At 39.3% G+C, this 72,089-nt stretch overlaps 1 protein-coding gene and 1 long non-coding RNA gene across 2 annotated transcripts; both read right to left on the bottom strand.

Moving 5' to 3' along the window:
• Window positions 1-11,800: 11,800 nt before the first annotated feature.
• Window positions 11,801-50,606, bottom strand: LOC116994322. The gene is made up of 3 exons (XR_004417459.1): window positions 50,368-50,606; window positions 28,391-28,529; window positions 11,801-11,893 (listed from the first exon to the last, which is right to left on the bottom strand). It is a non-coding gene; the product is annotated as an uncharacterized LOC116994322 (long non-coding RNA).
• Window positions 50,607-51,141: 535 nt separating this feature from the next.
• Window positions 51,142-71,291, bottom strand: BICRAL (BICRA like chromatin remodeling complex associated protein). The gene is given in 15 exon segments (XM_033053802.2): window positions 51,142-55,328; window positions 56,128-56,230; window positions 57,418-57,514; window positions 57,664-57,807; window positions 57,914-57,975; window positions 59,762-59,832; window positions 59,835-59,858; window positions 61,050-61,149; window positions 62,882-63,018; window positions 63,021-63,065; window positions 63,068-63,460; window positions 63,463-64,585; window positions 68,604-68,672; window positions 68,754-68,800; window positions 71,258-71,291. Coding segments are annotated over 15 exon segments (3,252 nt in total). The 3' UTR covers window positions 51,142-54,525.
• Window positions 71,292-72,089: the final 798 nt, after the last annotated feature.

Here is a 72,089-nt window from a genome sequence, read left to right as displayed (position 1 = left end):
AGCTGTGACGTGGTTCTGTGCTATGCTGTTCTCTAGTAAGGCATGTCAAAAACACAAACCAAAGGGGAAAATTATTTCATTTCCAAAATAAATAAATGCCTTTGATCAGTACTAATGCATGAAAGGCAGGTATTAAAGTTAAGGGATGTGTGGGAAATTGGTTCCTCACAAAGCTTCAATTAGCTTTCAAATTATCTCTTGCACAGTGTGTACAAATATTCCTAACCAAACTTCACTGAAAAATGGATTCTCAATACGTTTATTTACCTAATAGTTAACACAAGGATAACAACACACATGCAAATTTAAAATAAAAACATATGTGGGGATCTTTCGCCCCAATTAAGAATTTGAAACAGATGTGCTCTTTTAACTGTATTTCTTCACCCAGTGCTTTTCTCTGCACTGTTTGTATCTTTAATGTATTTTTTTTCAAAGGTACATAATAATTTATTCCCCCTTTTATCTGACAAGCATGACTTTCAAATAACATATTCTATCTTTATTTCTTGCTGGCATAACTCATCCATATCAATTGGTGTTTTGCACAAAGGGAGCTGACTGCCGTTCAACTGTAAGCTGGGATACTATTTTCATTAGAACTGCATTTAAAAATCAACATAACAATGTTGTAGGATGAAAACATTATAATATTCAACATTGTTTCCTCAAGTTTTGTGTTCTTAACTCTTCCATTCAACTCATGTTTTTATTGGACACTTCCATTCTACTTCCCTCCACATGTTTTCAATAGCAGTGCCTAATATTTAGAGGGATAAATTAGCTGCAGCAGCTTTTCAATCCCAGAACCAAAATATTGGAAAATAGATCTGATGTCTCTTTTTCTCCTCAAAACTTTAATTGTAGCTTTTGCAGAAAAGCATTAAAAGTTCAGTAAAGCAAAATTCCCTGGAGCAGCAAAACGCAAGAATCAGCCTCCAACCCCACTGACCAAATCTGAATGAGTTCTGCAAGACTCAGATTTCAGGCTATGCTCACCTACACTGAAAGTTAGGAAATGCTCCTAAATTTCTACTGGACCTAAATGGCATGGAGTGGGCAGCCAGGGAAGGCAGGGACTGTGTTGAAAGGAGGTCCAGGTCTGGTCGCTGCAAGGTTCTGCTTATTCCAGCATCACTGTTGAGCACCTCAAGACTGAAGCTTCTTAGTAGAGCTCTGTGATTGAACCAGTAATTAAAATTTTGTGTTAATTTGCAATAAATTAATATAATCAAAATTCCCCATGTGAAGTTGCTTTACCCATGACAAAATTAACATCTGGGAAAATCCTTATCTGTCCTTTTCCAGTGTATTGTTACATGACAGGAGCATTAACTGCATGGCTGCTGGCATCTTTCACCACTGGACCCTGCCACACCCACTACAAGTAATTCAACCATGAGTGAAGAGAAAGTACCTTCATGTGACACTGGGCTTTTTCTTTTTTTTCTTTTCCTTTTTACCATCCTTACTTAAAATCTTTCAGATATCAGATTGGGAGTTGACTTTTTAGTATTTTCAACAGTACTGGTAGCTGCAAGATATGATATCCAAAAGTATTTTTCCACATAGTATCAGAGAGAGCATTACCTTGGCAACAGCTGAGCAAAACACATTTTCAGCACCTAGAAAATGCCAATGCTTCATGTAATTAAGACTTTATAAACTAAAACATTTTTTTAAACATTCAGATTTCTTAAGAAGGTAATAATTTCATCAAATAAGGTAAGATTCTTCAAGGGGGATGTCAAATTACATATTTCTGGCCCAAACACTCAAGCCCCTGTTTTTTTCAGGTATCTGATTTAAAGTGTATGGCTATAAATGCTTTTTTTTATCTTTTTAGTACATAACAATTAAAATATAAATGAAACAGGGTGTGTTTTTCTCCTTTTCATTACTCTGAACAATGCTAGAATATGGTGCTGTACTTTTATGTCCAAGCAAACACATTCTGCTTGATGCAGGCACCTGAGAAAATTTAAAGCTACCATTTAATGCCTGGCAAAGCCAAAGTGACTAAAAAGAGGTTCTTATTTAACAGTGTCTTATAAAAATAGTTTTATGAAAATGGAGAGAAGCAACAGGCAAATTTAATAACTGGGGAACTTATAAGGACTATGATTAATTGGGATACCAAAGTCTAAATTAGGATATTTTGGGAGCTTTGGCGTACTTGAATAAATGCAGTTAAACAACAATCAGACAGAAGGGGAAAAAAGTATTACCATCCTGCAGACCTGGCACATCTCACTGAAGTTCACAAGAGAAAACCAAGCTGCAATGACCCTACACCAACCAAAAAACCTTATAAAGACCGAGACAGGGAGATGGCACTATAAAAGTCATAATCAGGCTCAGGAACCAGACCAAGTGAATTACATGTTGGCCTTTGAGAAGCAAATCAAATCAATCAGCAGAAAAATCCAAGCAGCATTTGGACACTGACCATTGGAAACTAAGAGCAGCAGCAAGTCTCCGAGATTTTTCCTTTTTTTTAAAGTGAACTCAAGCAAAGCTAGTAAAACTTGGCAATTGTTAACATACCACCATAACTACAGGTTTAATAATGTCCCATAAACTTAAAGAATTTCAAATTCATTGCTGCAGAGCAGCTTATACATTCGTTTTGCAACACACCCATTTTCACACTCAAAGACATCAGAAAAACAGATTAAAGTTTATTTTTCTTTTGATAAAGAAGCTAAGCAGATTTTGGCAGCTTGCCATCAATTTGACCCCATCTCCCAACTTCCCCCCTGCCCAAATACTATAAATTAATCTTACACTGGTTGAGGAGGGGGGAAAAAAGACCTGAAAAACTTCCAACATACAAGTCCTTTGGCTGAACCTCTCAGGGGCATATCCCATGGTGACAATCGTTAGTCTCGACTATCTCAGTTTGCCTCTTCCCCAAAAATATGCCTGTAGCACAAATTTCCATTTGGTCTAGATGTTACCATGATCCACCATTTCTCATTCCTATCCTCTAGAAACACCTACTATGACACTGTTCTGAGCTGGCTGCTGGTCTCACACAAGGACATTGGCAGAGGAGCCTCACTCAGCTGAAGTCAGCCCAGGTTTCCATTGTGAAGCCTAAGGGCAGAGTATGGACCTACCAAGTTAGCCCCCCAAGTCAGCAATTAAATAAAAAAATTGTTCAAGGAGGGAAAAGTTCTAGTTGATTTTGACTGCAAGGCAGATTAGATGAAGGCTTTTATACCTTGTCTGCCTAGCAGTGAATATACAGAAGAGTGAACAAACAACACAGGGGGACTCCCACCTTACAGACAGTTCTGTGAAGTGTGCACACATCTTCCTAGGCCAGTTTTGAACATAGTGCTAAGAACACTGATATCCCAACCTCCCTTCAGAAAACTTAACCACGTTTCTTCTGATAATGAGTCTGCTGTAGTCTGCTGTTTCCCCAGCTTCTTCACTTAGATGAGCAACCAACTGAAATAATTTTTCAGGACAAACCAAAAATGGAGGAAAGTTTCAGAGCTCCTAACAAGTCTGAATTTCATGAAACAGAAAGCTGGTTGTTACATCACTCTATGAAAAAATATTTATATTGGCTCTGGCTTTAAGGTTACATTTCTCAGTTCATGCGAGTGGCAGGAAGCACACAGAATCTAATCATGAGACAGTCCACAAGGCTTGTTAAATGAAATGTTAAATAAAGAGTTCTTATGAAAACAAAAAGATGCAGCTCAGGAAATGAGCTTGGTCATCTCACAGCTCTCTGTTGTTCCACAGCCAAGCATTGGCTAAACATTAGATTATCATTGTAAACAATATACAAGGAAAAAATTGCTATCAGGATTTACCCTAAAAGTAAGTCTGAAGAGCACCTAAGTGACTTATGAGGCTCAGCTTTATTTTTGAATCTGACTTAAGAGTCTAATTCAGATCTTAATGAAAATCAGTGAAAGTAGGTTTTCAAATCAAGCACTTATAAAGTATTCACTTAAAATGTAAAATACAGTTTTATGCCCAAGCCAGAAAAAAACAGCAAGAAAATATATTTACAAAATGTGAACTCAAGAAAAATCCTTTCATGTAGAAGAGCCCTTCTTTAAGAAGATCTCTCTTTTTATTTTTCTGTGCAGAAGGTCGGTGTTACTAGAAAATAAATAACATGAAAGAGGCGGAAGAGGACAGGGGAAATTGCTCTGCAGAAGAAAAACAAAGAGCAGCAGTCACAAACTTCTCATGAACTCCTGAACTACCAAGTTAACCAAGGTAATCTATTGCTCTCCTCCATACTTCCAGCCCTCTCTTTGGCTTGATGCTGTAACTTGTGTGCATTTGTAAGGCTGAGCTATGAATCAGCACAATGAATGTGATCTCTGAGTTTCCAGTGGGGTTCTCAAAGTGGTACACATCATGAATGAAGCATTTTTTCAAGATTTTACAAGAGTGACAGCAGTGTCCTAGTATTAATATGGTTGCCTCTGTTTTTATTTGACAGTATGACTGCATTTACATTTCAGGGAAAGCCCGTACAAAGGGATGGCTTTGGAGCTTGGCTCCCGTACGCGCTCCTAGCTCATAACACAGTGAAATTAATAGCTACTTTTATTTCATCTGGCAGGGAGTTTTGCAGTCGATGTAGGATTGCATCTCCTGTGACCACAGGGTTTCTCAGATTTCCCAACAGTTTAATTGCTCCATGCTACGTGAGGCTGCATTTTCTGAGAGAGGAGGAGCTATCTCGTACAGACAGGGCGCTGCGAAGCAGCCAGCACTCCTGAAACACAGTCTTTGTTCAGTGACTGCTAGGAAAAGAAAATTAGTAAAATTTCAGTGGATAAAGAACCACAATCAAATAAAGGGCTTATGCTTAAAATTTACTATCAGATAAACTAATACAGAAAAATAAGTTTAAAGCAAAAACTTGAGCATGGAATGGTTTAAGCAGCCTCATTTCCGATATTAAAATTCCGTAACCCCTTTATTTCTAGAAGGGGAAAAGGGCGAAGGTGAAAAAGAAAGAGACAACCAAGTGAGTTGGATGTCTGGACAGGCAATGAAACACAATCAATGAAGCTACATGTTTTTACTTTCCTCTCTTCCTGAAAGAATTAATGAAACTCTTGAACTTTGGCCTCTTTTTTAGGCTAGAGCAGCAGAGAGACTGGCCTGACAACCCAGCAATGCCAATGGAAGATTTTAGTGTGAGAACACTGTGTGCTCATTTGGCATTGCATTCCCTAGAGGGAGCATGATAGACAGTGTATAGATTAAATTTAGCTAGATTTGGACAGTAAGACACAATACTTGGTGCCTTGATAGAAAAGATCAGAGAGGTCATTCTGTATGTGGTTTTCTTTGTACGTTTATAATGCTTTTGCATTTCTCATTCCTTTTTCCTTTTCTTTTTATGGCATTATTGTTGCATAGTAGACAACCACTCCATCTTTTTTAGTGAAGCTGGTTAGACAATATAGGAAGCTTGTGTCAGGAAAATAATCAGGATTCTCTGAAGAACTCAAAGTCCTTTCAGCATGCCTCATAATTGATTTCAAGTGTCTGATGAAAAGTAGCTGTGACACAGTTTTTCTTTGGCTTCAAAATCAAATGGAGAAAAATCCTGCCACAGGAAAACCAAAACTTCAAGTCTGAAATGAGTGTTTTCTGGGATTTTCTGGTTTTATATGAAATTCAGTAGGAATCCTCAGCACTGCACCAGCTAACAACAACACAGCTATAGTTGTCTGTAGCCACTGCCTTGCAGACAATAAAAAGACTCACTTTTAAAGAATGTTACAAAAACAGTTTCAGGTCATTTCCCTGCTGGCTTTCCTTGTCTGTACTGCCTTTCGGAGTTTTGGCTCTGTTGACACTGCAAGTTAAATGAAATAAAAAATCCAAACAGAAGCCACAAAACTCAGCAACTCGGTCTTTTTGATCTACCTGAGTGTTTTTAAAGCCTGCTCATCACCATGGAATCCAAGTGTCCCTTTTCAAATTTCAGTGTTTCCAAAAGGATCAAGTCATGGTAAGACCATAATACTTGAGTGGTTGTTTCAAGGAAAGATTGCTTTAGAGAAGAAACAAGTCCTCTTGCCTAGAAATAACCCTGAACAACACAAATTAGAGGTGGAATAGGAGAGAAAGTAACAGGGCTGTTTTTCCTTGGCAAAAAGATTAGTAGAGTTGGCAACATATGGAAGGCAGAGCCGTAAAGGGTTGGAAGAAAATGCGTTCCTCTAACCTTCAAGTGCAAAGGGGTCACAGTTCTTTCAAAGAGCGTCCCTTGGGATAATGTGAATATGGATCATCCCATACTTCACAGATTGAATAAACCATCTGAAAGGAGAATAATTTGAGATAAACTGAGATTAGTTTCTTGCATTGACATCTGCTTGGAAAATCTAGTGCAGGGGTCATTTGGCTTGCTGTGTTAATGGTAATACTGCCACAACCAGTATCAAAACACTGAAAATTTTGTAAAGATCTGGCACATTACATCGTGCTTAATAAATTCAAAGATCTGAACATGACAGCATATTGTAATCTAGTAATATAATATAGTAAATTTGCAGAACCAGATTCAACCATAAGGAGACCCAACACTGACTTCAATACAAATGCTTACTTCAATCTGAATTATTTGAGTACCTACTTAGATGAAATACATACTAACAGCACTACATATGGAATAAAAAAAGTTGATCCCCTTTTTTCGCTGTATTATATGCAATTGCAGGGGGGGAATCTATTTTTTTCATACATATCTGTATCTATATTTTTGCAATAAGAAAAGTATACATTTAAATGCAAGGCAAGATTAACTGTTAAGACCTGGCTGGCATGCTTTAGTTAATGTGAGTTAACAAAAGCACAGATATTCCAAAAGAGGATATTCCAAAATGAGGGGAAAGCAGTGAATCAAAGAACTGCTTGAGTCACCCAACACAGACAAAACTCACGGGACAATGAAGAAAGGGACAGGATAACCACCAAGCATCAACTTGGGAGATGTTGCTATTGGTTTTTTGATTCCCTCCCATCCCCCTGCAGATGGTGAGACTGATGACCCACTGGAGTGCATGAAAACTGTCTTACATTGTTACTTGGGGAGTCAAAATGAGCACCCAGGATTCTGGAAGTTCCATTCCAAAGTTTTTTCATACACCTTCCCAGAAAGAGGAAAGTCTTCAATTATCAGAGATTCGTCATGGTATTTCCTCTGGGATGGGCTAACCACCACCATCTTCTTTTCACTCCTACAGAACACCTGATGAGAAGACTCTGGACAGAGCAGGATTGCATCTGGAAGGGTATTCCTTTCTATTCCTTTACAGGCTGGGCATAACACTGGACAATCCCTATGCTTCCACAAGATAGAAATGGAGAGGCATAAAAGAAATGGCTATAGACTAACAATTCCTGATCTTGTTCCAAAAACAGAGCCATGTAAAGAGTGAAAGTTTTTCTCTAAGTTCCTCCATCAGTAGCAAACGTGGGAAAAGTGACCCAGTGCTATTTCATGATCCAAGACACCAGCATACCTCTTTGGCCACATGGAGAGAGCTGGTGGAGGGGGATGCTGGGCAGTGTGGAGAGATGGCTTGCTAATCCTGTCAGGAGAAAAAAGTGTTTCGTGTCACTCAGCAGCATCTCCACAGGGCAGTCACGGGAGAAGCGCTGACAGCCCCTGGAAGGAATCGCCGTCAGTCCTCCTCCAGCAGGGAGAGGTCAGCTTCCACACTGAGCTTATGGGGAGGGGGGGGGATGGAAGTGTGGGGCAGGGACATCTGGGTTCCATGTAGGATGTCACCTTCTTCTGCCCCATGAGCAGTCCTGCCTGCTTCCAGCTAGCCTGTTCTTTCTTACCCCTGCACAAAGCAGCTCTGCCGCTCTCTCATTCCCCAACTCTCAGAATTTAGACTTGCCAGCCCTGCTGCCAAAAGTAAAAACAGAGATAATATTGGATTTGAAAGCAATTTCAATGTAAGGAAGAGCTGCAGGGACAGAGCAGGGATTCACATGTGACACAGAGTACCTACCATACCACAGCACATGCTGATAAGCACATTTCACAACCAACTTTACAGACTAGCCTTTTTCTTTTTCTTAGAAAATGTTTAGTCAGGCATTTTCGACAGTGGTGCACTTGAATGATTCTCAGCAGGAGAAGCAGTAAATAAGTGCAGACAAAGAGGTGAAACATCTACAGGAGGGATGAAGCCACCCAAGACTTCAACGGGTTAAATAGGGTTAAATAAGAAGGTACTTAAATCACATCATAAATGTCTACATTGGCTCAGAGTTACCACCTCCAATGTACAAATCAGAAATCATACAACATAAATCTAATCTACATTCTACCTGAAGGTCACAAATCCTCCCCGAGCTCATCAGATTCATCATCCCCACACCATGAGAGAGCACTCCGAGGGACAGGGTGTTCAGCTGTGGCTGAGGACCTAAATCTTCCTCCCAGAAAACATTCATGTTTTAAAAACACAAATACAGTTGGGCATTTGGGTTTTTACACAAGATATTCCTAACTGTCTAGGAGGCTTGCACAGCATTTTTACTGCAGCACACTGCCTACTTCGTGCCACTCCCTCAGTGGCAGCAGCTACACATCCCTCTCAGAGACCCTTGTCCTTCTGTCCTCAGAACCCCTTGAGAGAGACAATAATTCTTGCCTCAAAAAGCTAGTGAAAAATGCTTTCTTCTGATACATGACATCATATAGGGCAGCCCCTCATCCATCAGTGGGGAATAAAATTCAGAAGTCTGGCTGTTCCTTCACTTCGGTTGCTCTTCAACATCACATTTTCTGCTTTGGTGGATTAAAGCTGAAAGGCTTTACAGGAGATACGTCTGTTACAGGGATGTAAACAATAAATAATTATAGGAAAGAGAAAGAAAGACTGATTTATTGAAGACTATTCACTTCTAGAAAGTAAATAACTGAACTTTCAATTTAAGTAGACATTTTTACTGCCGAATAAATCTGCTTCCACAGATATGAGACTTCATGTAGTACACAGAAAAGGAAAAGTCAGAGAAATTCAGATAGTGCCAGTGAGCAGACAGGGCCAGATTCTTGATAGATGCTGTTGGTTTAGGCCAGCCTAGGATTGTTTATATACTCATCTACTATTGAATGACAGTGTAGTGAGATATAGCAGACATAAACAAATTGATGTTGAGTAAGGGAAAAAGAGGTACATGCCTATAGCCTTCACATCACCAAAACTGCAACAACCTCCATATTTGCTTTTCCCAAGTATGGACCACCAGGACTTTTAAGATAAGCTCCTAAAATTAGGTACTGCATCTATTTTTATGTTTTTAAAGTCATGCTTTGAAAAACATTTCAGTACCCAGCAGCTCCCCTGGATCACAAAGAGAAGTGGCAACTTTTAGCACTACATCTCTGATATAAATACCTTTGTGGATTCTGATGGACATGAGTCTGTGGACTGATATGCATGTCCAGAACCAGAGTTCAGGGATGTTCAGTATTGGTCACTACCTGCCTTGTTGTGAAAGCTCTCCTAAAGCACCAGAGGTCAAATTATGCTTACTAACAGAGAATCCCACTTTAAATGAGAATGGATTGATAGATCTGATGGGCCACCACAAAAACAATAATTGCACCTAGCTTAATACCTGAATCAGGTGCTTCATTTGGACACATCCAGTTTCTAGAGAAGATGAATGTGATTTGAGTTTCTTATCCCTTCTGAGAAATGTTCAAAACCTGAGATCTTAATATCCTTTGCCAATTTCTGCTCTTCAGCTTCTTTACAGTGCAATGCTAGAAATAACACCATTTTCTTGTTCTACATGGATTATTTCAACATCCTTGAGAATTTAAAACCTCCCCTCTTTAATTTTCACCAGCTACTCTCTCTAACTGTCCTTTTCCAATGAACCAAATATTATTTCTTTTTGATCCCATTTCCCACAAAGTCAAAGTACAGTTGACACTCCCTGAAGTAACATAACAGATATGGGTATATCTAAAACATGTGAACTCAGGAGAGATTTGGAAAGTTTTATGTATGGGAAATAATTGAATTCACACACCACTGACTTTTATCTCAAAGGATGGCCACACAAAAAGCTGAGCTGATTCCTAAGTGGTGAGATATTAGATTTCCATCTGATCTGATGGACAGTCTTAACAATTTTATGGAATGTGATCTATCCCTCAGGCTTAGCGTGAACTCTGACAGGTCATAATTTTAAAGCTCCAAAAATGAATTTTTGGGAGAGTCTTGCAAATCTAAAAAGTTTTTGTATGAATAAAACCATAGAATAAGACAACTATGGGAGAAAGGCAGGGAAAATGAAGAAAATATCCTGCATAATTTTTTATATTTGTTCTACTGTTAAACTGCTTTTTTTTTCAATTAGTCTACCTACGCTTTTTCTATTTGTTTCCTTAAAAATTAGCAATGCCTACTTCAGCAGTGAAGAGCTGGGCAAGATTATTCTTCATGCAGGTGCAAATACAATGGATCTTCCAAAACACATAGTAGAACTTTTTCAGTCATGGCTGGTGAATTTCAAGAGCTCCCCCTGTTTTGTGACCTCATACAAGAAATCCACATTTCTATGGCCAAATCAAGCAGATTTCAAACTTTTCTCTAGACTTGGAGCAGGCTTTGAAATCAGAGACTCAGCGTTATGAAATTAAAATGCAATAGGACATTAGTTCACTGAGTTCATGTACCAGCAAAATCTGTTTTAAGATTTGAAACTGAAGTTAAAAGCACAATAAAGATACAAATTCCTGCTAATCTGAAACTTTCTCTTTCTCACCTTGTCATAAAAGCCCTTTGTGCCTGTAGCCACAGTCCCTTATCTATCCTGCAGACTCTGCCAAAAGGAAGCTGACACCTCATCAGAAGATATCTGGGGAGAATGGTACTGCTTGAATCCTGCCTCTATCTCCAGAATGATATTTTAGTCTGTAAGGGATGGCAAAGGATTTCCACAGGCAGATGAATCATCAGAAAATGTAAGCGAACAGCTCATAAAGAACATGTCCTCCTCATAACCAGACAGCTGGTTTTCAGTTTCATGTTCTAACTTTTAAAAATTTAAAAACTGGGACTGCATCTTTGCCTGATGCCTCTGAATTCCATTTCCCTAACTGCTGCCCTGGAATTACAACCAATTTCATAGTCATTATAAATGCAAATAGGTTTTCTGTGTTCTGGTAGTTGCTGTGGTAGTTGCACAACTTTACAGAATTAAATGTTAGCTGTGGCCCTTAGCAGAAGGTGAGCACTACAGTTTTTCTAAGAGATCAGAGTGGGCAAAGGCAGCCAGTGCTGTGTGAGAGCTGAGCCTGCTCAGCTGCCCCATGGTGCCTGCAGTGCCTGTAGGACCTTGCAGAGCAAGACAGCAGGCACCAGTTAATCTGCAGTAAAAATATACACAAAGCCACTTCATTCCTCTTCTTATTCACTTGCAATATTTCCTTTATTTCTTTTTCCCATGTATTTACATAGCATTTCTGCAAAAGAAATCTTGGAAGCCTAAGATTTTTTGCTCAGTCATTGTTTTTGACCACTTGTATATCAAAGTGCAACTTTTCACAGATGCCTCTTTACTGCAATATTTTGTTCCAGATAAACATTCAGCAGAAGCACAGATAATTATAAATATAGAATAATGGAAAATAAATGATACTGATCTTTATTCAAGTACATCTTTTATTGTGCATGGTACAATTATTAAAAAATTGCTCTTCTGAATACTCAGGAAAAACAAAACTTGCAGTTAGCAAACCCTTTAAGTATGTGCTTACCTTTAAGCCTGTAGAAAGCCTTCCAAATGTTTGCTGGAGTAGTCATGTGCCTGGAGTTAAGCATGCTTAGAAATACTTCACTGGACTCAGACCCAAAATCTGTTTGCATTATGTTTGGGAATAGCAAAGGACAGAGAACAAAAGGAACAGTTATTCAGAATTTGGACAAATAGCTGTAAATACATTTTTTTGTATTAAGTCAATATTGGCTCTGCTCAGCATGCACTGACTGAACACACAATCCTAACAATCACAGCTGAAAAACACAGACCACGGACATTTATTGATTTAGACAAGATCACTCCTCGCAGGAGAGTGAGCCTCTAGTTTTACAGACCTTTTAATTCCCTGTACACCATTCCTTTCCCTTTTACAAATCTCCTGCTGTGAAACTCTAATGCACTCTTGAGACACTCGAAATCATGGAACTGGCTCTGCAAATTGTCCGTCAGCCAAGAGGAAGCAACTCCCAAGACCAAGGAGTTCAGTTGTTACTATCCATGCCGGTTTTGTCCAAAAATAAAACAACAGAGTTACCACATACCAAAAACAAAATGTTGTTGCAAAAGATAGAATAGCTGCATATAATTGGGTTTTTTATTAGTGTTACTCTCTAGCCACATCCCAACACCCCAAAAAAGGTACCAAATGTCTGGGGTGTCTATGGCAAAAACCATCATTTCTTACTTTAGGCAAACCCAACATTCCATGCAAATGGAAGTAATTTCTGCAATACAAAAAGTCCTTTCAGAAAATGCTGGACTGATTAGTATTATGGAAAAGTGGAAATAATTACTCTAGTGATATAATAAAAAAAAAATGAAGCTAAAAATTAAAGCCATCCAATTCTTGCAAAAAATAATGGCGCATTTCCCACATATGCAGCCTTTGTGGAACTCAGTTAAAAGTTTGAGCAAGATAATCCTGAATCTCCCTAAACCATAAATGCAGGTGTCTTTGCAAATCCTTAAGGACCAGGAGTGTACCAAAAGCCCATACAAAATGTTCATGCCTAGGCTCAATTACTCTTCAGGAACTCCCCAAAAGGGCCAGCTTGCTCCCTAAAAATGAGGTTCACCAGCACAAACCTTATCTGTTCTTCCAATCCCATGTGAGATCAAGGCAGAGACCTTTCTCTGGCCCTTCACTCCATGCTAAATTTCACCTTTGGAAAACAGAGGCCACAGGCTTGTCTGAACAACATGTGCCCCTTTTTTTTTTTTGAAAGAAGACTGTCAAGGCTACAGAGCCAACTCATTAACCTATCCCCCAGCAGTTCCATCTGGATGGTCTTATCTCTAGGAATCTGGTCTTTCATTTATTTTTTCAACCACCATTTGTGACAGAGTTCCTTAAAAAACAGACTCATGACTTATTATTAGCACATGGGCAGGTCAGCACACAGGTTTATTTGCTGTTAACCAACATCCTAACATGCTGTGCTTAAAACTTCCAAAGGGACTATGAATAGGTTGTAAAAGTAGGAGGTTGAATTCCTGAAGATAAGAGCTTGTGATGGGACCACTGTCGAAGCAACTCATATTTTCCTCTGATAACCCTTGAAAATCACTGTGCAAAGACATATAGTTCAAACATATGTAAGTCCTTGACAATTCCCTTTTTAAAGGCATTTTGATGACTGGCCTGTAACACTTCAGTTGTCACTTAGGGAATAATAGGAAAAAACAAAGTGTTGAACTTTGAAAATGAACAGCCCATCCAGAAAAGGTAAAAGAAGAGGAGAAGTCAGGATCAGGAGAGAAAGGAAGTGAAAGAGGTAAGAGAAAAGAACATATTCCCACTAAAGCATTTGCAGCACAATGCCTGCAGGCTATTATGGAGAATAAATACTCCCATGTCTCCTGTCCAGGGGCAAGCCCTAAGAACGGAGTGTGACCAGATGGACACTGAGGACAATGCTGGAAGGCAAGATCCCATTTTCTACCTGGGATGTCTAGCAGATCTCAGGCCATTCAGAGCTTCACCACTGGAAACCCTCTCCAAAGTAGCTGTGTCCCTTATTTTTGGTAGATCACACATGCACACAGCTGGACACCACATCCCAGGAAATTATTCCTAGTGGAAGAAAAAATACAGCATCACCTCCAGAAAAAATTATCCACTCACTGGCTTTCATCTTGTGCAGAGCACTGAAAAGTCTGGAGAGAGATAAATGTATGTTATACAGGGATTTACACATTTCATCCAGACAATTGACTTAAATTTCAAGCATGAGGCCAGAATTGATCATTTATCAAGTTAATCTTTGTGATATATTTAGTGTCTAACCATAATACCTCCAATTGCTTTCACAGTCAGCAGAGACTGGGCAGGAGGAGAGCACCTGTTAAGAATCAAGAACTGAAAAAGAGCTATGCAGTTGATTGGAGTTATAAATACTGGCCTCGATCCTGCAAGCTCTTGGCATCCACAGAGAACCAGTGTGAATGAAGCTACAACTGGCTGCCTCAGTGGTCTGATAATTGCCTACCATTTTAAGCAGGGACCACCTTCCTAATTCATTGTGGGGCAGGGAAAAGGATTAAACATGCAGCCATCCCACTGTTCCTAGCCTCATGAAATAAAGCAGCAAAAGAAGGTAACTGATTACAGCAGTGACTTAAATCATTAGGATATCCAGTAGCTTCCTTTCACCACTAGTGTCTCGATGCTTAATCATCACTAAGAAACTTTGGGCTTGATTCTCACTTACTGTATTGCTGCTGCCAAAAGCAAGTATTAAAATATATTCATATAACCGTTGATTATTCATTAATCATTGATTAATCCCTCCACTCATTTACAAGAGGGTTTCTAAACATGAGCTCTTTCAGCCTATTAGGGGTCAGAAACTTATTTTCTTTCTTGAAGGAATGAAAGCACAGTTTTGCAAGTAACATCTGAAGACCACAGCACCAGCTAAAACTGAAACCTCTGATGACAACTGAAGATTTAGTAAGTAAATCTTTAAAATTAAATCAGTCATTTCCTAAGTTCTGCATCTTGAAATTCAAAACTAAACATTTTAAATTCTTTTTTGGCTTTGCTAAACTGAAATACAAATACCAGAGAAAATACTCCAAACTCTATACGGGGCTTAGAATTTAAATCCTGCTGACTTTTGATAAAATCTATGCTCCTGAATCTCTTGGATATATTTTCAACAAAGCTTTGTCTTTTTTATAAATGACCACTGCCAATTTTTAACATTTGCTTTGTTTTTCTGGCTTTGTTTTTCCTGTATGTGTCATCTAATTTTATTTTCATTGAATTGTTTCTCTGGATCAGTTTAACTGTAAAAAAAGGGTAAACTGTTCATTCTGGAAATCAAAGGGCCTGTGTCTGCCATCCTAAGTCTAGAAGAGTGTGTGTAGGCCAGTTCCTTGGCTGTCTGTAATCATCACACATCAATAAGTGCTGAGTTACAACAATACTACATGCTGGGGGGAAAAAATGACCCCTTAGATCTCTAATTAAATCACCCTCTTCCCTCTGTCTAACTCTACCCTTTCATTTGATGACCACTTCCAGAGGCAGTGGGAGGGGGAAAGCAGCTACCGAGGGGATTGAGCAGAGGAATGGAGGAGGCTTCGTGGGTTGTTTTCCAACCCACACATCGTAAAAGGTGGTTTTTCATTCTGATTTTGTACAACACCTCAACACCACAGCCCTGGATAAAGACAGGGTTTTCAGCACTCCTTAATTCAATTAATGGACTTGGAGACCACTGAAGTTATTCTTTGGCGTCACTGAGTGAAGAGTTGGGGGGCTGTAGTTCTACAGTCACAGATCCAGAGTAATACAATCACTTCCAGTCCAGACTTAAATATTGGCATTGATATAGTGACCAATTGTGAGGGAGTTGAACTACCCAGATGAATGAGAAGCTCACATTCAAAATAATTGCTGCAGCTGCATGGATTGTCTAAGCTGTACTTTTACGTGATTTTTGCCTTCAGTTCGTAAGCCCAAGCACAGATCACTAACATGTGAAAGTCAGACACTGCAGAGAGACTAAACCTGTGCATTTGCACTTGTACATTTTTAACTCTCTGGGGTTAGTTCTGGATTACCTCTGATATGCAAAAAAAAAAAAAAAAAGAAAAAACTTAGAAAAAGTATAATGATGTCAGGGTGAAAATTCACACATGTGAGTGCCAGTGAAACAATGCTGTTTTGTCCATTTATACTCAAGAATGGATTTCATTTCAAAATGGGGGAAAAATATACAGGATCTGCATTAATTACGAGCAATTTGAAAAACAGCAAGAAGTCCAGGCAAGGCTATCCAAGCAGATGAAAGCTACTTTGGTCTGACTTTTGCTTTCTTTTCTGAACTGCTGCTTCCCTAAGTGGCAAGCAGTGGAGGTCAGAGGCCAAACGAAAAGGATAAGCGTCATGGGAGGCCCTGTGGTGTGACACAAGTGCATAGTGGTATATTGTCCACAGCCCATGAAGAACTTGTCAACAGCTCAGTGAGAATCCCTCAAAGGAGCGTCTACGGTTTCATTGCATCCTGCTCCCTGGAGGCAGTGGCAGATACCCAGGGAAGCAGCAGCCATATAAGCAAGATGGCTCTCTAGGAGCTCTGCTGTCTAGCATTGTTTTTTATATTTGGTAGAAAATATTATCAGTAGAAAAAGCTTCCAAATAGCTGGGAAGTTGTACACAAGCAAGACTGGCTAGATTAAAATTTAATTATGCCTTAGAAAGCTAGGTGTCAAAAATGCAAATAATATTTACTCAGTTGGTTCAATTTTTAGCCTCAGCAAAATCTTCTTGACACCCCAATGGCCAGACCTTCAATCTCCTGTGAATCATGAACTTACTAAGCAGGACAGCAAACTTGGATGAACCCAGATTTCCTACAAGGGAAACAACTAACACATAGTGTCCTTTTAATGAAAAATTAAATATCAAGCTATCCTCTGAAATGCAACCTCTTGCAACAAGCAAGCTCTAATTTCTTCTCCCCATTGCAGTTATCAAGGACAGAATTAAGATCTTCTATCATTAAATGATAGTGGTCAGATTTTTCAATCCTGGTGTACAGGTAATGGAGTTGGGCAGAAGAGAATTTGTCTGATAGTTAAGGAGGAATTCCACCTTTGTAGAAGATCAGTTTAAAAAATATAAAACTACCTTTGTTTCAGTATTATATAGCTCCTGGAACAACCAAGTAAAATCCCAGGTAAGGGCTTTTAGTCCTAACATCATACAAGTAATAAATCATCATCCTGATTCTATTTTGAAAAGAAACCAGAAAATAAGCTTGAACTGAATTCTGTCGGTAATGATACAGAGAGTTCACCAGGAAAATAAACTAAACAGCATCTGTTTGGTGGATGAGGCCCAAAAGTGTTGAGGATGGATATGTAGTCAGGTTGTTATAAAAAACAACAGGACTAACCAGAGAGTGAGTGTGGGGGGTGGTAAACAGTGAAAGAAAGCAATATTTTGTCCTCTGGGCAGTGGATTTTAAAGAAACTGCAGCTTGTGTTTCTGCAGAATGGGTAAGAAATGGGTTTGGGCTGCAAAGCTCATTTTGATGAATCTCCTCTCTCTCTTAGTGATTCAAGCATCCTGTATTTTCTACTTTATTCTCCAACTCTCCCTTAATCATCAGTTTAAACACAATAAAATATGCAAGAAATGAAGACAGATCCCAGTATCCCAGTCACGTAACTTTAATGCAGTGAAGGAATTTTTGCCATCTGACAGGCTGAGTCAGATTTCTGTATTACTTTTAACCATTTGTAGTGGCCTACAGGCATTTTGGTCAACTTTTCTGACTTTCTGCTGCATTACTGCAGATCAGCAGTGTTGAAATAAATGGGGTTATGGCAGCATAACCTGAAAAACAGAGACAAACCAGACCCTGGCACTGTAAACATGATGCCATTTGTGAGATGAAATGTCACATGTTTACATCCACTGCTTCCAAAGCCAGAAGAGCTCAGACTGTCTCACTGAGCAAAGTAAGATTGAGAGCAACGAGTTTTTTGGAAAATTGACTGGCAAGGAACCAAACCATAACTCATAAATATTAGAAGATGACTTGAGCTTCTCTGAATGAAATACTGCCCAAGTCATAATAAAATATATACCTTATGATGGTTAATAACAACAGTAATGTACAGTTGTTTAAACTTCTGAGGGGTCTTGAAAATGCTGGCAAATATCAGCAGCCAAGCCTGACAGCATCCCACACTTTCAAGAGACACTGAGAGACAGTAGAAGCAGCATTTTCAACTGCTCGTTGAAACCAAGAGTATCCAACCTGGATTAACTGTTGCTATTCACAATAGTGGCACCTGCATCTCCTGTTGATCCTAGCAGGAAGAGTGGCTGCTTCAAATCTATAAAATTTGGATTTCATACCAAGGCTAAAACTGCCATTGGAGCACAGCCCCTCTTGCTCCAAGCAAGATGTATGCATGCTTATGTCAGAGCTCAGCAGACAATGCCAACAGGAGTCCCAACCCTTGGGCTGACGGGTCAGAACTTCTGTCTTTGGAGCCAGCTACAACTTAATTTACAACTGAGCATTACAAGCACTCAAAAACACCTTGGCACTTCATTCCACACAGCTATAATGCAACCCCACTCTTCATTCTAAGCTTCCCTGAAAGCAGCCTGCCCAGAGAAAAGCTGAGAGCTGCTTGTTCAGGAAGAGAGCAACGTGGTGAGCCTGGGAAGCACCAGCCTGTGCTCAGCCACGCTGCTGCTGCTGCCAGGGCAGCAACTGGGCACAAGTGAAGTGTATTGTGCTCTCTGCACAAAGCCACACTTGGATCAGCTGCCTTTAGGAACCTGGAGGAAGCCCTTTTAAATATAGTATTTGAACCTTTGGCAATGGGAGCTTTTTATTCTTTTTGTTGAAAGTTTCCCAATAGGATACAAATGCTTAGAAATCACAGCTATACTCACCACATTTAGTGTTTTGTCTCATGAGCTCACTCCCCAGTGACATCACAGGACATGGATTTGGAAGCTGAAGACCTTAAAGAATCACTCTACTTACCTGTTAAGGCGAAAAGCCATAAAACAGAAGGGCATCCAAATTAACTAGACACAGCTTTCAAATCCACTTTCAAAACTGACTGGTCCTGTTCCCTCCACCCCCTTTGAATCAAAATTGGCTTCAGTTTGTGCAAGGACAATCAGACTGTTTTGCATCCCCACAAGCATAGGATCAGCCCTAAATATGAGTTGCCTCCCCTGGCTGCCACAGCACACCAGCAGGTTGTGGTTCTGTTCAGAACTCATTCCCTGGGATATTCAGAGGGGATGGAAGGAAGAAGAAGGAAATTGGAAACTTCTTCTGCAACTCCCACCAAGTACTCCATAGGATTTTCAGAAATGATAGAAAAAGTCACACAAACCTTACTAACTGTTAAGGGTCTCAACACAGGAACAATGAACTCTTCGGAGCTCTTTGTGGAAAATGGATGAGAACAGGTTTTTTAACAAAAGTATAATAATCTGGCTCTGAACAGGGGAGGCTGGCTGACCTGGGAGAAAACCAGCAACTTAAATATGCTGCTAAACTTCTGCTCCTCTGTCCAGCCAAGACTATCCTGCAAAAAGCCAATTCTGCGTTATGACTTCATTGGATGATGGGCACTGTAAGGAGATGTAGAACGAGAGAAACTAAGCAGAAAGAAAACAAAATTTATGTGACTTCTATTCACAAAACCACCAATCCCTGGAAAATCATAGTAGAATATGCACTGACCTCTAAAAATGAAAACTATGTTGAAAGGAATAAATGTCACTGTAGAGTTAAAAGACAAACAGAATCCTTTCCTTCGACAGCACCAGTACTATGTGACTTTTAATAAATTATGTGAAAACAGATTTACAGGCTCATGCCCTAAACTTATGCCTCCTTTGATAAGAAAACATGCAAACATAATGATCTAGAGAAGCAAATTAAATTCCCAGGACTGGATCATATTCAGAATAAAAACAAAGGAGTTCTTCAAAAGCTAATCTCTCAGAAGTCTCAGCACAACATGATACTCTCTCAAGGTGCAGATTTCTCTACCTTGCTGCTTAAGTATACTTTACTATGCAGAGCATAACAATAAGAGCTTTTTAAAATTCAGTTAAAAGGTAACATATTACCTCAAATGACAAAAGAAGAGAAACAAACCCTAAACCCTGAAATTAGAAGTTGTAGGAAAGATTTTCACACAGAGATGTCACTCTGCTTATAGGCTATTAGATTCATTTATTTTACTAAAATCTAGCATAGTGTTTTCTTTATCAGCTATGTCAGGCATTTCTGAATAAATATATTCAGATATCCAAAGCAACACCTGCAATGAAAGGAAGTGAACTTCTTCATTCCACTGACCTGTAAACAAAGCCAAGTGCCAAGGGTGTTCCAGGGCGCATCACCCTAATGAAACTGGAGCTGGCTGTTGCCTTCCTACTAATTTCTCAAAATCCAAAATATGACCCCACAGAATTTACAGACCCACCCCCCTCCCAAAGCCTTCCCATTCACACCCTTTCCCACAGAATTTGCCTGCAGAAAGGGCCAGCCACAAAATGGGAAGCACCCCCATTGCAAGAGGCCGCCTGCAGAGTCTGAGGTCTGGTCCAGTTGAAGTTGCCATCATGGAAATGCTGTGCAGGAACCCCAGTGCCAACAATTTGCTGACTGCTATTCAGTCAGATTGGGACTTAGGCTGGTAGTGAAGACAGAGCTGTAGATGTCTAATGTTCAAATAAACCAAAGGAGCTGCAATTCCATATCCCTCTGTGACATGGGGGTTAACTTCTGGCACAGAGAGTGAGTGTGAGAGTGCTATGAGCAGAGGAGGGCTCTGGATCACACAGTGCTGAGCTCCCTTCCTGAGTGTGTCAGAAATCCAGACCCAGCACTTCAGGACAGCAAGAATCCCTGTTTCTGGCAGGATCAAGGACAGAGCCAAGAGCCCCAACCCAAATCTCCAGCTTCACCAAGATGCCTTTTCTTTCTACGTTACCTTCCTGACAATCAATCTGACAGTGCAACACCACCCCAACCACTGTTCCCTAACCACCACTGGGGAGAAGGTGCAGCACAGCATCTTTCAAATCCCTTCCATGGGGTCTACTTGACAAAAGATGAAGGCACAGACAGACAGTGCCACCTGTGCATGGACCAGTCCCATCTGCTGGTCCGTGCTGATGGGAGGTCCTGCACACAGCTGATCTCAGAGCAGGCAGAGCCCTCAGCCAGAGCCTGGACACACGAGGCAGACACAGCAGTGAGGTGCAGACTTGTTCAATTGACAGCTCCTTCCCTCTGTGGAGAGGAGACCACCTCCTCAAAATCCCAGCAGAACTACAACTCCTGACAACTCTTTGAAGAGGGGCAGGAGGAGTAACATATTGCATATTTACTACCACTTCTGGGATCTTTGGTGTGGAAATTTCACCCACTCCTCTACCTTTTGCCTCTTAGCTACCACTTGACACAGTTAAGGACCAACTGAGGTTATTAAATGCCTTTCACTTGGTTCATCAAGAATTCATTGAGTGAAGGGACTGTCCTGGAAGCCTCTTGAATCTAGATCTAAACACATGGTTTATTGCCTTTCCCACAGTGTTTCTTTGAATCATGCAATATTGTCTCAAAAGGCCACAACAGAAGATTTAAAATAGAAAATATTAAATACCTGGTTCCCAGACTGCTTCTTCCTACAAGCGTCTCTGCAGAGGATCCCAACTTTTGAATCAGCAAGGAATACTTACATTGGCATATCTTGTATTCTAGAGGCATCAGGTCAAGCACATGAGTTGTCTTACTCCAGCTGGTCACTTCAGTCCAGTTACAAAAGCACCAACAAAATTTACTTTAAGAAGTAAGAATTTCTACAGATTAGAAACACATACCTTCAACACATTCCCATTCTCTTCCATTGAATCTGAGGAAAACTTAAGGATATGTAAAATACCCAGGCTGATATCCCAACAGCACACACAGGTCCTGGTTTTTCAATGTTCAAATTGGTCTTCAGGCTGTAATCACTTAATTGAGTATTCATATGACCAAAACCTGGGTAATTGGTTAAAAGCGTGATCTAAAAATTGTTAAATTCTTTTCTGTGTTCTGTTATTTGTATAGATATGGGGCTACAGAGTGGGGCACTTAGGTTTTTTTTTGTTTTTATTTTTTCAATGAAAGATATTTTCTCGCATCAAGTCCCTTTTACGTATATGTTCCAAAACTTTCCCAGCCTGGCAGATACTGAGGACTGTCCTTCAACTCACCTGCAAAAGTTAAAATTGGGATTTGGCATTTTTGTATTTAACTAGAGCATTCATTGGCAATAGTCTTGCATTGTTCTGAGGAATATCTCAAATAATCAAACATGACTGAAAAAACTAATATTGCTTTTATTGCTTTAAAATTAAACGTGCATACACATGATGCAGAAACTATATTAAGTAATCCAGTGTAATCTGGATAATTATTTTAAATGCATACTCTAAACCCCCTAATGTGTCAGCCTACAAGTCCACTTCCTATGTTTTTCTATCTGCAAGATCTGCAAGTAATTTAGTCTTGTTTTCACAGAGCGTAGAGACATTCCATTTGTTTACACTAGAGACAAATTTTACTCAATTGACGCAATTCCATTGATTAAATAATGGCTTTCTTCCTCATTTTAGACAATTTTAGCCTTATATCATGACATAAAAGAGGTAAGTGATTGTCGTCTGTGCTCATATTACGTGACGGGCAGATGATCAGGTATGAGGCTCAGTGCACAGTGACAGGACCCTTTCAAGGAATTATTTCAGTCTGAATGCTCATACCCTGTTCTGAAAACTAGACAGATGATTAAATAAGTCAACAAAGGGTCAACTGTAGGCCAACTGCAGGTGATTTAACTGGAGGGACCTCTAGTAGGTCAAGTGAAATAAAGCAGATATAATTTGTCCAACTTCTGCATTAAAAACAGTGTTGAAGACCAACCTCTCTGTGCCTGCCATCTTTGTGATAACCCTTTCTTTAACAAGATTTTTGGACATTCAGGTCCTCTTTACAGACAAAATCTGCATATTCCATATCAGCATGGAGTTTTGCCTTAGAATCAAATGCAGAATTAGCTGTGCCTTTGAAGACAAGGAAAATAAAATCCTTAGCAGCCCTAGTGAATAGAGCAGAGTTGAAACACTTTCACAAAGAAAGATGCGCTTGTCCAAACGTGCATGCACAGTGCTCATCCCAAAAACAGTCCTGTACCCATCCACAGGCTCTTCAAAACCTCAGTCGTTTCCAAGCCTTAAGTGGGAGGAATTAGCCAGCACCCACAAGCCCAGGATGGTTGTGTTCCTTGGGCCAGCACAGGATGCCCCATGGAGTGAGGGGCATCACAAGCCCTTGCACAGGAGTGGAGCAAGAAGGGTAAAAGCACAGGGATGATGCCCACTTGCACTTCACCCCTTTTTAGCTGGTACCAGAAAGGGCTGTTTAAATCTTATTTCAGTGAAGTACCAGTGACATCTAGCGGGCAGCTCTTCTGCAGTCACACATCTAATAGGGAAAATCCGGTTAATTTTCTTTGAGGGAGGCCAAGAGCAAGGCTCAGATAGATAATGGTAGATTTTAAAGGAAACTTTAAAGTTTTCCTAGTCCATCTCCCTGCTCTAATGCAGAACCAAGTAGAGCATGAGATAGGGATATGTCAGGGAGCTTTACACTGAAAGAGGGTACATTTAGATTAGGTACAGGAGGAAGCTCATCACTGTGAGGGTAGCAAGACACTGGAACAGGCTGCCCATCCCTGGACATGTTCAAGGTCAGGTTGGAGGGGGCTTTGAGTAACCTGGTCTAATGGAAGGTGTCCCTGCCCATGCCAGGGGTTTGGAACTAGATGATCTTTAAGGTCCTTTCAACCCAGGCCATTCTGTGATTCTCAATACTTGCTTTGGTCTTAACAAAAACTCACACAAACAGATATTAAAACCTTTCTGTGATGTAGCCACAGCCGCACTGACCACAATTCCTCCCGAGCACTCCAGCAAGAAGCTGGGCAGTGAATCACTTGCTGCATTGTGACATTCTTTCCCTCCTGCCCTACTCCTGACAGACACAAAGAACAATAATAACTATAATAATACCTATTTACCTGGATGAGTAATTGCAATAGCAGGATATACAAATGGTCCAGGCAGGTTAGTTACTTGCCTAGCCAGTCAACTCTGCAACACACACATTCACTTTCTCAGAAATGCATTGTGGTTTGTCCAAAACTGGGTGAAATTTCACAACAACCAAAAAGAAACAAACAAACCAGGGCATAACCAATGGCCCAATCAAATTGCAATACTTCATTCCAAAAGGAAAAGCACAACCCCTCGTTTCTTATTTTCAGCAATAGTTTCAAAACAGCCTCCTCCAAGTGCTCTGCTCACACTGGAGATTTTAGGTCCACAAGCTAGGGTTTAGCACATGTGCAACTGCAGCAGGGATTTTAGAAGGGACAAAACCAGGCAGCTGTAGCTCTAAGTAGGACTTACCTGCATTTGCCTATATATAATGTATCAGCAGCTAATCCTTTCCTAAATAACACTGCCCGAATGATATTTCATTTCTTAAAACATACAGACTTGTGAGGTTTCAGCAGTAATTCCAAACACTAAAACCAGCTAAAAGCTATGAAAACAACAGTAATTTATTTTCTGAATAAGATTCTACATAAGCACTTTATAGACACTCCTGAAACTTGCTTGAACAACACAAGGATTTTTTCTTCCTAAGCCTGTATCCAGACCTTGGCGGTTTCAGCTGCTGTGTGTGCTTCACACCACACAGCAACATCTGCTAGCAGTTAATTTGGAAAATGGGAGACTGTCACCACAAAATGTAGACCTTTTAAAATAAACACAAGAAAAATATTACCAAGCAAAAATAAAACTGCATAATAAATATAAGTGGGTGGTAGCTACACACTGGTAGAGAGGATTTTGTAATAGATCAAACAAATCACCAGACTGAAACTGCCCTCCAAAGTGCTGGTTTCAGAGACTGATGTTGTCAGGCTGAGATCTGGAACTCTCATCTTTCTTGCCATTTCTTCCCCCATGGAAAATGAAATATTTTTTAAAAGGTCTAATAATCTATTTACTTGCAAGTTATGGTAATATTAAAAATATAAAACTCCAAACTAAATTTCCAAAGTATTCTGTCAGCAAAAAAGCTTGGTCTTTGTTCTTTATGAGCTCTGACTTACAGAGGAGCAAAGGAGTACACTCCCTCCCAATATCAGATTAAATATGGCTTAAAAATAAAGTCAGAACTCAGTTACTAGACTTGGTGAAAGTATTGTTCTCAAATGGACAAAAATATTTGTATTAAATAATGGGTGTTGAGGAAAAAAAAGGCAAAATTTTCCCTTACATCTTTAAATTCTTTAGGACTAACAAAATTAAAATAATTCTGCAATCTTCAAAAAGAAAAAAAAATACTGTGAATATTTAATTTTAAAATGTATGTGCAATGTATGACTGGCAGAGGTCATTTTATGAGCCTTTCCAAGTGGGGCTTAGTAAACTTTACTGTCAGGATCACATTGAAAGAAATATCTTCTCTCCTGTACCACTAGCCCTCAGTCAGGTCACAAGCCTCCTCTGTTTCCATTTAACTGGGAAGCCCATTGGCAAAGGAAATTTTCAACTACAGCTACTGCTGGAATCTCCTGTACTGGCTTTTCTCCCAGTTTGTGCTCTTAGGAGCCTCCCCCAAGTTTTCACAAAGACTGTGAAGCTTTTTTCACAGAGTACATGGTCTCACACAGTCAGGCTTGTGCTTGGCTCCAGCAGCTCATACCTGTTCACTGACCACAGGGGGGTCTTACACTCAAATGTTTAGGGAGAAGGGCTTTGTGCAAAGCTTCTCAGGAATCACACTAAAAAGTATAGTTGTTAAAAATAAAGTCGGTTAAGGCTCTCAACTGGAGCACTTGGAGTGTTCTGGTGCATAAAACAATTTGGATTTGGCCAGCAGGTTTGATAAAGTTGCAGCTGAAGATAGTGGGGGAAAAATTAATTGTACTATCATCAGTGAGGCAGAATAGAATCTCTGAATCAACTCTGCTGGGGGGGTGGGATTTAGACAAATGAGCAAACAAACCCACAGAGATCAACTACCTATTTACCTTTCACAGATATTTATACCTCTGCCACTTTTTTTCCTCATTCTGCCTTTTTTCTGGAAGATCATTAGGTGAAGAGTGAGTACAGGGAGAGCCACTTTCATGGCTCCCACTCAAGAATGCTGCTCTCAGCAATCCAAGGTTAGTCTTGCAGAGGGCAATGCTTTCAGGTGGCAGTGCCAGCTCCCCACACATGGCACCAGATCTGGGAGTCTCACCTGGGGGTGAGAGTCTAAACCTGATTTGTTTACAGTGCTAATCTCTCACAAAACCAGCTGAAACGATTGGAGACTCTCGAGATCCCTGCTGCAGTCTAAAATAATATCTACTACTGGTTTGGGCCATTTTCACAGAGCAGACCCTGCATTTTACTCTGCAGGGGCAGAGCAAAAATTAATTCATTTATATGAAATTCTCAGGTAACTTCAATCAGCGCCATAAAAAGTCCACAAAAAGAATGAGCTTCGTAAGCGAAGATGCTTAGGAAATGTACAGGACCCAAAAGAGTGGCAAAAGACAAAGAATAACGAACTGAGATTCTGAATTTGTTCATTCATGGTGTTGTCCATGCTGTCCCCTGTGCAAGGTGAGCAGTCCCTAAGGAGCAAGCTATGTACAGGTAGAGAGGGTTTCTTCTGCAGTGAAAAAAGGCATTTTGGACAGTGTCAAGGGAGAGTGCTGCACAGTGATCTTTTTCTGGCCCCTCAGGTCTGCCAGGAGCTACAGGAAATGGTATTCCCTACAGCAAAAAGCTGGCTTTTGCAGGCAACTAAATGTGCTGCAACTGATAGTACTCAGGTCAGATGTCAGAGGAGTTGTGGTGCCAGAAGGGTGATATATGGCTGGCATGAAGGGGATGGGGCGTCACCATCACCTTCCATCTGAAGATATCAAAGACACGTTGGACGTGAACAGATAACATCCACTCACACTTGGGGAAACAGGAATTCCAGTGCTTCCAAATATTTCTATCCCCAAGGTAGGTAGTCCCAATGAGTTAACCCCTGTAAAACTTATAAATGTGCAGGGATATATGGTTATCAGGATACAAGAGAAACAGGAAGATTTTGACACACAATTTTGGCTGTGCCAAGTGGCTGATTTTGCTGTTTGACCTGAAGAGGTGTACTAGCCTAGGGTTCCTCCTTCAGGATGGATCTATCCAGTGGATAAAGTGTATTTGCTCTGGGGAGTGAAAGCTGTTATTGCCACCCTGAGGCTGTCCCTGTCCCCCAGTCAGCCCTTGGCTAAGCAAGCCTGGTTAACCATGTCAGGTCCATGCTGTTTCTCCCCCTCTTCTGTTGCCATGAGTGCAGCCACTCATTTTGCTCTCAGTGGGTGAGATCAGCACACGCCCCTCGGATCCCACAGCACTGAAATGATTCCATGCAGGAACCAATCTCTGCTGTCAAACCAAACTGCACTAGAGGTGGCCTGTCAGAGAGTCTTGTGTCTGTTTCACAGTGATCATTGAAAGGAGATCTGTTCACATGGGAAATATGCTGTGTGTTGGCTGCTACTTCACTCTAATCCACAGGAATCGCAGATTGGGAACAGCACATCATCTGACACTTTACTGGAAGTTCTCACTACCCTTTTATTACTGCAATATAAAGATACAGTCTGGCATTTAACTTTAATGACCTAATTATAATTGTCTGAGGGGCTCAGCTCTTTCTCACTGACCATAGATGTCTCACATCCATACTGAGGACTAGGAATCTTCCCAGTATGGTACAAGCAAATCCTGGTGGTTTATCTGCCTTACAAGCTTTTACAGCTCAGATCCCCACATCCCTGTGTGCAATCACTGTTTCTCCAGAAAAGCACTACACACTTCAGAGCTGTAAGTTATGTTCTCCATTTCAGTTCTTCAGAGCAGCCAGTTCTCCCAAGAAGCATTTACAGTTCTCCACTGACACAGCCTGGTTTGAAACTGGCAGGCGACAATGAAGACACACAAAAGTCAAGCAGCCTTTGCTCACACATAGATTTGCTGTTGGGATTCCAGAGCTGGTTTTTACATCTGTCACAGGGTGTCTGTCATCACTTCTCTTCACTTCTCTTCAGAAGCCCAGCAGGGTATCCCAAACAATACCAGCTTTGCGACAGGGAAGAAGGTTCCTTTCTTCCCAAGGTTTTAGTGGTAAAATCTCAAACAGCAGAGTGAAACTGTGTGTGTCAGAGCCCAAACTGAAAAAATTAAAAAAAAAAAAAAAAAAAAAAGCAAACCACAAAAAAAAAAAAGCACTTTTCCCCCACCCATCTTTCTCATCTTCCAAACTCTCCCTGTCTTATGGCAAGCACCCTGGAAAATATAAGATTTTTCCAAGTAAGAAGACCATATGTCCCAACCACGCTCCTTTCCAGGGAAAATCATAGAAAGTCCTCCTGCATTCATAGTCTTCTCCAGTGGGAACAAGAAAGTCTTGCTTACCCTTTCTCCTGGATCCTCTGGGAAGAATGAGCAGGGAGTGGTTTCAAGAGGATATTGTGGTGCTAAGATCCAGACATCACCAGCACCACTAATTTACAAGCAGATGCCTTGGAATTGGTTACACTCTGCTGCCTTCTCTCTGTGAAAAGAAAGCACAAGTTTTTCTCAGTTTCAGACTGCACTCTCAGCTCAGGACATGCACCAGCACACTTTTGATGACCTGATGCTCTTGTCCAGCTGGTGGCCCCTCTGTTACAGCCATCCCCATCTCTGGAATCCAAACATCCCAAGAACCAGAGGAGCACAAGTACCCATATCCTCAACACACAGCTGTGGGCACAGGACCAGTTGAACATCAGCTGAGCCTGCACAGCAACCACTTCCTTCAGCCCCCTTCCATCCACCAGATCCTACAGGATCCAGTATCAAGAGGCCACCACATGGACCAGAGGACACAGGAGCCACAAGCAGGTGGCTCCCCAGGCCACAGTGCACACTCCAACCAAGGACCATGTTGGGATCCCTGCTCTGGGAGCCACAGCCCACCTTCACCGCCTCTGCTGCAACTCTGGGAGCAAGATACAGGTAACTCCTGAAAGCTGCTGTCCTTCTTCCAGAAACCTGACCTAGAGGCAAGACCCTTCCCAAAGATTTTTAAATCAGCTGCCCACAGGGTCCATTTAAAGTCCCCTCTTACCATTCCTTGTTCACACCAAATATGTGCTGCATTGAGCCTGGGAGCTGAATTCTGATTCTAATGATTTCTCTGCAGTGATTCGAGGCTCCTTATTTTTTTTCCAGGGAGATTGAGAATATCATATTCATCTGTGGGCTCCTAATCCCTTCAGAGTAAAGACTACTTTAAAGAGTTCTTTTCAAATTACTTTCAACTTCTTTGGTTAGATCTTACAGGAAAGAATCCACAGAAGATCTTATCTGAACCCTGACATGCAATGACCTCTCTGCTCCATTTCATCACTGGTTTTACAGTCATGTTATTAGGGATAATACTGGGAATTATAGGATTATCTCAGGCTTTCAGATACATTTTACATTGACTAATTTATTCTGTCTGTCCTTTCATGAATGTCTGATGTAATATCTGAGACAGAGGGTTCATAAGAGTAAAGGTATTAGGCTTTCACCTTATCACTACTGTTTGTGGTCGCATGGAACCTCAGCCTGATGTGCAGCTGGGTGCAGCCAGTGTCTGACCCCAGACATGTGATGGTACATTAAAAGTGCAATTAAAGTATCTGGTTAATTCCATCCATGGATATGCTAATGGACTGGTGCTCTGTACGTTTGTCGTGCGGGTGAGTTATCTGGCTGCCATGTGTGCCCAGAAGCCGCTCCTTCTCAGGCTGCGCTGAAAAGCTCTGTCACCACAAGTCAGGCACACCCTTGATACTTTTCATAAGGCTCCAGAGGAAATTAACGTTGGTTCTTCCAGGTTATAGCTTTTATATGATAAAAAACCCTACACCAACTGTGTCATATGGAAACCAGAAAGGGATCACAACACAGACAGGGAACATAATCCACATGAAACTGATAATTCGAGTACCTGTCTGATGTTCAGCATCTGACAGAACAATAGATGAGGCCAGAGTTGTTTCCCTCCTCAAAACATTCAATATCAGTGGGAGAAACGAAAGCAACACAAAATGTGCAGCCTGATTGTGATGGAAGGTGAGCTGCAAAAAGGGAATGATCATTATTGAAGGTGACCTTTCAGTGTGTAGCAAGTCCCCAGTAATTTCAGTGTGCCTTGTGCTAGGACATGTGTCACCAGTCTGCAGGTATCAGGAGATTTTCTGTATTCCACCAATTTCTGAATGATTGGGACCTGAAGATGGAGTGGATATACAGTAGCAACACACACTCTGCCCTTGTTAGTGCTGCCAGAACTGAAAGACACTCAGCTTATAAGGGGACTGGATGCTTAATAAAATGCCTTGATGAGACACAGAGATAAAAAGCTCAGAGGTCATTCCCATGGTGATGCATCAATATAAAACTGCTGGAATAATGCAGCAGTGAGTCAAACCAAGGACATACCTATCAACCAATTTGAGGGCTCATTTCCTGACATGCTGCATGTGAGATATGGGAGAGCTTCAAAGCAAACCCTCCAGACAGCATTTTGGGTGAACTGTCCCTTCTCCCATTTAGCTGCTCATTTGCAGACCTTTTTGTGGAATAAAGCAAGACAATTTATACATACAGAGACAGGCTGTTCTATGGGAACAGAGGAGGTGTGCTCATAGTGAAATACATCCTGTGCCCAAAATCGCACCAAATTTTTCAGTAATTATCTGTACTAGTCTTGTGAATGCAATCTTTAAATCTTAACAAATGTTGAAAATATTTGAATCCAGCTGCACAGAACATGACATTGTCCACACAAAAATTCCTCTTTGGAATCCACAATTACTCCTGTATCCTAATTTGTTGTTTTCACTATCTCTGGATTTGCCTCATCAGAAGAACTCTTCTTTTAACCCAGTTTCATATCAAAGCAAGGTCTGTTTCATTAACACATAATTTATCACAGAGAGAATGCAGATTTGCATCTTTTCTGCCTGAAGCATGAAATAATCTACCAATGCAGCTCAGCATGTCTGCAGGTGAAAAGTCACTGGAGCTCACTGCCACTGGCAGGAAAAGATCTTGGTCACAGAGAGGGCCCCACACTTTGCCAAAATGACAAACCTTAGAAGTCTAATTTTTGCATGGTGAGCTACTTCACCCATAGAAAACTAAGGCCTTGAACTGGGGCTCCACTATTGCAAACAATAAATTAATTGTAGTTCTTAGATACCAGAGCAACAAGCATGGAGACACACCTGGTTGGTATGTAGAAGGCAGGTAACAAAATTTAAAGCCCCATTCTTTTGATTTTGGTCTGTTTACTGTCACCCAGTGCATTCCAGCTTGAACCTTCTTCCGCAGGCATGACACAAATAACCCAGCTTGGGTCAAAGGAGACCCAGACAAAGAGCATTTGCCTTTCACCAGACATCTATGCAGGCAGGACCTCAGTTCCAAAGCAGAAATTAGTTCCTTTTTCTTTCCATTCCTATTCCTTTCTCTGCTGAGCAGAGGAAAGGGTAGAACCAAAAAAAAGTGTCAGATTTATGGTTGGCCTGATGCATGCTCTCCTAGCTTACAATTGCATTACATGTGGCATCTAGGAATAAAGTGTTTGGTCTCAAAAAGAAAGGGGAGATAGACAGGAATGAAACCTTGTGTGGGAATAACCAGTGCTGTTCTGCCCTGCTTAGCTGCTGAAAATGCCCTGCTTCAGCTGGGGCTATGTTTTCTCAACTTTTGCTGCACTATGACCTCAGATGACCCAGCCTGCTGTGGATCTGGCCACTGTACATTTGATCCAGAGCACTGAACAACCGGTGTCATTTTCAGTCAGTGCTAAATCCAATCTGACCTAGATTGAAAAGCCCTGACATCCCAGCTCTAATCCCTTCGGTTCCATCCCAGCACTGAGGCCTATAGGCAAACACAGCACATGAATTTCAGAAGAGCAGGCAGGCAAATCAAGTTTCATAGAAATCTAAAAATTCAGACTTCAGGAAATCAATCTCAGTAAAACTCCCCATATTCTCTAGAATAGTATTTCGCTGTATTGCTCATTTCAGACCATTCTGAGACAGTAAACAGATTATATCTTCTTCAGTCTCTCTTTCTGTAAGACCAGACTGAACAACAAAATATTCATTACTTCTTTCTGGCCTTCTAAAAAGGTACATCTTGCATGAATCTTGCAGAAGTTAAAAAAAAATAGTTACAATTTTAAAACATTTTGTTCAACACTAAACATTCCATTCCACATTTTTTCCCGTAAAATCTCAATTCTCAGCCACAGCCACTTCATCAGTATAGAAATAGCTGATTTTCCCACAGTCTCTCCAACAAGTCAGACAGCAAACCTGCACTGAGATGGTTCAATTTCATTGGAGTCAGCACCTACTGAGCAATGTGGTTTTGGTTTCTTTTAAGCATTCAAGAACTTTTCTCGTAACAATGCCAGATGGCCTTGCAATCAAAACCTTTGCCTTCAGCCTGTCACCTCCAAACTCTCTGCTGATAGTCTATGGACTTGAATATGAATATACAGAAGCTGTTTCAGATTTATTTAAAAAAAAAAATGACCTCTGGAATGGCAAATCTTCCAACTGTATTATCTGTTCTCTGGCTTTCATATACCTTTCCAAACATTATGTGAAAAAATGAGGAAGAGGGAAGCGAAAGAAAAATTTCTTGACTACCACCACCACCACAAGAAATTGTTCCTTAATTACAAACAGGACACCCTTAAGCTGAGAAGTGAAGAGAAGGGCAATCTGTGTGACCTTTCCCCATCTTTTTGCTTTGAAATATGGGGTAGGCAGAACCAATTGATGTGAGCAGATTTAGTAAGGTAAACACCAGTGGCAACTTTTTATATTTAACAACATCAGGCCTTCTCCAGGACAAAGAGTAAGAATGAGAATACTTGTTATGTATTCTTGCAAAATGTACTGTGTATTTAAAAAGAAAATATTTGCTTATCAGTTGTTGCTGTATGATGTCAAACATACGGTAGCTGTTTTTAATACATGATATTTTAACCTTACCCCCAAGCTACAAGGAAATTGAGTAGGTTGTTGGTTTTCTAGTGTCTTTAAAGTAACTAAACATGAAAGGTCAGACTTAGGGAGAACAGTAGATAAGCTGCCCAACAAGGCCAGCAGAGCTGAGGAAACATGTTCATGTGCAGTGGATATCCCAATGTTTGCTTAGAAACATGTCATAAATGTAACATTCAGTGATGGTTTAAAGCACCCCACATGAATAAGTGGTAGAATTTACATAGGAAAAGAAAGGACATCAAAGATCTGGTTCAGAGAGTAGGAAGATGGCTGTGTTGACACTCTTAGACCTATTTTAATTAACCTTATGATATAGTATCATAGTTACTGGTCCTATGATCATGCACCATAGTTAATCATATTTCCCTCAGATGGCCTGCACTGAGACACTCAGCCTCAGAACAGAGTTGTACACATTTTTTGCCACAGTGTATTAGCCCTTTGTGATGACAAAATGATATAATGCAAAAAATGTGCCTGAACCAGCCTGGGAATGCCCTGTCCCAGTCATGCTCCAAAGGTCTCCTGAGACTTTTCCATGTGCCATCTCAGTCAGCATTCACAGGGACACGGAATGGGATTCACAGGACAGAAACATCATGTGCCTGCTTTGGCCATCGTCCTGAGCTAAAGCTTGGGCCACACTTCAACAAACTGGGAATGGATGCTGGAAAATCGCTGCCTTAAAGGAGGTGCAAGTGCCAATTTGAGTGAACTCTGTTTCATCTGATATTCCCCCACTGCAGACTCGAGATAGACTTTGCCCTAATTTTTATGAAATTTTATTTAACTGAAGTTTTGAGTGTTCCCCTGCCTTCCATAAGTTTGGGGTTTATTGTACACCATCAGTTCTCTCACACGCAGCGTACAGTGCCCAAAATTTCAGGTTAATTAACTCACATCTGGCTTTCCACAAACAGAAATACTGTGTTCTGCTGCCAACCACTATTGCTAGCTAAAGTGCTTGGTGCTCTCTCTAGTTTGGGGATGAAACCAGTGCATCTTTGATTTTTAGGTCTGTATTCTGCACGTCTGATACCTTGTTAGAAAGCCAAGGGTTATTAATTTCAAAACCAGAAGGTAGAGTTTAATGAGTAATGAATAGCAGCTGTTGGAAGCAAACCTTTGTAGCTCTGGGACCGTCTTTCCCTATGTTACAATTACACTTTGATTGACCTCAACAATAACTAACAAGCATGCCCAGCTGGATCATAAACAAGTATATACTATGTCCAGATATGGTGTAAAATTTCACATCAATGAAACACTCACTGTCAGTCTAGCTTCGTCCCATCATATGTCAATCAGACTTACAAATAAACTTTCAAGAGCTGGGACATGGTATTTTCCTAGGGAAAAAAAACAACAGTTCTTTACTGGCAATGAATGAACACTTTAGAAAAATCACAATTACACTGGGATGGCTCAGCCTCTGAAGAAAAGCCTTTTGCCATGACAGACGTGTGGGGCTTGTTCACTGTGCAAATATTTAGAGCTTTAAGAAGGGGAGGCATGTTTCCAGGTTGCCTGAAAGAGCTATATCCCCATAGCTGGGAGGCTGAAAGCAGAAAAAAAGGTGAAGGTTGGGCTGATCAAGCAGCTGAAATATTTTCTCTATGAAGGAATGAGCTGCACTGGGACCTGGTGCTTTCAGGGGTTGTGGGTGGGAGGCCCACAGGGCTCACTGGGGATACAGCACCTCTCACCTGTGGATAACCACATAGTGTTACACCTAAATTTGGGATCTGTCTAAACAAATGGGAATATAAATCCAGGGACAAACTGTTTACAGACACAAAACCAGAAAAATCTGGCCTGTGCTGTTTGGTGGATGGATTACTCAGTTTTACATCCTGTCTTGTCAGATAGGAACTTTGGTCTATAGCCAAACAATATTAGGGATGAGCCACTGGTGAATAAAACACTCCAGCCTCTGGATTTATATATACTCTCAACTTTCTAACACTTTATCCTCCCTCTCCTGACAGTTCCTAGTGAAATGGAGAAGCAACAGATCTTTCTCTCATTTCTCATCCAAGTCTGGATTCTTCACTTAAAACAGTTATACATTATTAGTATATGTCACTATTTGTATTATTATTTATACTTCTAAACAAAATAAATTGTCATAATTTCTTCCTGTCCATGAACTACATTATTACAGACACAAAAATCATGTCACAGCCATTTCTCAAAGGGCACAGCACAGTCATGCAAAATTACTCTGATACCCAAACATCCCAGGTTTGGTTTCCCATTTTAATTTCCTTAATGTGCTCTCTGAGACCTATCAGGCACCTCATACAATCTGCACTGAGGAAGAGTCAGCTAAGCTTGCACTGCAGAGCTGAAACTGCACATCCTGCTCTCTTCATCAGAAATCAAGGTCAGCACATCCCACCCCTTGCAGCTTCCCCTCTTCTGCACCTGGCTTAACAAGCTGAGTGTAAAGCAGATGACACCACAAACGCCAACACAGATTTTGCCTCTCCTTACACTGTTGTCTTTGCTTTGCATTCTCCAGCTGACATTGCTGCTCCATAATGGCTCATCACTGCTCTCAGACTTAAGGAGAAGCCCTATTATCAGGGTTTCCCCATCTCATCCATCTTGACATAGAATTTCTTTATAGATTCATATCTGATCTCATTATTTGCTCAGGGGAATAAATCTGGCATACCAGGTATAGGTTACCTATGCCCACAGATTTCAATGGGACCAATAATGTAAATTATTGGGGTAGTTGGCAGTGCCTTGGTTCCAGTCATATGGTTGCAGATGAACTGCAGCTATGGTTCCATTTCAAAAAGAAATACACTGGTTTTTCTAACACAAAGAGAAAGGAAACAAAAACCAAAAAGTACTCACCGGTAGGTTAAATGACACATCACCCCCAGGAGAAAGCAAATTCCCAGTATCTCACACCATCCCCTACCAGGTGACCAGGCACAACAGGCTGAGCTTGCAGCACACACCAAGTTTGGACAGACCCCAGCCCAGGAGGGTGGATGTGGGAAGTGAATTCCAAAGCCAAGGTCGGGTGTCTCTGGCTGATTCCAGACACAGTGCTGTGCTGCAGGAAGGGAAGCAGCCTCCTGGGTAACCATTTGGGGCTTTATAGGTTCCAACTAACACCTTGAATTCTTCCCAGGAACTTATTAACAAGAAGCAAGGCTGATCTCAAGTGTTCCTGGCATGGAGCTCCACACTGTGCACCAGCTCCGTTTCCATGGATCTCAGCACACGGCTCCATATGGAGCACATGGTGATAACATAATCCAGTGTCAAGGTGTCAGAGGCATGGAGAGCTCTGACAAGGTTTCTTCACTGGACATAAAAGACCCATTTTTCTTAATAGTACCATAAAGGGGGGGAAAGACATGGATATTTTGTCAAAGAGTTTTCTCAGAGTGTTTTTTATGCCCCAGACACCACTAATCTTGGAGCCCTTATAAAACATTGATTATCAACCTGGTCTGTGCTTCGAGAATTTCCTGACCTCACCCTGGCAAAATTAACGAAGTTACCTATGTGTGAAAGCAGCCCCAAAACTCCTCAGGTGTGAAGATTAACTAGGATATACTTGGCAAATTTTAGCGGATAAAATGTCTGTCTCTTATTCTCCAAGAGCTTGTTCCTGCCATGCCCCACTGAAGGTTTAGTCAGTTAATTTTTTCACATTTTCAATTCAGGACTGAGCTGTACTCAATTCAGGACTAAATAGATTTTTAAATCCCTTCAAAGTCATGTATAGCCGAGCTGATTTTCTCCACATTCCTTATTTTCTTACTTGCTTTCTGATTGTAATTACACAATTCAAAGTACTTTAGAACTGGAGAAAAATCTAAATATTTCCTTGGTTCTAGCAGACTTGCTGGACTAAAAGTAGAAGTAAACAAATACTGCTGAGTAGACTCCTACACACATAATGGTAATTTGAACCTCAGAGGGTCCAGCTACAAATGTCTAGCACAAGGTTGGGGACAAAAGCACTGTCAGGCACAGATTTTCTCTGTCACCAATTTAATAGCACTAACATGCAGTAGGGGTGTTAATTATTCTAGAGCAGACTAGTCAATGAAATAAAATTACTAGAGATGCAAAGCAAAGAATTATTTTAGTCTCTTGCCCAGGTGGAGTTCTATAACAATTTCCTCTATGGCTGAACTGGAACAGCACCTTATAGATACAGGCTCTGCTGATTACCAAGAATCACCAGAGCATTTGCAGTTAAGTATCTTCCCATAAGTGATGAGTCAACAACACAAGGCTCCTGGGCCAAGTAACAAAGCTGGTTAAAAACTAGACATCAAAAGATCACTTCAGTTAAAAAGCTTTCTAAGAGAAAAGACTCACAGGATCTATCTAGAAAGACACTGAGAGAAAGTGAGTGAAAGATTAAGGAGTGGGAAAGACTCCTTCTCCATGATATTATGGACAGCAACCATTAAGGAAAATTCAAGCATTGTGGTGCCTTTAAAAAAAACCCAACAAATTTGTTTCTGAAGCAAAATAATTTTAAAGTAATCATGTTTACAAAAACATATCTTTAAAAGCCATTTACACTACTTGGTTAGAAGGGAACTTCAGGTCGCTCTCCTCTTCTTGGAAAGGAGGAAAATGAATTAAAGTTCTGAACTGTTCCCACAGAAATGGTTGTGCTTAGAGCTAAACACACAACAAGATGATCTGAATGCCAGAAAATGTGTGATTAGGGGGTTCTCCCATGATTTTTCCCTTGCCTGGAAAGCAATATGAGTCAGAGCCCATTTTCAAGCCCTTGTTTCCTCTGAATTTTCAATTCAAAGAGAAATTCTAGACAAGGAGAACTGTGAAATGAGAGTGTGCAAGGCAAATCCTTAAGGATATCAGTTATTTCTATGCAATAGCTAAGAAAAAGCAGGTATGTTCATTCAGAACTGGTATTTTCAAACATCTTTAATCATATTCACAAGTTCTCAGAGTCTCAACTCAGAGGATTTGGAGGACTGAGAATGGGAACAGAGAAACTGCCACAAAATAGCATCACTCAAAGATATTTAGCAAAGGTATCATGCTTCATGGTATAAGCATTATTCCAGGCAGAAAATCTGCAGACAGATCATCCTTAAAAAGGTGAATGCTCAGATTCTACTGAAGTGAGCTTTAGCTCTGTGAAAATGATAAAGTACCGAAGAACTTTAAAAAGCCCCAGCATCCACTCTCAAAATCTGCCTCAAAATGATTACAGAAGTAACCATTTCTTTAGGGCTTTACTCAGATAAATATTTTAGTGCATCATCTGAAAACCCTACAAATACAGAAAAGCAAAGCTTTTCTCATGTTGCTGTCCATCCAAGGTAGAACAGACACACATATTAGGAAACAAGAGGTGCCTACAAGCATCACAACCAAGCCTTACAAAATACACACAGAATTTACATTAAATACTCTATGAGTTTGAATGTCCTTATTTTAAGATTTATTCCACTTCTATTGTGACAGGAAAGAACTTGTTCCAGAGTTCATTCTTACTTTGAAGTTTTTTAAATTATAAGACCCCCCCCCATCTTTGTCAACAAATGTTGAGACAACCTAAATATAAATCTCTTGTCCTATAAATTCTAACGTGTCTTGTGGGCTGTACCAATTCTACCAAAACATACTCTACTTCCATTATAGGAAGAAAACATACAACTATTTGGATTGGATTTGGCAGGACTGAAAATAAGCCATAAAAATACTGCAGAGATTAACCAGTCACACAGCACTGGAATCCAGAAACACTGACCCAACCAGAAAAGTTTCCATTTGAGAAAGAATTCCCTGAATCAAACCCTGTTGAGGTAAGATACCTTGCAGATACAGTCACAGTAAAAATGCACATAGATGATAATTTTGTAATTACAGTTCCACTTTAGAAGCACCCTGATTGTAACTGGGACTGACAGAAGCCCAGAACAGAGAGGTGTAAGAAATTCTTGCTATAAAGTTGAAATCTTTCATCCACTGCCAAGAGCAAACATTTTTACAATAGGTCACCACTTCAGACTGAGTACCAAACCAAAACAGGTTCTTCTTTTGCAGAGGTCTTAGATAACCTATCTTTAATCTATCAAAAGACAACACAGAATTTGAGAAGGTGTTTTCAGTATTCACAGACTTATCAAAAATATTCTTATTTACTCTAGTCACTAGAAAAAAAATCTTTAAAAACTGCAGTAAACACAACATCGTACTACTAAATATCTAGAATGTATTTTCTAAATAAAAAAATTCAGAACTCCTACCAACTATCTCCATGTTAAAAGAAATCAGAGGTCAGATGTGAATTTAAAGAATAGCCAGTTAATAAAGTGTCCTCCTTTGAGCTTCCAGGAGAAGAAAAACAGAAGGGGGTGTTAAATCTTTGAATAAATCTCCAGTAAAGACAGCCAGAAATTATGCTGCCTTTAGCCACATGAAAGGGAATAGAAGGATTTCTCTTTTTAAATTACTCTTTATTGTCTGCTTCGTAAATTGTGATCACATGTGGTATTTATTACAATGAAATTTTCTTGTTGCTCTAGCCCTCTTGCCTGCATTTGGTGCTTTCTGTTTATTTTAAAAAGAAAAATGTCCAGAAATCCTTCAGTTCAGTGACTGAAATGTTCTGGTGGTGCACAAGCCAGAGGGTCACGGTGACAACCAAGGAGCCTGTGAAAAATATAAGACACACGTTTTAGAGTTGAGATTCAAAGCAGTAGAAAAGAGTCTAGATCCCATTATCCCATCGCTCCACTTCATCCTCACACAGACAGCTTTTTATGGCTAGGATGGGAATTGAAGTCTAACGAGATTTTTCTGTGCCTGTGTAACTTCAGGGCTTGCTCTCCTTATTCTAAAGCCCACCAGAACCATCCCATTAGGAACAATTATTTAAGACCTTCTACAACCACTTTACAAACTTGCCAAACAGGCAAAGCCAATTCACGGATTGACACAAATTCACCTCCCCACTGAGGCCATGAATCACCACATATATTAAACTAAAGAGAGACACTGATATGACCACGGATAAACACATTCCTCGCATTTTTTTTTCCCAGTTGGAAATTGACCCACGTTTGGTTTGAATTAAAGATTCATCGCACTGAAACAAATAACTAAATGGAAAGATATGAGTCCCTTTGAAGAGCGTGCAAATCAAATTTAGGTGATAATTAGCAGCAGACAATTGGAACCTACTGTTTATTTGCACAGAACCTGACTTTACTGAAACACGGCTTGAATTCAGGCACACTGTGAACCGAGCGACTGAGTTTTCAGGAATTAATTTAACAGTTTAATATCTGAGGTAGAAACAACCATGCTTTGAACAAAATGGGACAAATTTACATGTGCTCAGACCCTCACTCCAGCTACTGTCCCTTCCTGTACAGTTACTGCTCTTCCAAGGCTCTGTATGCTGTAATTTGTTTTTCCCCAGAATACTCCTCTCCCGGGAAAGCGATGCACAGGGATGCCATAATTGGGAAGAAGAATAAGCAGCTCATAGTGGAGTTATAATGAAGTATTACCTCCTAAAACGTCTGCCCAACATAGTCCCTGTTTGTTTAACTTGGTTTGCCAGGGAGCATAAATACACATGTCATCAGCTGCATGTTTGGCAAACCAAGCAGTTTTTTCTCAGGATGTGCTTGGCCTCAGCATAAGAGGAAGCACAGTTTTGCAGCACAAGTGAAGATGAGAAAATGTCTCTCCAGCACAGAGCAGAGGCTAGAGTAGCAACTCCCATAAGATAGATTTGGCCGGAGCATTGAAGTGAAATTTCGGTGTATTTTTCACTTCACCACATGTTTTATAGGTTGTTTTTTTCCAGTCAGCCTAAGCTACCACCAAGTAGAAGTAGGATGATAAAAATTTGTAAAATAGTAGAAATTATAGATTTTTTTTTTGTGATAAAGGGAAATAGCAATCAGAGTAAGGAATTCCACAGGAAAAAAATCTGCAATCCTCAAGACACAGATCTCAGTGTATCAGGAGACTGGTCCCAATGTGAGCTACTAAAGCCTTCATTCCAAAAGGAAGAGACAGTGTTCATTCCACACCCACTTGTGTCTGCTGGAGTTAAGACTTGTGACAGTAAAATTTGATTCCTGTAGATTGTTATTGCCTCATTTTACAGCAATTCTATAAAATTTTCCATGGCAGCAGGGGTGGAGGGATGGCTGTGAACCCCTCTCCTGTGCAGGTCCAGCAAGGGAGCAACAGCAGCATCCCAGGCTGTACAATCTGGAAGCTGCTGGGTGTTGGAACAATGGAAACAGGAGTTCTGAACTTTCTGTGCTGTCAGGCATTGACCCTCAAAAGAACACTGCTTTTGACCTGAGGCCTTGGAGAAGGCTTCCAAAATTGAGTGATAGAACTAGAATCACTGGGGTGTAGTTTGAATAGAAGTGTGTAATGTCACATGGTGAAGGATTTGAAATTTGGGGTTTCAGAATATAGTAATAGGTATAAAGTGAGATGCAGTTTTCTTTTATTTTCACCTTCTTCTTCCTGGGTATAGGTGGTATATATATACAGTATATATGATTTTTAATTGGATAGAAAATGCTGCACTGTGGATTACGGGTGTTTGGTCATTGGGTCAAAAGTAAAAATAATTTAGGTGTTCATTTTTAATTGGACAATTAACCCTAAAAGACCTTGTAATGAACAAGATACAGCAACATTTCACCATTTTTAGCTTGTTAGCTAGAAGTGCTGTAGCACTCCTGCAACTTAGATAAGAATGAATAAAAAACCGAGTCCAAACACAAAATTCCGCCTTTCGTGCATTCAACCCCAACCCTGACAAAAAAAGAGAAAAAAGAAGATAAAAAGCGATACTGGGTCATTTCAAGAAGCACCAAGGGCACCTGCTGAGAGGCTCTGCTCTTGTTCCCAGCCCGGAGCATGGATCAGCAAGGGCCCTTCCCTCAACAAAGAGAGCCCCTGGGTCTGGTCCTTGCTCCAGCCTGACCCTGTAAGGAAGCCACAGAGCTTTCTCTGCAGCTCCTCACTGGGTTTTGCTCTGAATCTGCTCTTGTTAGAGAATTTAAGGCAGACTCTCTCCTCATCACTCAGAGAGAAAGCTCTTCACTTAAAAATGAAGCTTTAAGGAGACTGCTGTGCCACTCTGCTTCCCATATAGGGATTGCCCAACTTGAGTGCTGTATCAAAAATAAAATAGCAAAGCCAACACTTTCAGGACTCAGGAGGTAATTTTGCTGCTTTGGAGACAGATAACTCACATAATTTAGCACAGGTCCAGAGATCAGCTATCTCTGGCCAAATTTACATACTTCAGAATAAATGTGGCTTTTCTTCAAGTAATTTAGAGGCTGCTCCCATACACTTAGCCCTCCACCCAGAGAAAGCATATTACCATTAAATTTCTGTATTACCAAAGCAGAATTATTTCTATGAAAGATATTATTCTATAAATCATAAAAGCATGGTCACCTGAACTTTAATCCTCTCAAGAGGAATTGGGGCCTCGTCATCTGACTGCTTTTACCACACTAAGAGATTGCCACTAAAATGAGTCTTCAGTAAAAAAACACATTCTTTTAGCTGTCACAGAAGATGGAAAAGCTTTATCCTGTAAAACTTCTTCAGAAGTTTATGTTAAGATTACTTAGCTTGTCACAAGGTAACATATATAAAGGAGGAGAGACCAAACCTCACCTGAAGATCATATAACCAAATTTTTTAAACATTTTAAAGTCCTGCCTGTAAGCTGGATGAGTTACTATCATAGGTCCATCAGTCAGAATCAAGAAGAAATTAAGGCTCTAACTGGCAAGGTATTCTGGAAGAAGCCCTCATGGATTTTGGCCAAAAAAAAAAAATCTTTATTTCCTTTAAGGAAGTGGCACAGTCAAGGGGGGAAAAACCCAGAAAACAAAAACAAACAAGCATCAACTAAACAAACCAAAAATTTGCCTTTCCCCCTGGAAAATAAAAGTTTTGGGACATAATAGAATATACTCCTTCCTACATTTAATAACAACTTCATGGATATTTTCCCTGACACAACCCTGTTCATGAAGTCCTCACCTTCCTCACATCCCAGTTCTTTCTGACCTCACACTGGAGCTCTCAGATGCTTCAGTTATGCCTACACAATGCTTGTGGCAACACAGAGGCAAGCAGTTCATAGAAAATGTTTGGGCTAAAAGAAAGAAAAACTACTTTTTGTGCAAGCTCACAAGAGCAATCTTCAACAGGCTTCTGCCAAGAACAGGATGGGCACAGGGGATCAGGTATGGAGGATGAAGTGGCTCAACACCTCTTCCCAGCCTTCTTTCCAAGCAATTCCCTGTCTCAGTCTGCAGTTCTGCTCTTGTGTTCACTAACTACAAATTACCTTCATAACACCCCATTTTTATTTGGATACAATTGAGTTAGACCTGAAATGCTGAAACAACCTTACATGGCTGCAAACACACTTTAATGCCTTGAAAAGTAAGTCAAGTGATCTGCCATAAGATGATCAGGTAAAACAGAAGCTGTGTTGTGTCTTTCACATAAGAGCATTAACAGAGATTTTTTTTTTTTCCCTCAACAGAAATCCACTGAATCAAATTTTAAAACCAGTATTTTCTATTTTGGGGTTGACATGCTTCATCGCAGGCAAAAATAACAATCAGTTGGGTGAGGGTTTCAGACAAGCAAAGGTAATTACAAATTGAATGGAGTTTTTAGGAGTTGCAAAGACTGAAAACACAGGCTCTGCAACAGACAAGTTTAGGGATAACTGTGCAAGGCAAGTCCTTCCAAATCCCACCACAGTCAACAGAAAACTGAAACACTGTTCACGAGTCAGAGCCCTTAGCAGAAATCTAGTATAAGTTAGAACATTTTCAATTACAGACACCGCTGTTATTTTCCCTACTTCTACTTTATCCACAAAGAACAGCAGTTTAGCAGTGAAACAGCCCTGTAGGACTGAGTACTCTGCAGCACAGCAAAGCTCAGAGAGCCAGGTTTATCCACCAGCCCCTGGCTGTAGGAGCACAGACAGGCAGCACACAGCTGTGGCACCAAGCTTCTCCCATCACAGTCACTCAGCATCCTGCATGAAAGGATACCAACTCTGCAGGACCACAAGGTGAATTTTAAAGATCCGTGTGGATCCCTTCCAACTCTGCATATTCTGTGATTCTGTGCAGCCCTTCAAGATCTGCTGGTGAATCATAATACAAATCCCCATTATCATTCCTAAAAGGAGCAAACCAGCAAGAACGTCTTCAGAGCCCTTCCTTGCATCCTGCATCCCTGGAGTGGGAGGGTGTGGGGGCTGCCAGAGGGAAAGGAGGGCAGCAGGAGCCCTGCTCAGCTGCCTGTAGCCCCTTCCCAAACCTCAGCACGAAGCACAAGCTGCTTCCTCCACCTCGTGGAGAATCGTGAGAATGATCTGCAAACCACAGACATCAGGAATTGATAAAATACACAATATTTAAACAAAAAAAAAAAATCTTTTCCCCAGCACAGAGTGTTGAAAATTTTTGGAAATAATTTCCTCTTCCATCTGATCTATTGTAATTGCTTAAAAACTCCCATTTTCTTAATAGTAAAGAACAACATTAGATAAACAAGAGATTCAGAGAAGCAACTTAGAGATCATGCTGAGAAGGAATGGTCAGATCTTAAGCTACTTGGGAAGTTCCAATATTTATTAATGGCTTCATCATTGGGAAGTGGGGAGAATCTACTCAGGGTAGGTTTCTTCATCTCACTGTGATCAAAAGTTTGTACATGTAAATATTATTGTTACTACACAAGACAGTAACTCTGTTACTGCTATTCTGGAACTGTTATATTCTAAATAAAAGTGGTTTACTTCATTGGTGCTTACCTTTGTTTCATCAGCTGTCTTGTTCTCCTTTATTTTAAGTTTATGTGACAGTATCAGATTCATCTTCTGATCAATCCATTTGTCAGGTTCTATTTTACTTGACACCTTTAAAAATGCTTTGGTGAGTTTAAAATTTTCTGTATTCTAACTTGATTTTGCTTTTTTTTTTGTTTGCTTGTTTGGGTTGCTTAGGGGGAGAGGATGGGTTTGGGGGAATGATGGGGCTTTTGTGGGGTTTTTTTTTTTAATAAGAGTAATTAAATAAATTCAAATAAGTTTTAAAATTTTTGATAAAATTACAATATTACCTGTTTTTCTGGCATATTTTTGCTTTCATTGCCTCAAATTTTGTTTGCTCACTTACCTTACAAAGATGTTTTGATTGAAGTGTCCATAATCACATCCACCCCAAAGCAAAGCATGGCATCACACCACTGAACAAACCAAATGTATTCACTGTGTGCTAATTGCATAGCAAGCAGCAGTGAAATTAGGTTTTAAAATCAACACTCCATTAAGACAGCTGGAACAAATTCACACTTTGAAGTGCTATTGTGTCTGCCTGCCTACAGGATCTATACATACTATTCTTTCTGAAAGGTGGTCAAAATGTAGGATAAAAATGCTCTGCAGAGCAAATTTCAGCTATCCCAGGATCTAGTCTTGACCAGCCCTCCATTCATTCTTCCTTTTCCTGGGATTAAATAGTTGAAAAATTTTCAGCACTCCTAAATGCTGTTTATCCAGAGGAACCAGTGGTTTCAGCCTAAACCCACCCACCTGGCAGAGGGCAAAGGAGGCCAGAGCCCTGGGCTAGGCTCAGTGCAGTCCGGCACCCCACAGCCAGGGCAGGCTCTAATCTCCACACCCAGCCAGTGCTGCATGTCCCTGGTTTGTGAGGGCCCTGCCCTGGAGAGTCCATACATTCCTACATGCAGGAGAGGAAACAGGAATGCACAATCCTGAATACAATTTTTAGCAAGAACACGTACCCAAGCTCCCTGTCCCTGTAAATGGCTGTCACCAATTACCAGGACTAGCAACACTTTCACTGCCACCTTTACAGGCAGCAGTCCCCGGTTGGATTTATCCTTTTTTCCCTGCTATGGCTGTTCCCAGCCTAGCCAGCTGCATGGCAGATTGCCCCCTGGCTGCATCCATTACATCACAAAGGCATTAAATAAGTAATAATGTTTTTATCACAAAGACTGGTTTCAAGGGACAGAAAAAGCAGAGGTTCAAGTGTCTGAACAAGGACTGTCTAAGTTTGCCATCTGTGCTCAGAGAGCAGCTGCCAGCGCTGCTTTCACCATGAGCTGAAGGAAGAGATTGAGACTGGAGGGGGAGCTGGCAGCTTCTGCAGCAGTGGGTAACAGACCAGGTAAAAGAGATTGTGGATGAGGAGGGACATAGAATATTTTAAATGGTGAAAAGAGACAAGACATGTAAAAATGAAGAGTATTCACAGCATCCAGTGAACACATTAGGAATGACTGCCCGGAGTTAGAGCTGCAGCATGTAGGAGATTCCCTAGCAGAGCATCAGTAGCTGCTGGCATTTGGTGAATTTCATTCACGAGACAATTCTGCTAAAGATGATGCCTACTTGACTGACAGATGTTATTTTCTGTAAAACACTAACCATTTGACTGGTAACAATCTCTTAACACCTTTTTCACAGTATGTTCTTGTTCTAGGTCATAAAAAGCAGAAATCAGTGTATTTTTCAATATGCACCATTATCTGTGTGACCCCATAAAGCTCAATTCAAAACTGCAGCTGGTACTGCACACTTAGATAACCTTTCTATACAATGTTAACTGAGTATTATTAGCATAGAGTTGTTAAGGATGGATGGGATGACTGGAAGTCACCTTGTCTAAGGCCCCTGCTCAAGCAGGGTCACCTAGAGCATGTTTCCCAGGACAATGTCCACATGGCATGGTTCTGCAGGACTTCCAGAGCACTGCTTGATGTCTTAATCACTCCATCAGACATACCTTAAATTGCCTCATTTCTTCCCTAGGCCTGTAGTTTTTATGGTGGAAGGAAAGGCATGAGACCACTGTTTGAATGTTCTCAGACTGTTGGTTGTACCACTACAGACAGAGGAATAAATACAGTCTTTAAAGGATCATAAATAAATAAATACTGCCTATAAAGATTAAAAAGATGATTACTGCAGTACAAAAAAAGTCTGTGTGGAAGACCAACTGGAACAACTGAACACACAACTGAAGTTATGTAAGGGAAATAATATCTGGGGGGAAAGTCTTCACAATGAGGTTTGGTTACATCTGAATAATGTTAAAACTTCCTCTCATTACTCAGAACCCACCAGAACCACTCCATTTGGAACAATTATTTAATACCCTCTACGACTGACCAAGCCCTTTAAAACTTGCCAAACAGGCAAAGCCAATTCACAGATTGACACAAATTCACCTCCCCACTGAGGCCATGAATCACCACATACATTAAATTAAAATTAAACTGATATGACTGTGGATAAATACATTCCTTGCATTTTTTTTCCAGTAGGAAATTGACCCACGTTTGGTTTGAATTAAACTCACTCATTGCACTGAAACAAATAACTAAATGGAAAGATATGAGTCCCTTTGAAGAGCGTGCAAATCAAATTTGGGTGATAATTAGCAGCAGATAATTGAAACCTACTGTTTATTTGCACAAAACCTGATGTTACTGAGCTACCTCTGGAATGGACAAACAGAGCTGCATGTTCTGCTTTCACCCTTCTTCTCATTTTTAAACCTTTCACGGAACATTGTCAACTCACCAATGTCAAAGCTCCTGCAACCTTGTTAAGTAAATGAGGGGAAGGAAAAAGCAAGTGAAAATTCTCTTTGTTCTAAAAAACAGTAGACCTGTAACAATTTACATCTGCTCCTTCTCCTCTTCCTCTCCATAGACACAACAAAACTCTGGATTTCAAGATAAATCTTGCTTTTGGATTGCAGCACAAACACGTTTGCATTTGAGTATAAGGTTTTAAGGATCCTGGTCACACCATTTGTAGCATGGTTTATTCCAGTTTTCAGTCTTAAATTCTTTCAATGCCTGGACCCTGGTATCAGAGCCATAAAACTACTACTAACAGCTTCAAGTCTGAAGGAGCATGGTAGATGGAAAAAAAAATTAAATAAATCCAGTTTTCCCTGCCATCAATAATCTCTCTCTGGTATTTATTTCTACCAAACCAGCCAGGTAAGGAAGAAAATACTTTCACTCTGATTGGGGTAGATGCTAAACATCTGCACGCAAATAGCAGAGGGGGTCTCTTAGCTAGAGATTTTACAAATTGAAGACATTAATATTTATTCCTCCAAAAGTTATGGAAAATTTATGGAAAATGGGAGCACAGGAAAAATATGACAACTTTTTGTAGGATCCTGCTTCATTAAAATGCCTCCAAAACAAACCATGCAGCCTCTGACAGAACACTGCTGAAGAAACAGGTCAAAGTGACTTTAGACTAGAAGCATCTAAGAATGCTTTATTACTTATTTAGTGGATTAAAATTTGATTGCCAAAGGCTAAAACCAAAACAAAAATCAGCATGGGGTGGCATCTCTCTTAGTTTTAACAAAATCATATGTGTTAATATTTCACTTTAAAAAAAGCAGTCCTCAGCTTCCTGGGAAGTGAGATTTAACTCTCAGATGGGTTGTCACAGGACTAAAACTGCCCTTCTGAATAGATTAGAGTAACATAATGCATTTTTATAAAGGGAATTCTAACTACTACTGACATTTTAATGTTGTATATTCTTTTCACTAAAAATTCAAAATTAATCAAATCACTGGGGAAAATTTAGCCTCAGGAAAAAACAGTACAGTAGCAAATAGATTCCATACCTTCCCTATCGCTTAGTAAAGACCTACGTTGCCAATGACACTCATTCAGTAACATGAAAATACCTCCCCCATTCCACAATACTTTGGAACTAACTCACAACTTTTAGCAATGCCCTTGCTCAAATTAACATCAAACCTTGCCTATATAGATATAGATGTGTTCTTTCATAAACAGCTTGCAAACTGTGTGTGAGTCCATCCTTGCACCTGATAAGACACACAAATCCTCAGCTGAGTAAAATATTCAGTAAAACCATTCTCCATCCAGGTGCAAAAGAAAAAAAGAGCAGTGTGTTTAATATTATGGTAATTATGTTATCTTGTACATGAAGAGATACAGTACTGTACAACTTCCTGTGTCTAAAAATCAAGTTTAAGTCATTTAAATCTCAGATTCCCAAAAAATCCATCCCACACACACCTACTCACCTTTCTGCTCACCTCTTCCAAACCCTGGAGCTTCTCCTTTAGCCTCATGTGAACCTCCTCCTCAGGACATGAAGTTTTCCAAGTCCCTGTTCCTGAGCACTCAGTATCAAGCCTTTCACAGACACAGCACACACTTTATTTGCCTTGGTAACAGAGGCCTCCAAAATCCCCAATTCATTTTGCCATGAAAGCAATGTGGAAATGTTCAACCTCCATAATATGAACTCCATGCATTTTTATGCTGCTGGCCATTTGTCAGCCCCAGATACACCAGCAATGTCATGCTGTGAGATGAGCTGTATCAGGTTTCCAGTGATAGTGACTCCACTCCCTAGGCAGCCCATTCCAGTGATGAACAACCCTTTCAGTGAAGAAATTCCCATTATATCCAGCCTGAACCTCCTGGCACAGCTTGAGTCTTTGTTCTGTCATTAGCTGCCTGCGAGAAGAGGTCAATCCCCACCTGCATATATACATACATATATAAAATGTGCCTCTGTGTGTGTGTATATATATAGACACACAAAATACAGAAGAAGCCTTAAATTCTGACACAGATAGTTCTTCCATTAATTCTGACACAGAGAGTTCTTCCATTTATAAAATAAAATAGGGCTTATTCTCAGCACACAGCAGGGCAGCTATAAAGGTTTTCACTTTTACACCTAAAATATTGGTTAAGCTGGACGCTCTGTGTCCTTTGTGGGTTTTCTTCCCTAGTAGAGGAAGCTCCCTCAAGCCTACTTGGTGTTTACCTAGTGTAACTCATTATTTTGCACACTTTTTCCATGTCCAATACAATGACCAGTTGCAAGATTAGCACACCACAAATGCCAACCCATAAATCACAAATAACAGAGTACACCCACCACTACTGATCTGAAATCTGTACATGCATTGCACCTGTGCACCAGAGCTGCTATGAGCAGATCTTCAGAATTTGCTTCTTTTCTGCAGTGACTTTCTTTAACCAAAGTGAGAGCTGACCCCCAGTCACAAAGACAATTTCTCCCATTTCTTGAAGCTAACAAATGCATTGTTGTGAAAACTCCAAGGAAACGTGTACGATTTGAAAGGAAAAATTCTAAGCCTTATTTTAAAAACTTACTGAAGAAGAGAGGAATTTCTCTAAGTTTTAAAATTGTTTACTTACCTTTCCTTGTGCCAGTCTGATTCTGGATTTTTCCTTCATTCAAATCCTCAAAATGTTTTGACTTTCTTCAATCGGCTGTGCATTAACACATATGCTCAAATCTTCAGAAATTCAGCCCCATAAGTTGGAATAAACATGACAAGCCCCAGTATAAAAATGCTATTGAAAAGCAATAAAAAAATACACCATGTTCCTATAACAAAGATATTGTCAGGTGAAGATACCTGCACAGTAGACTTCACATAAAATGTTTAGCAATGCAGAGGGTTTGCCTGGTGATTCTACAGGGATATGACCAAAAAAAAAAAGATGCTTAGTCATCCTAATCCAAAAAGAGATTAAAATAATATATTAACTGATTTTATTCATTTTGTTACTGTCTGAATCCAAGTAGGAAGCATTCAAAAGGCACGTTTATTTTGTCTCATTGACAAAATAACAAATACTAACCATGGAGATTTCTACCTTTAACAGTGCAGGCCCTATTCCAAGATGAGAGGCAGTGCCCTTCACCAATGCTCCACTTCCACAGCCTCCAAAAATAAAGTGAGGAAGTTCCAGGCATAAGTGCTTTACTAGATCAGAGTCTCAGCATACTCTCTGAAAAATTCAATCACAGTAAGAAAGGGTTCATCATCCCTCTAATAAAAGTAGGAAGATTTGTTGTAGCACCTGCAATTGCAGCATCTTCTCACAAAATACCAAACACAGGTATCTACAACCAAATGCAGCTGACATGAGTCAAACCTGCAGCGTGGATGCAGCGGCCACTTGGTTGACAAAAGCCCTCTCAACTTCCATCTCCCTGGGGCTTCAGGAAGATGGTTCCTCTACCTTGTGAAAATACAGCAGAGAAGGAGAGCATGTCTCAAGAACCTCGCTGTGGCAGGACTAATACCAACAAGGCAGTACCATTGGCTCTCTGGAGATTAACACTACTGAATGTAGTTATGATGCCACATGAACCAAATCCTGATAGTGCATGTTCAGAAAGATGTATAAGTGAGTATGGAAAGTTGGTTTACTAAGTATATTATAACAGAGCTGCATCATGAAAAGCAGAGTAAGAATATTTTGTAGTCATATTACTTAAAACTGAGACCAATCATCTTTTGGAAATGTAAATATTAACTTGGTTAAATCAAGACAATCACAGATAGACATTTTTTCCCAAATCTTTGGCTGTATTGCAATGGTTGTTTCAATTTGTAATCTCCAACTAAACATTTCCTATCCATGGATTAACAATATATTTACTGACTTGTGTCTTTTAACAGTATTTATCCAACATAACAAAATAAACTGCAATTTGTTATACTTTTTTTTTACAAAACATTTTATAAATATTTTTACAAAATGTATACAAAGCAATTTCAAGTGAGACACACTTTACAAATGAAGGTATTTAAGCAAATAAAGTCCATACCACGCTGACAATAAGTGACACATCCTCTTTAAGTGAAGTCAGTCTGTAAGGCCTCCCTACTCTAACAGATAAATTATACCAAAATCTTCAAAATGAACATAGTTTTCTTAATTGCCAGTTTAAAATTTGTTTTAATATTAGGCAGTATTAAATAACATTGAAATCACAATGCTGATCCAGCAAAATAATGAAAACATGTTTAAAGTCATGCACATTCACAATACTTTGCTGGACTTGAGCCCATATGATTAATGAACTTTTTTTAAGCACCACAAAAATACAGTTCTTTCATTTACTGCTTTACCACGTACCAGAATTCCTTTAGAATTGAATTCAAAGGAGTGAACGACAGAACATGAACAATCTAAGATCAGCCTTACTAGGATTGTTCAAGGGGTTCCTCTCATGAGCAGTTCAGAGAAATGGGTCTGACCAAATCAAGCACGATCACTCTTTGCAATTTGTCATTTTTTATATGCCATTGTCCCCCTTTCCAATGAGACCCAAAAGAAGACACATACCCTGATGCTTCAGTTACATACTTGCTGTAGAGAGGCTGGAAACCCCCATACTCATTTGAGGTGGTACAATAAGCAAGGGGACTGATGAATGTGCAACTTCACTTTTTTTTCTCAATAAAAGAAACATTTAACTAGTTAACATACAGCTGTGTACCTTACTGCTCTCCTTCTTAAATAGTTCAGAATGGATAAATTTCAAAAGAGATAAAAATAAAATATGCATCAGGATACACAGCCATGAGAGTATTATTAAATCTAAAAAGGCAATAGGTGAAGACTATCTTGTCAGTTTTGCCAATAAGAAAACAGCTAACTGCCTGAGAGTCTATTCTGTGGACACCCAACTAAAAATTTAAAACTGGCAATACTTATCAATATTTCATAGAACACTTGGGAATGTTGGGTTTTTACAAACATGAACTTTTAAATTGGCACATTTTTTTTAAATGGCAATTAGTAACATACAAAACCAGTACTTCCATTCACGTTGAAGGGGAATGAATTTTAAGGAAGTTCATCTTTCTCTCATTGCTTTTCTAGATTTGGTTTCCTTTAGTGGTCTGACAGTGGACTGTAGCTCAATACTGAGTTGCGCTGTAATGTTCTACTATCCCAAGGATCTAATTCTACTTCCTTCTGTGTCATTCAATGGACTGAATGACACACCAGCAAAACCTTTTGGCTTCTCTCCTGGCAATCTGACTGACAACACAGCTTGTCACAATGAGCCTCTTACACCACGAGAATCGTAATCAGCAAGTCTGGCAAACGGCTGGTAATGTTTCTGAGAAATGGTGGAGAAGTTCTGGGGAAGAACATGAGCATACCTTAGAAACCACAAAAGCTGTATCCTCCTGAGCAGACATATGTACTACACACACGTGACGAACGTCAGCGCGCTTATGTGCACAAAAGCACTCATGACCAAAGTAAACTAGAATAAAGCAGCATGGGCAGCAAAAAAAAAAAGTCATAGATTAAAATAAATAAATAAAATATAAGATTCTATCTTAACAACATGACAGCAAGCCAAATACAAACCATGCAATGGTTTCATTTGGCTTTACAATATGAATTAATAATTACACATTTTTGATATGTTTAAACAATGGGATTGCTGATCAACTTTGGTCTGTACATATCTTGATAATTATGACTGCTACGGTGGATGATTTAACATTCTCTGACAGCAAAAAAGCAAAAAAAATCAAAAATAAACACTGGCCTTTAAATTTAATCAGAGTAAGGCTAACATCTTCTTAAAATATAAGCTACAAATACAGTTTTCAAATAAAAGTGCTTTTGACACTTGGTCTAAAAAAAAACAAACAACAAATTAAAAAAAAAAAAAAAAAAAAAACAAAACATTTATACCACTTCAGAAAGACTCAAGGCTGACTACATCCAATTATAAAATGCAAAATCTTTTCCTCAAGAGATAACATATATATGTATTATATATATAAATTCATGGCTCTATCATGGCCTCATCCTGTACACTTTGCTATTTACTGGCTTCCATTCTACCTTCCTTAGTCAAGCATTTATTACTCCATATCATGCCACTGTGACTAAGATCATATAATATCATCCCACAGACTAAAGTTACCCACTACAAATATATCAAGTACTAGTTTCTGCTCAGAAAGCAATAGAAAAGCACTTAAAGTTTAAATTATGAAGCCTTGTAAACACACTGATGATTTCCTTCCAACTTAAGAATTCTAGAATTCAGATTCATTAACAAAGCAAATAATCACTTCTGAATAGAGGTACAGTGGGTTTTCCAGAAAAACTAAAATTCTGATGATTTTTGGACGAGAAGGGTAGGGGAGAATTGTTGCTTCCATCACTCTTTAAAAACATTTTCTCAATAAATATATCCTTTCAAATGACTGTGATTGTCAGTATATTATACCGTATTATATAGGGCCTAACAACCTGCAACTCTGTTACGTTGCAGTACTGTTCAATTATCAAAAGCACTATCATAATAATACTTGAAACAGTAAGGCCCTAACAGACTGCATTCTAACAAGGATTAACTTTACTTGGATATCTCACTGTAACCACAATGAGTATTGCTCTCAAACACAGAACAGAATCTAGTTTAGAAAGGTTAACCTTAAATGCATGTCAGGCTGTACTTGTGGTGTCATTCACATTTGCTTCTGCTAAGAGAAACATAACTTGTCCATGGTACTGTAACTATTAACACTCTAAGATACTATTTACAGCTGCTTCTAAAATAGAGTCAGTTTCTACAACACTTTCACTGTGGTCTGGAATAAATTTTTCCAGGCAGTTCTCTTGTGAAGCGATAGGTGAAAAATTAGGGAACTCTAATTCAACCGAGCCACTACTTGCCGCCTCATTTTGTGGCTGCCTCCCAGCTTTCTTAAGTTCCAAGATGTTTTTAAACGTAGTTTCTAAACTCTTACTGAGCAGTAAGTCTTGCTGGGGTTCACCAGAGCTTTTCCTGTTATCAGGATGCAAAACCTCATTCTTTGGAGAGCTCCTCAGAGTTTTGTCTTGAAGTGAATTATTACACGTTACCTTTGAGAAAGACTGAACTGTGTTCCTTGATATTTTATTGTGTGTTCCTTGACTGCCTCTTGACACAATTTTTGTCAAGTCTTCAGAACTCGAAGAATCCTCAGTGGACTTGGCAAGATCTTTCCCACTCATCCTTTCTTCAGAAAGGGCCACATATTGGCTCTCAGAAGAACAATTAGCTTTTTCAAACTTTAAAGCTTTAGTGAGGCTCTCAGATTTTTTAGAGGAGGCTTTTCCTTCTTGTGGTGTCAGAATGTTGTTAGGCACTAGAGGAAGTTTACTGTGATTTGTGGACTCTGTTGAGCTGGATTTTGGTCGGTCTCTGGCTTGGGTTTTGGTAGTCTGACTTCGAGAAGGTAATGTTTTGCTAGACTGATGGTCACTTTTGCTGGACTGTGCTTCTTCAGCTGTTTTCTCAAATTGTTTGGCAGAACAACAAAAATCGGCCTGATAACCATCTGAAAATTAAGTAGCAACATTTTACTAAAATTACCCACACATTCAAGTAACTGACACTCCAACACAGTACCTGAGTACTAAAATTCAAATAACATCCACAGCTAACAGATCTGGGTCTTTAGGAGATGTTCATATGCTTAAGTGTTCTGCTGTGTACAGTGCAGGAGATTAGCACTAAATTAATCAGCACTCTGCTCACGTATGTGCACTGTAAAACAAGATTAAGGGCACCTCCCAGCATTCTAAATATGCAAATATGGTCTCTGAAGATTAGTAATTTCTACAACATAACCTGTGAATACCTTTTCAAATATGCAGATCATGCAGAACCTTTAAACAAATCATAGCTGTAATTTTACACAAACAATGCGTTTCCAGGTGCTGTGTTTAACAATATCCCAGTTAAAAATGCTGCATTTAAATGGCCATGACAGTCCAAGAGCAACACTTCATTAAGATGAACAAGAGTATTCATGTTTCAAACAGCGCTGTTCTTTCTGGCTGCAAGCAAACTCAGAGATTCTTCCCTGCTAGAATGGAGGCACTGCAGAGTCACGACTGCTGTCAAAAGAAGCTCAAACATTTCTCTGCCAAACAGGTAAAATGTTTTTTTCCCCACAAATACCTGCTTCAACCCTACAGTGTCTTTGATTGTTGGATTCTGGAGTTATAAAAAGTTATCTTGTAAATGCTTATTCAGTATTTCAATAACTGGAATCCATAGCAATCAGTGCCTCACTGTGGCCACAACTATTTTTAAACACTCCATGCTTAATTTAGAAGTTAAGCATTACTTACCAGGATCCACAAGTGCAAGACGCTTATCCCGGGTCAGAGATGCTCTTTCTTCCTGGTTAAACATCCTATCAATCATAACCATTTCTGCAGAGGGATTTATCCGCTGCAGGAAAAGGAAAAAAACAACCAATCTCTGTAGTGACTCATGTTGGTACCAAATCAAAACATTGATAACTTAGTTAATTTTCAAAGAAAAGAAATTTCTTTTATTATGTATTTGTGAAGAACACTTAAAATTCAACTGTCATGACTCTGACCCAACCACTAGTGAAACTCAGTCATGAAATATTACTCACATTGTACTCAAAGTTTTATTTGGGAAAGACTTTAAAAGACAGAATTGCTATTCCAGTTGTATCAATTGTACTTTTTGAGGACTGAGTATGCTTACTACTGTATACCATATTTATTTTTTTTTTAAACATAAACTATCCTTCTCCTTTAGGGGATCAACCAGCAAAAACCTTGAACTGGGACCACCCTATCATCATCCCTGCACTTCTCTCCCATCCTTTTAACTAGTTGGTGCAGAGCTGCACTTTGCTGACAATATTCAGGCCAGTTGGATCCATCCATCACAGGAAATATTTACTGCACTAGGCCGTAACACAGGCAACTGGTTTCAAACCTGAAAGCTATGTGAAATAAACCTTTCAAAATTACTAAATGGGATTTGCCATACAACATACTAGATGCTAAAAGAACAAATCTCAACCTTCATCCTCTCTTTGCACCTGCAAATACTAAATGGTTAGGACTTTTTACAACGCAACTGCTAGCTTTAAACCATGTTAATTCTAACAGTTATATCATGTATTTCTGTCTCTAAATATCTAAATGTCTGTTATACTCAGATTCAAAACTTTTCCAGGCTTGAAAACTAGCATGTCTAAAGTCACAATAGCATTTCCTGATCCTTTTAAAATACATTCTTAAAGTAACTTTGTCAGCTTTATTTTACCTCATACCTGGGATTGTGAAAGCACTTAAATCAGAAGCACTTCTGATGAAGTTGCACCTAGCTTTTAAGGACAATGATTTCCTAAACTGTAACATGATTGGGTCCAATTATAATATGGCTGGAGGCCTCTGAATGGACAACATCAACATTATTTCAGGTTCCATGAGCCACAGAAATACACAGAAATCACACTCCTGACTATCACAGCCTATTCACTGTAAGAGCAAAGCAGAAGCAGAGAACAGAAGTTCATGTGCCTGTTCTGTAGGTATTTTTTAACAAACTGAATCCCATCCATAAACAGAGTGTACCCGGGTTCTACACCTTACCATTGCATCTTCTATAAGCAAACATCTGTATTTGTTCAGCATAGCCTGTGTCCTCTTCAGAAGCTGTGTAGCTACAGACTCAAATTCACTGTCCACTAGAAAGACAAAGCACACTTTCAAACACTGTTCTTCAATAACCTGTGCGAATTTTAAAATGTTCCTTTTCTTATTGCTCTAATTTACATTAAGAATTCTCTCAACATGCTGATTACAAACTTACTGCCAAATTTTAAAAAGAAAATTACCTTTCTTAAATCTTCTTCTGTTGGCAGCGATCCCTGGCACACATGGTATGAAAGGAGTCTCTGAACTGCATCATTTAATGATCTGAACCGACTTTTATCTGGTGTCACAGCATGTACCTGATCCTTCTGTAATTGCTGCAGAATGCTACAAAAAAATTAATGATAGATATTTAACGTACTCTACAGAGTTTTTACATTAACAAAAGTAGAAATTAAGGTTTCTGCAACAGAATTACAACAAAGCTACTTACAAAGCTCCTTTAGTTAACTGTTTAGCAGCAGGCCTTTTCTGTCCAACTAAATGACCATCCACCTAAGTTCAAAATAAAAGACAAATTACAATATATCCCCTCATTTGCAAAGTCTAAGTTTCAGGATTTGTTTCTGTCAATTAGGTACATCACCAGCACTAACTGTAACCACCACATAAGTATAAACACTTTCAACTATCTCCTATTTTCACAAGGCACTGTATCGACAAAATAGGGAAGTGACATAAACCAAAGGTCTGAAATGTTGTTCGTAGACAAATTCTATTGTTGTGCATTACACGCATTTCACTAAGAAAGAGATGATCAAACTTAACATGTGCAAAGAAGGAAAGGTACAACTAAAAACTTTTACAAATCTGCTCATACAAACCATCTGCATTTCTCAGAAGATATCATCTTGATATTGATAGATCAGAGTATCTGTGGGGAAAGCAGGCTAAGGTTGTGCACTTAAACTCTCAAAAGACAGTGGTTAGGGGGAGTGGTAAAAGTCCTTCTAGGAATTCTATTTCAGTGTCAATGCTACAGATATGCCCATCAGGCAGAGACAGATCTCATTTTCTCCTTTGTTAGACATTTAATGAATTAAGATTTTTCCTGGGAACACTCTCCTAAGACCTGAGGTTCTCTGAGGGGGTAAAGACTCATGGCAGGCACACTGGAATAGTATTTGCCTCAAAAAGCCTCCAACTTCAGAGCATAAAAAGTAGTTACCGCCAAGCAGAATGAACATCTGACCCAACTATTACACAACCAGGCTGACCTCCTAACTGAGCACTACTGTACCTTCTGCTCTACTTGTACATCAGTAAGACAGGAAAAACATTCCTGTCCTACTGCATTGAAAAAATACATTTACGAACAAAAATTCTTAAGTAAGATCCTCTCCAAAAAAACTCATCCTGCACAGTGTTTCTGTACATACTTGCATTATGTGGGAGAATTTTTGATGATAAAAAAAACACTGTAGTGAAGAATAAAACAGACAAAGACCAGGTGGAATTTTCTACTTCTCACAAACCACTCTCTCCCAATCAGCTAGAGAACAGCTGAGTTTGTAAGAAATAATGAGAAGTGTAGGTCAAACTTTTGGCCACTCAACGAAGAATTGCTATGTCATACAAAATTAACTTCAGGGAACAGTACAGTCAGACTCCACTTACTGAACTGAGCCTTAATGAAGCATTCAGTGTATCAATTTGCCAAATAATCAGCATTTATTACATCAAGGTAGAATTTGTCGTTTGAGGAGTTCATATACTCTACAAAAAACCCACAATGATTCCTTACTTGTAAGCTCACTACCTCCCCCATCCCAGTGGAGAGGAGAATTAGGAAAAAAGTAAAGCTTGTGGGTTGAAAAGAACAGTTTAACAACAGAAAAAACAAAAACATAGCAATGATAGTTATTATAAAGTTGTAATGAAGAGGAAAAGGGGGAATTAAACCTAGGAGAAACAAGTGATGCACAATGCAACTGCTCAGCACCTCTGACCAATGCCCACCCCATTCCCGAGCAGTGATCGGCAGCTCACAGGCAATTCCTACATTTATACACAGAACATGATGTTCCATAGTATGAGATATTCCCCTGGTCTGTTTGGGCCAGCTGTCCTGGCTCTGCACCACCTCACTGGCACAGCATGGGCACTGGAAAGGCCATGATTTACAGACTAAGCATGGCTCAAAAGCTAAAACATGGTCTGTTATCGTTATTCACATCCCAAATCTAAAACACAGCACTACTACCTATGAAGAAGAAAATTAACTCCATCCCAGACAAAACTAGGACAGCCAGGAAAACATATAAATAGAAGTATTCTCTACCTGTATACTCTGCTGAACTGATGATGATCCTATCACTTTTTCTTGTGGCTGTGCTGTTCCTAGAGATGTTGTATGATTTTTCCTCCAGAGTCCTGTCCTATAAAAAAAAGTTTAAAACATTCTTGTCATCCTAAGCAAGAAGAGAATAATTTTATATACTTATCCTGATAATTTTACTTGAGTGTTTAGAAAAGATATATCTTATGCTTAAAAGCATTAGTGCAACTATCCTGTGGAGAAACCAGCTCATAAGAATTAAACAGGACTGATATTTTGTTCTGAAAACCACAAAAATCCTCAGGTATAAATGCATACTGCCATGGTACTGCAACATAAGAAACTCAAATATTTTAAGTTTAGTGTTCCAACAATTTATCTAAAAATCATACACTAAATTTTATCAAGTTTTTCAACACTAACCTCCCTCAAGTGTATTACACAAATTTTTCTAGAGCTCCTGGAAGTACTTAGACAGCAAGCATATTTTTCCCCCTAGATTTTTTTAGATACAGCATCTTACCATTCATGTTACATCACAACTGAAACAAGTAAGAATTTATTGGTCTTTTTCCCCAGTCATCCAGCATACTGTGCAGATTGTACAGAATTGCCTGGACAGCTTATACATAACAGTACACAAGGGGAAAGAAAAAAAGTAAGGCAGAGTATAGGACCTTATTCAAAAGGTTACTTATGTACAAAGAAACAGGAAGGTACTGCATTTTTCTGCTTGCCTTGAATGTACTGGTTTTATTCTTTCAGTAGCACAGTGCTGCTTGAAAAGCAGCTATTTTGCCATGGACAATGCGTGAACTATCTAACTGAAAGTGACTCATTCAAGAACAAACTGAGTGATGACAGCCTGCATATAACCTTGTAAATACCTATTTCTCTTCCCTCTGTAACTGAAGCAGCCACTCATTCTAGAAGTTTCATGGAATTTCAGTAGATATCTGTATTTTGAAAATAACTTATTTCTATTTTCCTAAGCTGAAAAAATAAAGAAAAATGAAAGAATGTACAATTTTGGATTTGTAGAGGGGAGAAATAACTGCTAATTGTGAAGATTCAACTTTTCACTCTAGAAAATAAAGTACCAGGGTTGGGAAAAATCAAAGCACACATTCAATACTGAAAAAACATAGCTAAATTCTTCTAAAAACAATTCCAACAACTTTTAGAACCCTATGAGCATGAGGCATCAATGCAAGTCTGACACACTGAAGAAGAATGAATCTCTGTTGCTGGAGAAAATTAAGAAAATTATGTTAAAAAGACCTTAGTTGACCTGATAGTGTGTTGCTCAGAAGATTTGTTAGCTGAGGCTGTCTCAAATTGTCCTGTGTCTTCGATGCAGAAACTGGTGATGTCTGGTTCACAGCCTTTTTCTGTGCCACATACATAAAATAAAAAACAAATTTTAAAAAAATCACAGTGAAATATTTACTGAAAGTTTTAGGAAAAACAAGGAAAAGGTACCTAAAATTCATTTCTGTGTATACCATTTTAACTTCAAACTCATGAGTGGTGAAATTTCACACATCTCAATCCCTCCAAGTTCAAGAATTTTATAAAGTAAAGCAGAGAGGAATAGAAATTACACTAACAGCACAAACATATACCAGTTGCATTCTACAAGACCCTGATTTCCCACTACAAGTGACCCTCAGAAAACTCAGTTCTCAGAGTGCCCAGACTGCAAGATGACAATGCTGCTTCCCATCAGAAAATACCCACACTGGAACAAACCCTCACTGCTTAGCAACTAAATGATACATGGTTTAGTATAAAGTACAATGTTTAAAATGCAAGTAAAAACAAACTAAAAAGATCCTGGCACATAGTGGCATTTGTTCTGTGTAAATTCCCATTTACAGCTCTGGAATGTCAGAAAAAAAAAAAAAAAAAAAAGAACTGTTACAACAACAAGAAATACCTGCTTTTATAACTGCCGAAACTCACTGACCCAGCACATAACCTGCACACAGGAAGAGCAGACACATGAAGAGAAAGTCAGACCTCAAACTACTCATCTGCAAACAAAATGTTACAACCTGCACCAGAAGTCTTGGCAAAGACTACAAATGTGTTTCTACAACATGTTCATCCTAATGTTTTAAATACACATTATTTTCTAAGGCATTATTTCACTGCAGATCTTGGGTTTGGTTAAAAAAAAAAAATCCATCAGGCTTTGGGAAAACAGAAAGATCTAAGTAAAAGACAAAAAGAGAAAGATCTAATTACTGCAAATACATTCTGACAGAGTGACCAGTATTTTAAAATAACAAAAGTTTAAAAAGGACAGAAATTGAATAGCTTATTGCTAATTATGTGAAAAGTCACTGAGTTAAAATTGGCAGTTCACTCTGGAACTTCATGAATTTTTTTCTTTTAAAATTTTGATTGTTTATAAGTTCACTCATGAAAACAGAAAAAATTAATATATACTGCAAGTGTACCTACTGGACAAAATAGACCACATCAAACCTTAAAAGTGAATTCAGATTTTTTTTTTTAACTACTATCTTGACTTCTTAGAGGTTGGGTTTTTATGCTATGCTTTTACAAACTGCTTTAAAAGGGATTTGTTTTTAAGGATTCTAAGAAACATTTGCATTATTGTCTTTGCATCAAATTTGAAAGCTTTTAAGTGCTCCACACACACAACAAAAGCACCAATATGATAAATCAAAAGGAAGTGCAAGAATCCTTTTCATCTCTAATTTCAATAAGTCAGACCTTCAAAATGCATAGGTTTTAGTAGGTCAAAAGACTTAAGTGCTAAGAATGAACTGAGCCTTTACATCTAGATTATGGTAAAGTTTATAGGAGAGTCAAAATGTATAAACTTACAATGCCCATTTCTTTAAACAGGAGCAGAAATAGATCAATGCTAAGCACTTTTGAAAACAATACTATAAATCAACAAAATCTTTGGGATTAATCAAAATGACAGCACTGTTCACTCAGTGATAGATGGCTCTGGGTTACAGTAATTTTCAGCACTTCCACAGTATTTGTAACAATACAAACCAGCAAAATCATTCTGAGAATAAACCAGACTTTAGCACAGCTTAGAAGCCTTTCTTTGGCTACATTCTCAAGCAGCTTTCATACCTGACCAAAGGCAAACTGTTGTTGTGTTACTCCCACAGACGTGTGACTGAAGGTGCTGACAGACTTGGAGGAGGATGCTGGAAGACGATGCGATGCACTGACGGCAACTTGAGCTCTGTTCTGGCCCAGCTGATCCCGGTAAAGTTCCCTCCCGACGCGACAGACTGCACTGATGCTCCCAGGTGGGGTGCACTGAACCAGAAGAACTCGCAGCAGCAAATCGATTAGAAGCTGACATATTTGAGACTGTGGACTGCCCAGGTGACATGGTGGTAAAACTCGATCTGCCTTGAGAAACGTTAGCAGCTTGGCTGGGTGACAAATGCAACACCGTCGGCGACGCCTGCTGCAGTGGCACCTGTCCACCAACAATTTGGGAAGTTCCATGATTTACTATAACTTGGTTTCCAGGAGCTGTGAATGTCTGGCCTGAAACAAGCTGAACAGCTGTGTTCTGATTATTCAGCATCTGTCCTGAATACGACTGGTTGGCTCTTAGCATGTTTGTAGAGTTCCTGTTGAGCATTACATGCTCAGCAGACACTTGGCCAGGAACCAGCTGGGAAGGCTGAGTCTGAGAAGTTGTCCATTTATGGCCTGGACATGATGAACTGAATTAGAATTAACAGACAAACTTGTAGGTATGAGAAACTGGTTTTGAGGTGCATGAGGCTGTCCCATAGGAGAATGGATAACAATACTACCTCCAGCATTGCTAACTGTCTGAGGTGTAACTGACTTTCTTGTATTTTGCTGTTGATTAACAATATTAACAGACATATGAGGACCAACTACTGAACTTTGAGGTGAGTTTGCAGAAGCAAATGGAATCCCTTGCTGTACATGATGTTGCTGTATTCCCAAGTTATTCACATTGTAAGCAGTCTGCTGACCCATCTGAATAGGCTTTGGTTGGATATTAATAGGAACTTTGTTAGAGTTTGGTGCCAAACCTCTCTGAATGATGATATTATGGACAGGCAACGAAGTCTGAAAATTTGTGCTGTTAAATGGAACAGTTACGGGTTGTGCTACTGGACTTGAACTTGAGTTACTGAACAGCGAGTTCCCATTTGGAGTTTGTCTATGGACCAAGAGGCCACTGCTCATGTTTGCAGGTGTTTGCTGACCATTGCCTTTCAGTATGATCTGAGATCCATCGAGGTTATTGATGGTCATCATGGAAGGTTGATTACTAAATGAACCAATCAGCTGTATCTGCCCAGAACCACTAATCTGGCTGCTATTAGACAAATGCTGGCCGGGAACACTAATTCCGACGTGTTGCATAAAGCCATGTTGCACACCGACTGTATTGCTTGCAAAAGATGCTCCAACAGGTTGCTGTACCACTTGAGTAACTCCTATAGGTTGCAACGTCTGACCTGAGTAATTAGAAACATTAGAAGCCTGAGTAAAGGATGCTGATGAAGAAGGATGAAGCTGAGCTTGTGCAAACTGTTGGCTAGAACCTACACTGGCATCCAAATATGCCTCTTCTGCCAAAGTCTGTTCAGTAATATTGGCCTCCTGCAAGGACTTCTGAAGAATATCAAAAGGCTGATCCTCAGTAAGATCAGGTAAAGGAGAAGACACAAGTTCATCTTCAAGAAACTGAAGGCTACTGGACAGCTGCAGTCCATCACTAGGCCCCTCTCCAAGCTGACCACTTACACCTTTTACAGACGACTTAGGATCAGTGTTCTGAAATGCAAAACAAGAAATAAATCACTTTAAGAAATTCCAGCATCTGCTTTGTTTTCTCTTTTTTTTTTTATGCAAGCAAACTTTCTACACAGAATTATACTCTCCCCATAGCATGTGCAGGGTGATGCTGACCCCATACAGTGAGCCAGCACAAACAGGTCATGGATATCCTTCTCAACCCTGAGACTGCTGGAGACACTTCTCTCCGTTCCCTTCTCAAATCTCTCAATACACAGCACTTAGCACTGCAGCTGCACTGTTTGAAGAGGACATAAAATGCTCTCTAAGTGCCATTTTCCTTCCTCAAGTGAGCACTCTACTGACAAAAGGATAAAAGAAACTAGGAAGAAAAACACCTCCACTCTAATTCAGTTTGGGGCAAGGCTTTGGTAGCAACAGTAGAAGCAGAGAAAAGGCAGAAGAAAGCTTTCCTTTCACTGACTTCTATCAAACGAGATTTGCCTCCAAATCCTACTAGCATTTCTATAATCACTTAGGGTAAACTAGTGACCATTTCAACAAGTTAAGGCATTATGCTAATTCCTTGTTTAAAAAAAATTATTTGGAAACAAGGGAGTAAGAAAAAAAAGTGTCAGACTGTGATTTATGCTCATGAAAAGAATACTGAGAGCTGTAAACATTGGAACTACCAAATATTAAGTGGCACCTTTAATGAAAAAATCCTTCAAATCCACATCCATTAACACCACAATAAGGAAAATCAAAACCTATTTACTCTGGCCTACAGTCAATATTTTCCTAAAAAAAGTTCTATTCAGAAACTCTAGACAACACAAGCATCAGGTTCCTGCAGATAGAATTTTCAAATGCATAGTAATACTCGCAATAGTATTAAGTTAGGCAAAGTACACCTTTCATGATCCCATCTCAGCTATTCAGAAGCAAGAACCAGTTTCTTTTTAGGTCAGGATAAATGGAAACTATGGGTGTGCAATTATCAGTCACATTCTTACTCTAAACCTTCACTCCTTGAAGTCATAGATGTTTGTTTTCAGCTCATGTAAACAGTGTAAAGATGATGCAAGCCATAATTATCACATTCAATGATGTCCCCACCCTAACTTTAGTTCCCCAAGCATATTATTCAGAATTTTACCCCAATCTGTTTCTGAAAAAACTGTATTTTCTGAAACTTCAGTCATGTTTTAAAGTATTAAAATATTTTTCTGAAGACTAGATAAAATATTTTCAAGTTACAACTAGTAAACTACAGCGTATTTTAACATTTAGGTAATCAAGAATTAAACCACTGCTTAAATGTCTCAGTTTTGAGGAGACCTCAGGAAGACCTAAAGCTACAAATCAGGTTCTCAACTGTACCTAGCTACCACTGGCCAGAGTAAAAAGGAATCACTAATTAGGCCATAATTAGGACTCTTAACTGTCAGGTTCTGAGGAGAACTCCCTATTGCATCTGCAAGCTGTCTCCAAGGAAATGACCAAACTGAAACCTTTTACAACTGTGTAACTTAGTGCAACTAATGCTATTCCAGTTAGTACAAACAATACAACTATTACTACTACCAATAACACAAAAATATTACATGCAATCAAGATTAATAGCTTAACACTCTCCCACTGGAAGAGAGAATCCCAAATTTCATTCCCTGCTCCCGGGACTATTCAACATTAGAAAACACTTTTATATGCAAAAACTGGAACCTCCCAAGTTAACATCTGAATCACTAGTGTCCAGGTTCAGAAGAGCCATGCAGATTTCAAGAAGAAATCAATGTCTCTGCAGCTCCATTGAATCTGCTGACCAACAAGAAGAGTCTTATTCTCACTGGCTTCATGAATATTCTGCTCTCTTATGCTGTCCTATTATACTGTAACAGAAGAACGGAAGCAGCCACCCAGAAAAAGCCAGGTAACAGGGCAATGCCGGGAAGCCTGTCATGACAGCTGCCACAGGAAACCAATCTGGAGTCAGCAGAGGTGGTACAGAATCAACTCAGGGAAGGTTGGGATGGGGCATGGGGGGCAGTGTAAGTGAGTGGGAAGAGTGGATATCCCTCAGTCAGCAGGAACTTCACCTTGCTTGTGTTAGGTGTTGGCTGAGCATGCTTACCAGCTGAGGCATTGAACCCTCGACAATGAATTTGTAAACTCTGCCACTGAAAGGCATGAGACGGGCAGCAAGACAGTCAATCCTACTTCATGGTAGCAATTCTGAATATATACAAAGACAGAACTTTCAGTATCTGCAAAAACTTTAAAGACAAAAGCTTCAGAAGCACGTAATTTTTCAGGTGTCCCATTTTATAAGCAGGGACTGTGAAAACATCTGTTTGTGGCAACACTTGATCCTTCTCAATGAACTGTAAGAATCTCTCTTTATAATCAAGTCATTCTTCACTTCTGTCAGCACAGGGCTCTCAGGAGCGAGGAGGGAAGAGAAGATGGCATTGGTGTTCCTTATGAAGATATAAAAGGATGAGGACAGAGTATGCTGAGAATTAAACTGTAGTATGTCATCCTAGGAACACACACTAGGAATCCCTGCTCCTCAGATCACTGCCTTCCAGATTCCTATCCCCAATCTCATACACCAGAAAACTCTTAGCTTTTACCAAATATTTTCACTTCTTCCAACTGCTACTCCCTAGGCAACAAACCCACCTTGTCCACCATCTCCCACTGCCCCTCAAAATTTCTCAAAGAAACTCCAAAAACTCTCTGAAAATACACCTGAAACACCTGACTCCTGCCTACCTACTCATGCTCATCAGAAGGATGTCTACAAAGGACAATTAGGAAGTCTAGGCTATACAAATGCATGTCATAAAGTCACCCTTTTTCCCCCAAATCTGGTTTTTCTTAGGATAAGTCCTCAAACCCCACCTTTGCCAGTGCTGTGTACAGAGAGCTGCTGTCTGCTAATGGCAGCCTGGTACCAAGTTGAAACCACTGTTACTTTGGTACCCTACTCCCTCACCATTATCTCAACCGGCTTGTCTGTTTTTTCTACAATATTTAATAGCAATCCTGAAAGGGGAAGGACAGGATAAACACTCCCATTACACTACCGTGGTACAGGAAAGTCACTAGTTCTCCACACACAGATTAATAGTTTTCAGAATTTCCTCATGCCAATTATTTAAGGTCCCTACACACCTACAGTGTATCCATGTATCTGTTACAAATATGGGACAGACAAGAGTCAAGGTAATAGTATAATAGCAAGAGGAATTACAAAGAAAATCCTATTCTATGTATTCAAATAACTTAATTGTGGGATTAACAATTGAGTTGTTTTTAAAAACATACCAGTGAAACCAAAGAAATGTGGGTCTGAAGGGATCTCAAGACATCCAGTCCAGTGTTCTACTCAAAGCATGACTACCACCCACACTAGAGCACATCAGCCTTGAATTTATCACCAAAGATTGGATTCTACAACCTCATGTGTGAAACATGGTCCAGGACTGCAATGCACTCCTGGCAAGAAGGAGCACTGAAGACTTCTTGCAACACTTAATGAATTTAAAGTGGCTTCCCTAACACTGAAGTTACACGAAGGACACATCCAAATTATCTCCTGAGTCTAAATAAAATAATACAAAAAGAGAGAAAAAACCCCAGTCATTAATTTTTAAAAACTGCCTCAGAACCAATATAAGAAACAAAAAGGCATCCTAACATACATGGGAAGCATGGGAATTACTAATTTCAAGCTCTGTCTTTGAGCACTACCACTCCTACAATCACTAAAACCATGAGTAAGTTTACAGAATTACACCAGAGAGCATTTTCACTGCTCAGCAAGTGCTTTACATATTGACAAAACACCTCCCAACAGTGCAGTATTTTTCAATTAATTCCCCATGAAATGCTTAAAATACTAACACCACAAGATAGGTTCTATGCTAGTATTCAGTTTTCCATAAAAAAAGCTGAAACACATTACTTCATTCAGTTTTATAAAAGCAAGTAAAGCCATACAGAAGCATGCAATCTCAACAGTCATGTAATTTATCTCGTGCCCACTTACATTGGAGTTGGCGAAAATTGAATTTGAGTTGGCTACAGAATATTCTGTATTAGTCAAGTCTTCGTTGCTCTGGTAAAAGACAAAAATCATGTTTAGAACTAACACACTCAGTGAAGTTATCTATGTCTAATACATAGCAATGCTACTTACAGATTTACTACTAGGTCCATGAAGAAAGTAATTCAGCGCTTGGGTCCCTGAAGGGGGAACAAAATAAAGAAGTTAACACTTTTTAGATATCCTTTTTACTAATGAGACTAACTTAACTAAGTCATATATTGTATCTAAAGTCAGGTTTCTAAAAAACACATCTTTCATTGAATTACATCGTTCATTGAATCCAATGTAAGCTGAAAGTTTATATTATCTGGGAATTTGTTTCTCCACCAGCACAGTTCCAGATGTGATCATATCTGCTGCCATTATAACAAGGCATTTCAAGCAAATAAACTATGTTGATCACAAAATTTTAGTTGCACTGTACTGTGTTTTCTTTTATGAGTGATACTCAATCTCTTGAAAAATGGTATTATATGACAGCACACAGTACAAAACCTAAGGAATATACTGCCACCAAATAATGAGAAACTAAAACAGGTACCACCCTCTTCTATAGCTAAACTGTAATGCCTTGTTTAGCTATAATAGGGTATTTACAAACTGATTCTTTAACAGGTTTTCTGTCACCTTTAACACAAGTTAGTAAATATTTATGATTTCCAGAGTAACAGTCTCCTCATATAGAAAAAGAGGCACCTCTTCCAAGTGAAACCAATCATAAAATAATTTACTAAATATAATTTCAGTGTATTTAACTTAGCACTAGCAGTAAATAGAACTTATATTAAATATGTAATCTAACAGAATGAGCGTCAGAAATTTAAACAAATATAATTACGTTAATTTAGCTGTACCTACAGACCAAGTAAAAAGAATAAAAGCTGTGTTACATGGGATTATTCTAATGCAACAATTACAGAGTATTTCCTTAGCATAAAGAGTAAACTGACATGACTTCTTTGATTTTTAAAACATTTTTATTGATTAACAAGTAACAATAAGACATTTTTTACAAACAGGAGATATGTAAAAAAGCATTAATTAAAAGTCTCCTCCTTGCTTGATGTCCTAGAAAAGAGGCATAAGTCAAAGATCTTTCGAGGTACACAACTACTCTCTAAAAAAACATATCTCATACTTCTTTTTTTTTTTTACCAAACTGTGTTCATGAGTTTACAAAACACATGCTAGACAATACTTGGCAGGACTTTATGGTACTATTATGCTTATAATATTGAAGTATTTTAAAAGAAAAATGTCATTTTCATAGTAGAATTATTGAATTTCAAAATCAAGGAGCACAGAATTCTTGATCTCATATAGGGTTCTATCATGATCATGAATTTTATCAGTAAAATAACCAGGCCATTTAATACTAATTACCCTCACTGTCTTTCAACAGTAAAATATGCAATTAAAAATTAAGAACACTTTATCACCTTAAATATTGTTTTTAGTAAGGAAGGAATTTTAAATGGCATTTACCAAATCACAGCTCAGATGAAAAAAAATTGTTTTGCATTCTTCTAGATACTTAAGAAAATAATTGCTGCCAGCAGCAGCAAGAACACTATTTTTCACAACACTCATCTGTATAGAGAGCACTTTATTTTCTGGACCACCTGTGATCTTGCAGCAGGATCCTCATGATGCAAGCTCATGAGAGAGCACTTAGCTGTCCCATGATCATCTTTATGTTCCAGGTAGGAAGTGTTTTCACATGGCCATAATCAGTAACCTCCCACAACAGTTACTTCACAGAATGGAACTGAGCATTTACTGGCACTGCTTTTGCATCCAGAGCAACCCTCAAACTACAGCAGCCACTGGGGGGGGATTTTGGTCTTTCTGAAATTAAAGCACTTACTGATTTTGCTAGAAGTTTTCAGATGTGTGAAAAGGTCAAAAGCCTATTTAATTCCTACACTTTAGACAGTAAAAAATTCTTGTATGAACTGGGAACGGTCTTTAGCAGCTGCTATGAGACTGATGTCAGTCTAATTTCTAGCAGAGTTTGAACAAAGTAATGAGCATGAAAAGCTCAATTCTCTTCTTGTGTTTTATAAGCATTTCTAGCATATTATCTGTTCTTGAACTGACATGAATGGTAGCCAAAGGAAGGCAACTTGTCACATACACAATCCACACAACTTGCTCGTGCTTCAGCTATCCTAATTATTTTTGGAGATGCATATAGAATTATGAACTCCATATAAATGTATTATGGAAATAAGGAGGGGGAGGAGCAAACAAAACACCCCAACAACCCACACGACCATTCAAAATCCCTGATTTTATTAAAATCAAGTATTTTGACCAAAATGCTGGTAAATTCTTGTTTGTTGTGAACATGCAACATTACAGAAAGCTATTCTTTTTTCTAATTTTAGATTCAAATGTGTATTATTAGTAGAGATTAAATCATTAAGTATTTCTAATTAAGAAAACATTTACTTTTCCCTTAAATACAAGTATAGTATTAATAAATTATCTAGTTCCAGTACTTAAAAAAATTGAGTCTTTGGAGTTTTGATTTTAGAAAAGCTACAAGTTTGTAGTAACATGCACCAATACTGATCTGGTATCACCACTACCTGAGAAGAGAATCCATTCTCCATGAGCACACATTCCCTAGCCTCTCCTGAGGAGAATATCAGCAAGTGGACTGTCAGCTAGCATCCATGGGATTGAAGGCTTTGCATCCACACATCTCCACGTGGAAGACATGAAGTGTGTCTGCTCATCTCACTGCAAGTCACCTCATCTTTAGACAATACTGAGAAAAATCACCATCCAGAAGATGACTTTGCAAAATCTTTCCCAACTTTTCTGCAATAATTCTTATGGAAAACTTACCCAATAAGATCAAGGAGACAGGATTCATCATCGTCATCATCCATGACAACTAGAATAAAGAAGGAGAGGATGCATATTTGATATGGATCTCAAAATCAAATTCAGTCACATGCCAAGATTTACAAAATCCCATGCAATGTTTTACCATCCAGGGAGTCTTTAGAATTTTATCAGAGAAAGACAAATGATTAACCAAACTGATTAAAAATAACTGTTATGACTTAAAGTAGTAAAAACACAACACTTAATGCAATCTAAGACTCCAATTAAAATGCTTCTATAGGAATTTATTCCCAGCTAATCCCAATGAGAAAATAATCAAACACTACAGAGGCTATAAAGACTGTTACAAATTAGGCTGCAACACTGAGCAGCCAAAAGGTAAATAAACTTAGCTTGTTGTCATGAGGATGCTGCTACAGTCTAGAACCAGAACTATAGTCAAGACATGACTAAGCATTAAAAGAAACACTGTTTTCTAACAGACCTTTCTTAGCAATAGCCAAGTGACAATGTAGCCACTTGCAGTTTCTCCTCAGCAATATTCAGGAGTGTACTTAACTTGTGTTT

Source organism: Catharus ustulatus, chromosome 3 (assembly GCF_009819885.2).
Source record: "Catharus ustulatus isolate bCatUst1 chromosome 3, bCatUst1.pri.v2, whole genome shotgun sequence".
Taxonomy (NCBI): Eukaryota; Metazoa; Chordata; class Aves; order Passeriformes; family Turdidae; genus Catharus; species Catharus ustulatus.
This window is presented reverse-complemented; position numbering and strand designations above follow the sequence as displayed.